Here is a 72,089-nt window from a genome sequence, read left to right on the forward strand (position 1 = left end):
AGACCTAAGCCTCTTGATTTTTTGTCTAATTGATTCTCTACTTCTGCCTTGTATTTCAAAAATATGCTTTCAGCCTCATCTTTTGACTTAAGAAGATATACCTTAGTGTATCTAGAAAAGTCATCTACAAAGGTGATGTAGTATTTCTTTCCACCTTTACCAACAGTGTTCTTGAAATCTGCTAAGTCTGAATGTACTAGTTCAAGCAATTCTGTTGTTCTACTAATTGCATTCTTAAAAGGCTTTTTGGTATGTTTTGCTTCTACACAAACATGACACATAGAAAAATTATCAACATTAACTGCAGGAATTAATTCCATTTTTCTAAGTCTTTTAATAGAAGCAATATTAACATGACCTAGTCTACCATGCCACAAATCAATAGACTCAGCAATATAAGCAGAATTGAAAGTGCTAGCATTATTAGTAATCTCTTGAGCGATGTTCAATATAAATAAACCCCCACTAAGGTAACCCTTCCCAACAAAGTCTCCCCCACGAGAAATAATAATTTTATCAGATTCAAAACAAGTTTAAGACTTGCTTTGTTGAGAAGCGCACCAGAAACTAAGTTTCTATGAAGGGAGGGTACATACAAAACATTGTTCAAGGCTAAGGTTTTTTCAGAAGTTAACTTAAGGAGAATTTTTTCCTTTACCTATAACTCCAGTTGTGGTGGAGTTACCCATATAAATACACTCGCCATTAGCAGATTCCTCAAAGTCATGAAACAACTCCTTGTTGGCGCAAAGGTGCCTTGAAGCGCATGTATCCAGTATCAGTCAGTCTTGTTAGCCACCATGTTTGCCTCAACAACCACAGCAATAATGGCATCACCACCCTCAGTAAGGTTAGCTTGGACTGGAGCTTTTCCTCTATTCTTTGAGCTTTGTCCTTGTCTCTGGTTGCACTGAAAAGCCTTGTGACCAATTTTGCTGCAGACATAGCAAGGTCCTTTAGACTTTTGAATATGGCCCTTCGGCTTATTGAAGTAATTCTGCTTCTTCACATGTCCTTTCTTCTGTTTTTCTTTAAACCTGTCTTTCACAAAAGTACTAGAAGATTCCACAAGGTTAGCTTTAGAAGAATTAAGAGAGAGAGAGAGAGGGATTTCAACTTATCCTTAAGCCGTTCAGACTCCTCATCTTTGAGACGGTTTGCTTCCTCAGTCCTCATGTGACTGATCAGTTCTTGAAGAGTTAAGTTTTTCTTCTTGTGTTTCAGTTGATACCTGTAATCACTCCAGGAAGGTGAAATCTTTTCAAGCAGAACATTAGCCTGAAGAATCTCACACATTTCCATACCTTCATTGAAAATATCAGCAGTCAAGTTTTCATACTCGTGAACCTGCTCCATGACTGACTTATCATCAACCATCTGAAACTTAATCCATTTTCCAACCACATACTTCTTTTTTCCCGCGTCATCTGCTCCATATTTCTTCTCCAAACTGTCCCATATGACTTTAGCAGATTTATAATTTATAAACAAATCAAAGAGAGGGTTAGTCATATGGTTAAGTAGATGCCCTCTCACTATTTTATTATCCTTTTTAAATTTCTTCTTAGCAGCATCATCAGCAACAACAGTATTAGCAGTATTAGAACTTTCAGCAACAATATCAGCATGAGGATCGATAAACAAAACATAATCAACTTATAATTGTTCAAAGAAAATTAAAAATTTCTGGGACCAACGCTTATAATTGTTTTCATCTAAAGACTCAAGCTTTGAGAGATCAGAAAGTGTTTTGTTCAAAGTGGTGGCCATTAGTCAATATTATATGCGAAATCGCTTTCAAATTGTAAGAAAAATGAGTAGATAATATTGACTAAGAACAAGAAGGAAAGAAGAACAACTTATCAAAAATACTGTGTCGTGGCAAGCCACTGCCTTGAAAGAGATTTCGGCCTGACTGGGTGCAAATCGTTAAGACCGGTCGCTCCCCAAGGTTCCACAACACCTCCAAACACGTGCACTTGTGGCTGGAAGTTTAGAATTTGCACAAAATAGTTGCCTAGAAAGAAAAGAAGATGAAGCTATTTTCTGTGTTGGATAATTCACAAAGAAGACTGCCTTTTTATAGGCAAAGCTGTTGGACAGTTACAGATGAAAGAATTAATCTGTAGCTGTTACAGAAATTAAAAATGTTGTAGGAAAAAAGTAATAATTAGCGAGATGAACTCTTGGTTAAGAATTGAGTTAGTTATGATGGCTAATCCACAACCTATTTATAGGTAATTAGGGAGGTTGCATGTATGACAAGTGTGGAGACCATTTTAACACTTGTCCAAATATATTAGTCCACTTGGTTTCAATATTAACAAGTGTACCTAGTCTTCCATGGGTGAAGACACATGGTAGATTTGTATAGCAACTTCTCAAAGCCCTTCAACACTTGGCTTTAAGGTTTCATGCAAGAAGTCACTTGAAAATTGATAGGATACTTGTAAAATAAAAAGACCCATGGCTATTGATGATAAATAAATTTTAAAAAAAAAATCTTTGACTTTGCATTATAAATAATACCAACAAAATGCACTAATATGTAGCTAGTGTAAAACTTCGTTATATTATTAATGTATATAAGTTTGAACTGGTGAATCAACTCGCATGCTATGCGAAAAAGTAAAACTTTTTTCTTCTTCTTTTGTCTCTTTTGTGTGTTTTTACTATGACTATATATGGATTTGGAAATAACCGTTCGATCTAAGACTACCCTCTTTCGTTCCCATTTCAGGAAGCTTTGATTGGACACGTTCTTTTGAGATTCACGTCTCCCATGAATTTGATCCAATACACCTCGTTTTTAACTCCAACTTTTTATGTAAAGATAGAATTGATGTTGACAACAAATCTTCAATGTCCGATAACAATTTGAATTCATAGCGCTGCTCTTATTAAGGTTGAGGTTTGTATAACCTTATTTTTCATCGCAACGGGATGCATGAGTTTGGGTTCGAGCTGGAATGAAAAACATTTCTAATATTATGAGTGAATCTGGATTAGTGGGTCATTGTATTAGTATACCAGATGATTAAATCCAAAAATAAAAAATATATCTATTTTCACAAGTAAAGTCACGAAAATTAACACTGGATTGTAGTGCTAGAGAAATTAAATTCTTTATTATATTAGAGTGAGACGGATTCTTTATTATATATATATATATATTGGTTTGTGAAAGAAGAACAACATATTTACTATAATTAGTTTTAGCTTTTACTAAAAGAAAAATATAATCCTCCATATTCTGCAAATCCTTTTCTCGGAATAAATGGTTTTGGACTCCCATAAATAGAGTTTCATTCCTTCTCACTTGGTAGCATACACAATACAGTCTTTAAGGGGTTTGAGAATCTTATTTATTGTAACGACGCGGCAGGTCGTTTTGAGTATTACAACCTCGTTCCCCCATTTACTGCTCAAATTGTGATTTACGGTTATTATTTGGCTTGACGGGGTAATTGGTTCGGGTCCGGTGAGGTTTTGTAATAATTTCGAACACTTAGTTCTAAGGTTTAGAATTTAAGTTGAAAATGATGACCGGATGTGGACTTATGTGTAACGACCCCAGAGAATTTTTGCTAAAGAAATTAAGGTTTTATGGTGCCGAAGTAGATCAATTAGTACAAAGGTTATTGCCGCGGATAAGACTTTTTGGGTTGAACAATGCACCGATGTGTGAAGAAAAATTTTTGCCGGAAAATGGGTTCATTTCTACGGCCCACTATGCGGTCGCAGAATCAATATGCGGACCGTATAATGGCCGTAGAGTGAATCAGGAGTGGGGCAAGTGTGGAGGAAAGTTTGCGGGGCATTATGCGACCGCAAATCAGTTATGCGGTGCATTATGCGACCGCATAACAGGTATGCGGACCGTATAAGTGGTATGCGGACCGCATAATTACCGCATACTGATGTAGCCTTGCCCAGTTCCGGAGGCCACATTTTGTGGCCATTTCGCGAGCCGCAGAAGCGTTATGCGGTCGCATATGCGATCGCAGAGTGTGTTTCGGGGCTTAATTTTTCTAGTTTTATAAACCCGATCACATTCTGATAAAATACTATTGGGGGTCATTTTGAAGGGTTTCATCTGACATTTTAGAGAGAGGTGAGAGTATTTTAGAGAGAAATAGTAAAGACTTAGTCATTTATCCATCAATTCTTATTTAAGGTTTGAAGATTTCACAAGGATCATGCTAGGGCTTCAAAGAGGTAAGATTTTCTTTTTCCGAGTCTTCAATTTCAAGTTTGGGTAAAGATAGGTGATTAAGAGTATGATTATTGGATGTAAGAGTATTATTTACACATACCAATAAGATTTGTGAAAAGATTATTTTTAAATGAGTAAATATTGGGTTAAAAATAGTAGAAATCTTCAAAAACTTTAATTGAAGATTTGAGGGTCGAGTTGATATCGGAATTTTTGTGAAATGTGTATGGTTGGACTCGTGGTTGGATGAGCGTTCATAATTTTAACTTTTGTAGGGTTCCGAGATGTGGGCCTCATGAGCGATTTTTGAGTTAATTTCGGATTTTATTAAAAAATTAATATTTCCATATGGAATTAATTATAATAATTGGTATTGACTGAATCGAATTAATTGTGACTAGATACGAGGCTTTTGGAGACCAATTCTCGTGACAAGGGCATAGCGGAATAAAGAATTTCACGGTTTGAGGTAAGTAACAGTTCTAAATTTGGTCATGAGGGTATGAAACCCCGGATTATGTAATATGTGATTGGTTTTGAGGTAACGCACGTGCTAGGTAACGGGCGTGTGGGCGTGCACCATAGGAATTGTGACTTGGTCAAATTCCATGGGACTGTATAGTTAAATAATCTATTAATATCCGTGCATTCTCTACATGTTAGGAAAAATTGAGTTGAGACTCGTATTAAAAAAATCATGCTTAGGCATATGTTGTTATTGTTGGTACCCACTGGGGTCATTTATGTGGTTGAATTATATGTTCAAATTGTAATTTCATACTTAGTCATGTTCATTCATTTCATATCATATCTCAATCTCTGTTGCTATATATTGATGCATCGTATTATCATTTTTGGGATGATTTTCATGATATCTTGAGCCCGAGAGACTAGAAAGGTTGATGACCGAGTGAGGGCGAGGGCCTAATTGTGAGGATATTTATGGGATCGGACTGCACGCCGCAACATGTTTCACTGTTATATGCCATGATTGACTTGATATAGCGCTTGGGCTGAAGGAGCCCCTCCGGAGTCTGTACATACTATGGGTGTTTAACGGGCGGGTTGGGACGGACTAGACACAAAAAAAAATAGCCCGTTCGTTTAACGTTGCGGGTTGTTAGCGGGCTGTACTTTTTCGGGGTTTTTTTTGTCCGTCCGGGTTCGGGTTTAGCGGGCTGTTAGTGGGCTGTTAGCGGGCCGTGGATTTTTTATTTTTTTTTAAAGTAAATTTTATTTTTCTTATTCAATGTTATTGATACTTAAGTGTTTGAAAACTTTTAAGGCTTAGAATTAAACTTTGAAGTTTAAAGTTTTAAATTTGAAATTTGAATTTTATAATTTTAAAATTAAAATTTGAAAGTAAGTGGCTACAAAAAATTATTTAATAAGACCAATAGACAATATGTAAGGATCAAGCTCCGAAGACTTTCATTTGATATTTTTATTGAATAATATATAATACTTCAAATTAAGTTGCAAGTTGTTTTTTGATTTTGTTATTTTTGAACTTGCAAATTAAAAGTTTACAATAATTATATAAAAAAAAAATAGTATATCACATGCTTTGCATCATTTTTGTAAGTTCATCCATGTCAACATGAGGTTCTTGGTTTCCGGCATTGGTTGAATGAGCACCATAAACCATTATATCTCCAATTTCTTGGTCCTCCGCTTCATCTACCTCGTCACGCCCTTGATTTCGTCGTTATGATCTTATCCAATCTTTGAAGCGCAATAGAATTTCCAAAGCGTTGCTACCCAATGAATGACGGGTATCTCCTAGTTGCTGCCTTGCTTGGCTAAATGCGCTCTCTGATGCGACTGTTGAAATTGGCACATTTAGCATGTCTCGAGCCATGGCCGAAAGAACAGGAAATTTATTTGAGTTGCTCCTCCACCAACCCAGTGGTAGAAATTTTTTTGTGCGGGGCTCTGCTGACTTTTGCAAGTAGAATTGAAGTTTGCCAATATTCCTGCTACTGGTTTGTTGATGCTCCCCTAGTGTAGACCAAATCAAATAATCTTCAACACCATCATTATCATCCAAAGCACTGGTCCCAGATGTTGAAACTGAACTTGAAGGAATATTTGCATCTACAGCAGAAGAAGCATCAACAATATTAGCATAATAGTTATATAATGTTTCTAAATGTTTGTGTAGATTAGAAATACAAGTGTCAATATCAGGAGTTTCAATTGGTCCATTAAAAAAAATATTAAAAAACGGGCTGAATCGGGCTGTAGCCCATTAACAACCCGTTAACGGGCTTAGCGGGTTCCGGTGTACCGGTATCAAAAAACTGTTCGTTTGAAACCCATTCCCCGCCCAACCCGTCCCAGCCCGCCCCCCACGCTACAGTACCGGGCTGTAAACGGGTCAGCCAGCCCGATTAACAGGTATAGTACATACCCCCAGTGAGCACACGTACCTACTGAGTGCGAGTGCCAAGTACTGAGTGACTGTGAGGTTGGAGTGAATGAGAGGAAAGAGTGATTGTTACTCTGAGATGATGCATTGATTGCATTATTTGTTGCATTTCAGCTGTCATATATCACTATTTTGGAAATTCGAAAAAATATTATTTTCTATGTCAGTCAAATTTGATATGAATTTTTTGTGAAATATTAAATGTTGATCTTGAAAGCATGCCTACCCTTTTATGTTGGAAAATACTATAATTGGACTTAGCTGAGAAGCTCGTCACTACTTTCAGTTCTTTATTTATTATTGTTACTTACTGAGTTGGTTGTACTCCTACTACACCCTGCACTTCGTGTGGAGAACCAGGTGATCCCGGATACAGTAGGTGATGATTATTTCACACAGTCAATTTTCGGAGATTCAGAGGTAGCTGCCATGTTTCGCAAACCTTGTCTCTCCTTCCCTATCCTCTTGTTTACGATATTTGGTCTTAGACTATTATAAATTGTATTTTCTAGACTTGTAATGTATAGATGCTCATGTACTCATTGACACCAAGTTTTGGGAGTGTTTGTATCGGTATTTGCGAGACTTGTGGATTGTGTTTAAATATTATATTTTTAAATTTAAAAGAAATTGTGGTATATTGAGGTTGTTGGCTTGCCTAGTATCGAGATAGGCGCCATCACGACATGTTAGGATTTTGGGTCGTGACATTTATGGAAAAAATTTATAAAACAAGTGTTTTCCTGCCATTTGCGTGTGCCTCTTTGTGAGGTTATTCTTTTGTTTTTGTTTGTACATACTTTTTTATAGCGGATTGCTTATCTTCACATGTAGATATATATCAATTGACACGTTAAATGTTTGTGTCTGTTTTGGTACGTTTCTCTTTTGTTGTTTAATTTATCATCGTTGAGAGTATGCTTTGTTAGTTTTCGCATGACACCAGATTATTTCGATTATAACAAAATATAGACAGAGATAAATCCTTAATTCATAAATACTTTTAAGACTCTATAATCTGAATATATATTGATTTGGACAATTTTATTTAATTGAGAAAAAAGTGGTCAATTTTTGGAACTTTGATTTATCGGAAACTGTAGGGTGAACTAAAAGAAAACCAAAAACTGTCTATTAGCTCATTTCGACCTATTAAAGTATTCTTGGGAAAAAACTTAAATAAGTTTAGGGAAAAGGTCCACATTTGCTTTTATACTATTGAAAATTATTCAATTTATCATCTGACATATCTAATCAAATAATAGTAGTAACAGTATCTACTCGGACGTCCATCACACCCTTGTGGCCTTATCATTAGGAAATTATACCGTATTTGTCCTTGAAAAGGCGAATCGCAAAAGTGGGGCTATTTCCTTAAAATGAGGATAATATTAGATAATTAATTTAATGAACTATGAAATCGCTCAATTTCAGATAGTATATGGGCAAAATTTGACCCTTTTTCCTTATGTATCACTGGATCATGAACTATACAAGTTGATGTTTTTTCAAACTATAGAAAAAGCAGGGGCAATGCCAAAACAAGTGTCGATTTTAGGGACTAAACTGTCACTTCAATACGTGCAAGTAGGGTGTTAGTCGGTCGGTAGATACATTATTTGAACATTTCGGTACGGTATTTTCGGTATTCGTTTTCTTAAAATGCTATACCAATATCGTACCTAATTATACTCGGTATAGTTCAGTTTTTCTCCTTTCGGTTTCGGTTTATTCGGTACAATAACTTCGGTTTATTCAACTTGAATATTTTTTTGATAAGAAGGAAACCCGCAGCCGCTACACTTGGTGCGCACTGGGTAAACCTCCTCCTGTATAATAGCCTGCAAACCACACAGGGGAGGTAAACCTCACTAGGCAAGACATGTGCGACAGGCTCAACCCAGAAGGTATTGAGGGGGATTCGATCCCAGGTCATCCGTATAGATGACCGCCCTCCAAACCAACTGGACAACCCCGAATATTAACTAGGCAAGCCATGCGCGACAGATTCGACTTGAATATTAACTAGTGCATAGAGTCATAGACTGTAATATTCTTAATTAAAGTAGTCACAAATACAAAAATAAAAAAACATTCTAAGTTTACCTAACCTTTGACAAAATTTTTGTCCAAAATTTGCAGGTATTAACCCATAGAGAGAAAAAAAATACATAAAAGAATAAAATTGATCATTAAAATCGCCTTGTTACTTATGTAGAGCTAATTGATGACATTAGAGAATACAACAAGGACTAATCCAACAGATGCAACATTAATACATAAGTAAGAAACACTCTAAAATTATAGAAACATTACAATCTACGGCCTAACTTGTTCCTCTATTTTCCTAGAGGAGTTTAGGGACTTTAGTGCCCGCATCAATATGACATCCAAAGAAAAGTATTATGTCACTTAGTACATTACTTATTTATGTAACTTATATGTTTCGTGTAGGATATTGGTATTTTAATATTATTTTTTTAAATACCAAATATCATACCTATATTTTTTGAAATCTTAAACCAAATACCAAATATCATATTTACCAAATTATGACTTAAGAGGAGAAATAACAAAAAAAATTGAGGAGCACGAAATTTAGGAGGGAGCAAGATAATTGTGAATTCCATTCCCGCCATTTCAACTCTCCTCTTTCCCCTGGCCCCTCCGTTTTCTCCTGCAATTTCTCTTTCCAAAAAATTCTAGAGAGATAAAGAGAAAGAGAGACGGTGTGTGTGTGTGTGAGAATCTCAATGGCGAGGAGTAACTCGGAGAAATCAGACGGATTGGAGATATTATCAATCGGCAAGCTTTACACTGGTCAATGGGATAAGAAATACTGGAGCTCCTCTAGGGTATAACAACTTCATCTCCGTTATTTCTATAAAATGTTTCGAATTTGTGAGTTCCTTTTCGATCGAACAACTTGTTTTATTTTTTTCGGATTTAAGTTATACTAATGAACTAGCGCAATTTAACATGTTATAACAGCTTTCTTACCTTTTACTCTAGGTTAGCAATTAATGCTATTAAATTGAGTTATCTACAATTGCTTTTTAAGTGGCTTGATCGTGTATATAATTCTTATACCGTCCGCACATAGAAATTAAACTCTTTTTTTTTTACTATATGTATAAGTGCATAAATTCTTATCTCAAGTATTTTGAATCGGAAATTCTATTTATAGATCAACTGATGAACTATATATTTGGCTGAGCGACGTAGCTAGCATACTAATTTTTTAAGTTTTTGAAGCATTAGTGGTTGTACATATGAGTGTATTGCCACCTTTTGTTCTTCTCTGTGGGTAAAATTGCATAAAATTTAAAGTCCACGTAGTTTGAATAGAAATTCTGGTTATAGATCAATTGATGAACTATTCAGCTCAGTGATGTAGCCTATATTTTAATTTTGGAGCTTTTGAAGCATTAATTGGTGTTACATGAGTTTTTTTCCCGGATTTCTTGCCTATCTGAAAACTAATGAGCTAAATTTTTGCGCTAATATCAATGTGAAATGGATTTGTTTATTTCCTTCTGACTGTTAAGTAAAAGCTCCATGTTTTGATTGATTATGGATGACCAGCTGCAGCCAAATGCTCTACGCGATCTTAAGTTTATCTTACCTGAACTGTGTCAAATGCTGTACATTGACAAGTTAAACTAAGTATTCTATACTAGCAAAATGTGCCGAGAAATTCTAGTGATTTTTAAATTTATGGTAGATCTTTGGAGCTTAAGTTGAAGATTTATGCTTTCCAGTCATGTAATCTTTGGGAATCAATTTTGAGGGAAATCATGGATCACTTATAGGCAAAAGAGAAATCGAGAAACATTGCGATTGTGATTCAAGTCTCAGTATGACCATTTCTAGTATTGATCTGGGTGCTGTTTGATGTGATGAAAAAATTCTCCCCAAGTCAAATATCATTTCTTAAGTCATTTCCTGATGTTTGATTGGATATAGCATTACTGGAATGTGACAATGGTGTAGGATGAGGTGAGGCATCGGGAAGGAGTGTTTGGTGATTTTTATCGGTATCACTGTGGAAATAATGTTTAAATGTTAGTATGAGCAAGTACAGTGTAGGACTGGAATGGAAAATGACTTGCGTCCATAATAGATGTAAGACGAGTATCCTCATTTGGTGTACAGGTATACGATTTAACAGAATTTTATCGCCTGTTCAGCATGGTATGTTGATCTATGTTGGTCCATTTTATCTTTTATATGTGTTACAGAGATAGTACATCTTTATTTAGGAGCCCAAAGGCAGAGTTTGGTTGTCTCGTTTTCGTATAGATTACAGTGTTGCTTGAAACTTCTGCTCTAAATATCATCAAGAAAGCATAACACACAGATTTACAGCTGTCTCTATATAACGAACCGTGTAAGAGATATTCCAGTATCACTTAATTTGGCTTTTTTTGACTTGCAGGGCAAAGACCGCTATCCTTATCCTATTGGATACAATGCTCTAAGGACCCAAAATGGAATCACTTACAAAATGGAAATTCATGAAGGCCTTAACGGGCCGTTATTTACGGTGTGTACAAAGATTCTTTTTTTTTTTGTAACATGTTGAATAGATTTTTATTTCGTCTCTAGCTTTAGATTAATAATAATTTCCTTCTCTCTGCCTTCAACAGATCAGTTCTACAGATGGGCATTCATGTAGTGGGCAAACTGCAGATATTGTATGGGATAGTTTCCAGAAAAGAGGATATCAAATAAAACTGTTGCATGGAAAGAGATACTCCAGTAAGATTGATGGTGTGGAGGTGTGTCTTGTTCATATTTATGAAACCAGTTAACATACTGTGATAGTAAAATGTTCTGTTCTTTTCCATTTTAGATGTTAACTTTACAATGTTTGATAATATTGATACTGTTGTAACAAGAGTTAGTCTCCTTGGTCTAGTCTGAAGTCAAAACGTGCATGCAATTTTGTTCTAAGAAGAACTATATTTTTGGGTTTGGAGTTCTGATGGGCTGGCAGGGTTCATTTGGACTGCCATTGAGCTTTCATCCAAAAGACGATGCGCACAAAAGATGTCCATTTTCTATATTCATTTTGGAATCTCTAATAAGAAGTCCAATTGGTACGTTCTCCCAGAAGTCTTTAGAAGAGAATAAGGACACTAAAGGAGGGGAGGTCATATCAAAAGTACTTTATATTTTGAAACTAATGGAACGGGTCAAGTAAACAATTTTTTTTCTCAAATTGTTTTAAGATTGATATGTCTAAGTTGGTAGTTTCTTGTATTGGAAATTACACGAGGCATCCACATTTCAGAGCAGAGTGGCAAAAGCATTTATCTGAAGATTCATGCTTCCATTAGTTGGTACCTTGACTATAGATATATGGGTATAAGAATCTCCATTTTCCTTCTAAAGGTCATTTTGCAGTGGATTTTACTGCAGAAATTAGAAATGAGCTTGAAGTCTTCACTTAACAACCTAAACCTTTGGCCTGGAGTGAACTGATGGAAAGTAGGTTCAAATAACTCTGCCTTCACTAATGCTTCCATTTGCAGTAAGCTGATGGTAGAATGGACATAAATTGAACTGCATTGGCCTTTATGAGTGACATGCAGCCACCATAGGTGGCCCAATCTTATGGTGAATTGGTCTATTGTTTCAGAGGATAAAAGCTAAAATATTGCAAGAGCACTCAATACTCAAACCCTTTCTTCATCAAGCTCCTTTAAGGACCTGTAAGGCCTTGCTTTATGAGTTGGCTCCTTTATGACGTTATTCTTATGTAGGATGGTTTGAAATGTCCTTCATTAGTTATTGTGTATCTGCATCTAAAGATTCTTCAATAACTGAGTCATTTTCGAGGAGTTTGATCCGAATTGAGATAGTATATTATGTTACGAGCCTAATGAACTGGTGTTTCTGGTGCCTGGACTATGACATCTTTTGAGAAGATTTGTGCATTTCCTTTTGGCAAAACAACAAATGATTTCAGTACTTTTAGGCACATTATGCTTTCTTTTGTTGCCAAAAGTCATTCGACACAATTAACTACCTCAAAGAAAGGTATGCTAATCCTAAAATTTTCTGGAAGCGACCATAATGCCTTTATCATATCATTTTGGAGTATGATTGTTAAAATAGTTCAGTGACCTGATCTTATACATCATACTGTTGAAAGATATGTTGTAAATAGCCTACATGTCAAATTTAGTCCTTGAGATGTGAAGCTAAGCTCGTCAAAAGAATTTTTTGAGGCTTGTTGTAACTTGTAAGACACTCAGGCAGCGTGCTTAGGATCTATTTTTTATATTAGCAGACATTTAGTGGGCGGATATACATTTTCTGACGCAATTTATTATCTGTTCATGGACTGTCTTGTACTATTAAGATTACCTTTGTGTCAATTTATTGAATGCTGGCTTGCAGAGTGCTTAAGTTGTTAAAAGTTTCTTTTAACTTTGAATGGAATATTAAAAGATCAAAACTTAACTAAACGGGCCTAACGTTCTTATTTCTTTTCTCCTCATTGCGTGAATAAGTGCAGTTTTTTGGGTTCAAGAACACATTTGTCCAGAGGTTACTCAGGGAATTGGTGACGAATATCAGTGGAATGCCAGAGCAGAATATCTTGTCGTCTAACTCTCTTGGGAATGAGACATCTGGGGCAGTAAAACCAACTGAAACCGCTGGATCAAAAGCAGATCCTAATCTGCTACCACACATGGCAAAACCACAAAGTGCTGCGAAGAGAAATAGGAAAGCTAGAACCAATAATACCAAGTCACCTGCCAATAGCAGTCTCAAAAAACCTCGATGTCAGAATAAAAGTTTCAACGTCAAAGCTTTGAAATCTGACCAACAGGAATATGGTGAACATCCGCATCCCTTTTCCGCAAATAAAGGGTCTCCCAATAGTTCAGAAGCATTGCAAGAGTCAGAGACCTCACAAACAATAATTGAACGAGAAAAAGTTTCGGTTCTGGTCAAAGAATCTTTTGACAAAGATGATCATCTGCAAGTGGATAGTCATAGTTCTCAAGGAGGGATGAAGCATTTAAATCCTGAGAACAACTTACCCTTAGAAGAATCTATGGAAATACTAAAAGATGGAAAGCCGGTTAGTGTGTCTACTCTTCCTTTTTCCCTTTCATTTAAAGCAAATGCTTCGATACACTGTTCTCATTCATTTTGCATCATCTTTTCCTTTTTTTTCTACTAGTTTTTTCCCGCTGCTTTTTGTTTAATATTCCCCATGTAAACAACAAAACCAAGGGTGTCCTTTTTCTACAAGCTGTTTGTGTACTTAATATGTTAGCTAGGTACATTTTCTTAACTTCTCACAGTTTGATAGGTCAAAAGTTCTGGAAGAGCAGGTGATCAAAAACCAAATGGCCGAAGAGAAGGATGAGGAACCACCAGTTAAGAATGAAATACAAAGAATTAATGATGCCAATCTTTGGGCACCTGATACTTTGGATCACCCGCCAGGTACTATGAGGCTATGAGCTAATACTTACCTGTGCCGTGTCCCATAGTGCTGCATCTTGCATTATCTTCTAACTCTCTTCCCTGATAAATTATTAAATGCTTGTCTTGTCATTTCTGTAGATGATTCTTTCGATCTCGCCGCAGATATTGTGAAGGATGGTGTAGCTGCTGTTACTACCGCTAGTCCTGATTCTCTAATAATTGATTCACATCCACAAAGTGAAATGGATACGTCTTGTTTGGAAGTGAACTCAGAGAGAAATGAGTCAGATTCTGTTGGGCATGAAATAGCCAACTCAATGATGACACTTCTCCTTCCTCGAGCACTTCCTCTGCTTAGTACATACTCTAGAAAGAAAAAGAATGTTAAAAAGTCACCAGAAATATCTGGTAGTAACTCTCAAGACGAAAATAAGAAGATCGACACATCTGGTAAACTGTTGCCTGTAACTTTCAAATTTCAGCTGATTATTGCTGCTCTTATAGAGCAATTTCGAAGTTTCTATATCAATCATTGCTTGTCTGAAGATCTATCATGAAGTCTTTTAATTCTAGCTTCTGTTAGTTCCCTCTTTATTTCTTTTGCAGTCAGTGAGCTTGATGAGACTTCAATGCTCAGACAGAAGGAAAATATTAATTTTCTAGTTCAAGATTATGTTCCAGCATCTACAGCTTGTTCTCTTGCAGAAGTTGTTGTTCCTGATAGTTTTGATAATGCTGAAGGTGGATATACTCCAAGTCAGGGTTTAGCTCAGATCCTACAAGTAGCTGAAGTTTCTAAAGAAGATCAAAGTGTTCGAGGTCTACAAACCTGCAGATCTGAAATCGAGGGGCCATCAAAGAATGATAATTCAGAAGCACCATCAGTTTGCAATGGTGAAACAGGTGATTTTATCTCCCTTGAAATCTGTGGATTCTTTGATTGCGGGGCCTGAGTAGCTGCTGTTCATCCAATTTTCTTCCAATTAGCATGTGCAGAGCACATAACATAAAAGGATGTCACATGCCCCAAGGCCATTTAATTTGTATCACTGGCATTTTAAAATTTCTGCATTTCAAGCCTTTCGCTTCCCTGCAGATTCAATACTGGCTTCTTTTCCAGTCTGTTAGTGAAAAATGTTCTCTCGTGAATTCTAAGTTTGCCATTGTCAGCTTATTCAAAGCTCACTGCACCTCTTGATTCAAGTATGACCATGTTCTTTTTCAGCTTGTCTCTCTCTATCTGAGATGTTAGGAAATGGGCTTCCCCTCCTGTCTACTAATGTTGAAAGATGGTATAATAAGCTTACCCTGTGTGCTTTTCCTAGACTGATTTTTCAAAATTGACAAAAGGTGAATAGACTGATTGATATACCCCTGTAATACTTCACACCTCTTTTTTTGTGATTATTCTTTATGTAGCTAGTCTGCACTTCAAAGCTTCCTATATAGTGATGAGATAGGAGCTCGCGGTCTCTTGAGCTGAACTACTCTCTGTAGACTAATTGATTGAAAGTAATAAATTGTTGAACAGGGACAGAAATAGAAAATGATGTCTTACCAAGCACACAGAAATTTGTTCAAGCATCAAGAAAGGAAATTAGTGGAACCCAAAGGACAGGTGCAATTATCAGTGGGCGCTTAGCTAACGTTCCACCTTCTGCCGAATCAATGGTGCAACATGTTTCTTTATCCAAAAGTATCATCTGCAGAGATGTCAGAGATGATTCTGTTCCAGAGACAAGTGCCGGCATAAATGGGATGCGCACCTCACATTCCTTGCAAGGAAGCTCTTCTAAGCAGCACCAAATCGAACAATCGATATCTGCTGATGAACCCCACATTGATGGACGGCCCCTTAACTTCCATACAAAAGAAAGGTTCACTAATACCAGTGGTACACCTTCTAACATGGTCTTGAGATCACAAGAAGAAGAAATGGATTGGATGCTAAACCATACTGAAACTTCAAAGTTTCTTGATTCAACTGCAATCAAATCGGAAGGCAAATTGACTGAAAAATTGTCCAGAGACCAACACTTTGTCAGGTTTACTGGTCCTTTGTTACATAAGCAAAACCAGAGGATAAATGTTTCTGCTGACACCACTGAGAAAAATGAGAACTTAAGCATGGAGGCCCATAAAGATTTAAAGACTGAGAGTGAAAGAAGTGGTGTTCTCAAGCTTATTGCAGGCTATGATCATCCCATGCCAGTTTCATCAATGCTATTGAGCACACAAGAAAATGATCTTTACATTTGTGTTTTATGTGGTCAGCCGTTGCATGAGGATAGAACTATTTTCATGTACAAGGTCCCAATGGCAGGAGAAGAAAGGGGGTGCCCTTCTTTTATTGGTCATGCTTCCATAAGTTTTCCATCTTTTGGCAGTGCCTTTGGTGGAGATGTGAGATGTTTGCTCTTCTTCAATGGTATGTTGTGGGCCTATGGCTTGGTGTGTAGCATCTCATAATCTATAATTGTTTTATGCAGATTGAACTGGATAGTGCTGCTGTGCAGTTGACACCAATTGGGCAATCACTTGTGTTGTTCAACAGTGTAAAAGCCCCTGGCTGCAGGTTGCATTTTCACTTGACACAAGTGTTTGGTCTTTTGTTTATATTTTAGTTGCAGAATAGATGAATGCTAATGTGCTGATCTGCCATGTTTGTTCTCAGGGAGGGTGACATAAAGTGTCGGTGCTCATCATGTGCTCCGAATCATTTTGAGGAAAATGCAGTAAAAATCGTGCAAATTAGAAATGGTTATGTCTCTCTCATTGCTAAACTGAAAACAACTCTAAGTGTATGTTATATATTGGTTTGTCCACCTGATCACCTTGTTGCTGTGGATGAAAGTGGGAAGCTGTACATATGGGTCATGAATTCAGAATGGAGGTGACTCTTCTTGAGCATTGTGGTTTTCAAGTTTATTCATGTCCATCATAATATTGATCTTGCAGTGATTATAACTTTGATGAGTTATTATTAAATTTATCTTTCTTGTATTTGTATTTATCCAATCATTTTATCAGTTCTAGGGTCAAAAATTTTGCAATACTAGTCCACTTGACGGTAACTATGTGCTTTATTAATCATTTATTGTACTCTGCCACTTATGTAAACATTTCTTCACTCCAATGAACTGGTGTCCAGCTTACAACTTGTGATGCTTTTTTATGTGATTTATGTTTAATTTCTTTTGTTATGTAGTTTGATTTGCTCCCGAAATTCTGAATTTGCAGTGCGGAGACGGAAGAATGCTGTTTGCTGCCACCTGACTGCCCACCCTTTTGTTCAATGAAGTTGAAAAGAATACCAAAGTTTTCTAGTTTGGTTCTTGGGTACAATGGATATGGGGAATTTAGCCTATGGTAAAATACCTCTTTCCATCTTAACTGCACACCACGTTTTACTGCTGATCAATTTTCTTATTTTGTTTCTCTTCATAGTTCACTTCTTTCTTCAGCAACTCATGCTCATTCTGTCAAAAAATTAAACAGATTAATGATTTTAACTCCAGCTTCTACACAATTGTATGTGCAAATAGCTTCAAGAATACACACATATACACCCAGAAAACATATACACACACATTTATGTAAATAAGTAAATATCTGTTGGTTATCCTCGATTAGAGCTTAAAAGAAGACCTAAAAAGAGAATCAATTAGAAGCAGTATGTCAGAAAATCAGGGCTGGCTGCAGTGTTATTGTTTTAATGAATATGCATACTACACATAATTTTGCTTTAATGCTTCTTGCTTGAAATTAATATGTATTATTTGATAGCAGCTAATTTACTGCAAATTTTATAACTTATTAGTCTGGATAGATTTTGGTTTATTGTTTTCTTATTCTTCTTACTTTTGTTTTCACTATTTTTCTTTTTCGCGAAGGATGAGATATACATATGCCTTGTTTCTTTTCTTCCATTCCAGAAGATAAATAAATATACAAAGCAAATCCTGAGATGAGAACTTCTGCTGAGCTTGGTGCATACATTTGGTGCTTAAGACTCCTAGAGCTTTTTATTTACTGCCCCCACTCAGAGTTTTTTGGTTATATTCAGGGATATAAAGAAGCGCATGCTTGTGTCGAATTTTTCTGCTGCCAGTACTTCTGCTTTTCAATGCCTTCCAGTCAGTCTTTTTAGATGGCAAAGAAAGTACAGTGATCCTGCCGGGGTCACAGAAGAGACTATTGACGAAATAACAGATGCCACAAGGATGTCTTTCTTGGAAACGAGTGACAATCGACCCTTTTGCTCATCAGAGGATAAAGATGTGGCAATCTGGCTTCTGATTTTGACTTCTCCTGACCCAAATCAGCCTGCTTATGAATCTAGCGAGCAGCAGTCCGACCCAGTTCATTGGTGGAGGCTCGCTCTACTGGTTAATAACACAGTGATCATGGGAAATTCTCTTGACCCAAGGTACTCCCAAAATCTTGTACTAGAAAATTCTGGAAAACATATCTGAGAATCTTAATTCAGTGTTTTTTTTAATCGTTTTTCATTTGGCTATTGTTGATAATCACAAAAGGGAGGAATGCCCGTTTAGTTCCAAGGGCCATTGTGTCTTTCATCCTACAGTTTAAAAGACTAAAGGAGATTGTGGTTGTTGAAGATTGGGTAAGCATACATGCTTGATATCAGGTTTTGGGGTTTGGCAAACTGGATTGTCCTCACTTAGTGGTCAATTGCAAAATCATGTAGTTCTTTAAGTGATTCATGCTCCCGAGATGAATTCCCAGAAATCGTTGAAAGCTTGTCCTCCAAATCCTTGTCTTCACAACCCAAAACAAGAGACATTGAAACTCATAGTAGCATGATGTTTCAAGTCAATTAGCCTTTAACTGATGTGCTACTGGAGTATTTGTTATCTGCCCTTTGTCCTATTATAATTTGTTACCTTTGCTTAAATACCACGGTGTTACGAAGTTGACCTGAAAAAGTTAATTCTGTGGGATAGAAAATGAGTAAAGTTAGAGCGCCACTGCAAATAATGTATGCTGTAGATTATTATCATGATGGAGCTTCTGATGATGGGTAATGCGAGATTCTGATACTTGAATACCAAAAGATTAATCAATGTATGCAGGATTCCTGGTCATTCAAATGCTGGAATTTTTAATCTTTCAACATCTCAAGTCAACTGAAACATTTTTTTTTATAGGTAGAGTCAATTGAAAGATTAGATATCTCTCAAAGTTGTTGTACGATTAAGTAGACATTCAAAACTACTTCCAGCAACTTTGATTTTACCTTGGTGGTTTTCTGGGATATCAGCTCAAGTTCTTGAAAATGTTAAAAGGGCCTTCTTTCATGTGGTGGTGGTGGTTGGTGGGGGGGGGGGGTTAGAATGATTGAGGGAGATAGGAGCTCTACTTTCACTTATAATGATGGGACACTTTCTCTATTGTCTCCCTTTGTACTGGATGCTACTTTATATCAGGTGACAATTTGGCGAACTGAACATCCTTAAACAGTCATACCCCTTAGTAAACTTTGTTAAAACATTCTTGGAGACATTAGAAATTACTTGAAGAAGGTTTGTTACTGCCTGCAATGCAAGAAGGTTTCTGCGCGTTGTAGGCTAAGATCTTTAATCTAGATTCCTGAAATTTATTGTATTTACTAGTCTAATCTTCTCTCAGATTGATAGCAGGTTGGTTCTTGCATCAAGTGCTAAAATATTTATAGAAGTACTAAAATGTAATTTTAATGGCCTTCGATAAATAGTGACCATTCAGCCTATCTTCCTCTCAGGGCTACTGCACTTGGTTTTTCAGCTGGTCATGGGATTATTGGGAGAAGTGATGGGCTTGTCTACACGTGGGAATTAACTACAGGGAAAAGGCTCCAAAATCTGCATCACTTTAAAGGTACTCTTTTTGTTGCAAGTGCTTTAGTTTATTGCTCAAATCTTACAAGTTAAAGTCGAATTCCTATGCTAAATGTGCTTTTTTTTATTTTGGGTTCTGGACAAACTTACTTTCAGCTGGAAAATTTGATTTTCAGCAATTAACATTAGGTTACTTCACACTATCACTTTCAGGAACTTAGGAATTTAAGAATTCCCAAAGATCACTTGTTGACAAAATTGTGGCATCGTAGCATACTGCATACTTGTATTGACTTTAAACTCTTGTAGTTTGGTATGAGGTATAAGTAGATATAGAGCTGGTTTGACTAACTTTTAAGCAGTTTTAAACTTGTGGAAGTGTTTGGCAACCAAAAAAAGGGCTTAAAAAAAAGTTAAAATCTGCTTAAAAAAAGCCAAAACCAATAAACTGGAAAACCCAACTTTTTCAAAATTGGCTTAAAAGCCATATTGCTTTGACCAAGTATATTACATTCTTATCCCTTATAATTTTTCTTAATCCCGAAATTACCCTAAACCCTACAACATACTAGCTTTTCTCCTCTCCATTCTTGTTGCAACAACCTCTGCTTTCTTCTTCGTCTTCTTCCATAACTTTCCTCTCTTTTCCTTTCATTTCTTTCTTTACACTTTCATTCATTGTTTTCCCCTCTTTTCCCTTTCCTTTCTTTCTTCCCTAGTGCTGCTCTCTTCCTCGTCACATTCCTTATGTCAGTTCTAATCTTCGTTCTTCATCTTGCCTTTGTTACTGTCATTCTCCAATATTTGTCAATTTCTTGAAGTTCTTAACGCGAAGCAAACATTAGTTTTTTAAATAATGTTTGATACATTCCAATATTTTGTAAATATTGTTCTTTTAGCTTCTTTTTTTGGTTCCATAACATTTAAATTTTTTGGTAGTTGAATCCTTCCTTTTTTTTAATTGGTGTAACTATATTCTAAAATCAAATCATTCAATGAATTTACGTGTTACCCTTGAATTTGAAGTTATGAACGGAAAATATAATATTATAGTTATCATCTTCTTTATAATGTTAACAACTTTAAGGATATTTCAGTCATTTTAACAAGAAAAAGTGCTTACCAGCACTTGTTTACCAAACACTTCATCAGCTTGTTTTAAGTTTCAGCACTTTTATCCTAACACGTAACTGTTTATTTATAAAACAAGTTCCAGCACTTATAAAGTGCTTTTAAGCACTTAACTTAAAAGCCACTTTTTTTAAGCCAATCCAAACGGACCCTAGGTCTTTTCTGAAGCTCTTAATACCACCTTAATACTTTGTTTGGTTAGCAAACCTGGTATAAGTTATCCCGGGATTAAAATTAGTATCTGGATAACTTATACCTTGTAGGGGTTGGGGTAATTAGTGCCGGGATCACTTATACCTTCTTAGAAATTATGCAATTGTCATTTTTAATACAACATACCAAACAGTGGATAAAAAACAATACCGGGATAACTAATCCCGGCATAACTAATCTAGCATAACTTATCCCAGCATAACTAATCTAGCATAACTTATCCCAGCATAACTTATTCCAGCATAAGCCGTATTCAAACCAAACGACCCCTTAGAGATTTAAACAACAGGATTCGCTCAACTGCATTGAAAACTTTTTTTTTTGATCGGTTTAAAAACTTTATTATTTTAGTTGTCCTTTGGCTGGGGTAAGAGTGCCGTCGCACAATCTCTTCTTATTGAACAAACTTCAGCTTCAAAATTTTGACTTTTTGTTTCAATTACTTCCTCTGGAGGGTAGTGACATGAGGGTCGTTTTTTAAATAAGATGGTAAATATTGCTCTGATGGTAAGCAACCTCCACTTCCAACCAAGAGGTTGTGAGTTCGAGTCACCCCAAGAGCATGGTGGGGAGTTCTTGGAGGGAAGGATGCCGAGGGTCTATTGGAAACAGCCTCTCTACCTCATGGTAGGGGTAAGGTCTGCGTACACACTACCCTTCCCAGACCCCACTAGTGGGATTATACTGGGTTGTTGTTGTTGTTGTTGTTGTTGTTGTTGTTGTTGTTGTTGTATGTTTGGTCAGCCTTTCCCAAGATCTAGTCATCCTTCACCCCTTTTCCTTACTATTTTCTCAATACAGCCAATCGGTTTGTCTTTTGGTGATGTTAGAATTTTACTAATATTCTTGATTCTTCTTTCAGGTTCAACTGTGTCATGCATTGCTACTGATGATTCGAACCATGGTGCAGTTGCAATAGCCAGTGATGGAGGTCAGCTACTGGTATATTTGCGATCTTAACAGGCTTTCTTCATATTGAATAAGTAATTCTTTGTCCACCTTTAACAATTTTGATGGACGTAACTGCCCCGTTTTCCCGAGTTAAGCCTAATGTCTAAAACCCGCTAGCTTTGATAGGCATTGTTGTCAAAGAAATGAGGTTTGTTGGCCGAAGCTCTTTGTATATCTGTATGTATCAGATAGTATCTTTCTTTTGGTTCTAGTTGATCCCAATCCAGTACCATTATAGATTTGTAAGTAACAGGTTAAAGTTAGATCTTAAATAATGAAGATCTAGTCTCTTGATTATTTGTCTGACGTGCACTTTTAACATCAAATGATCAGCTAAGCTGTTGTAGTATATCGCTTTTAGGCGAATTTACTTCCAGTCATCACCTAAGCTGTCGCGCTTGCAAAAATTGGAAGAGTGGTTGCCAGCTAAAACGATTTTGCCAATGGCAGTATAGACTTCTTGTACATGTGATGGACCATGTTTTCCTCATAGACAGAGACATTCAAATCAATCAATTACGCAAAATGTCAAATTTAATTAATCAATCTTGCGCATAAACTCCAAATCAGCTGAGATCGGATGAATATTTTTGTATTTGTTCTACTCAATCAAGTCGCAATGTTCAAATAAGAAACCAAAATAAAGGAAAAGGGAGGTACTCAACACTTTCGATCTGGGCAGTAGTATTTGGTAATTTTGCTCACGGGTTTTGATGGGCACCCAAAGGCCAAATTAATCAAACATAAGGTCTAACCAACATTAAAACTGTGTCCCATTTTGAAGTACCTTAAGCTCTTCACGAGATTTCTGCTTGCATGATTTAGTACTTGTATCAAGGTAAACATTTCCTGTGAGTTACCTACTCGAAGGAAGCGTTGGAGCAACGGTAAAGTTAACTCCGTCTGACCTATAAATCATTGGTTCGAACCGTGGAAGCAACCATTAATACTTGCATTAGAATAGACTATCTACATCACCCCGTGGGGTACGACCCTTCCTCGACTATGCGTGAATGTGGAATGCTTTGTGAACCAAGCTACCCTTTACGTGAGCTACCTACTCGTGTTGCATCAGAGTAGCAGAATTCTAGTGAGCTACCTACTCGTGTTGCATCAGAGTAGCAGAATTCTAATTAAGTTGCATAACGGAGTTGCCAAAGCTAAAGGGTCCCAATCAAGCATTCAGCATGATAGAGTAGAAATCAGCATCAACATATCAATCTTCAATTACCAAATTCAAACAAAAAGAGACGATTATGGAAGCCTAGCTGCAACTAAACCATTTTTATTGATATAGATAATAATCTCAAGTTAATCTCAAGTTTGGAGCTAAACCTAATAAATAATACTCCTATGATGTTTCAGAGTAGGGAAGCAAAAGCTGGTCTACATAGCAGCAATATGACAAATTCTCAACCAAAATTAAAACATTTAAATAGATAAAGATAAATAAGTAATTCAAGCTCTGCTCAACTCAAAATCTCTTAGCCGTTTAAGAAAAGGAGCAAAAGCTAAATAGCATCTACTTTGCAGCCTTTGCTGGACCATTGGAGATGGATAGCTTAGCCAAGTTTTCCCCAGTAGGGTTGAGCTCATCCCAAGCTTCGATCCATGTGACCATGGCGTCTCCGAGTTTGGTGAAATAGGGATCTATCTTGGAAAGTTTATCCTTGACCTGCTTCGAGAGCTCGAGGTAGCATTGCTGGACAGTTTTGCACTCTTTAGGAAGGGTTGCAGCCTGGAAAAATGGGATGATCTCCTCTTGCCAGAAGATGCCGTTGTACTCCTTTTTGAGGTTAACAAAAGGGTTGCTCGCTTTGCTGTGCCATATGTAGGGCAGACCAGTCTTGATTCCCAGGCTCAAATGGTCACATATGACCTACAAGTTTGACGATATTTTATGTCAGATTTATCTGCTGTTTACAAAAATGCTTCATAAAAGGCCAAAGTGTTCATCCAAGGTATCTCAAACTCCCCATGATCAAAACCAACGAACAAATAGGACATCATATATTAGTTCAAATAGCACTAGCTATAGACCTCTATTTTACCAAGAAACAAAATTAGAGGAAATATAGTTAGTAAAAGTACCTTGGTACACCAGCCAGCCCACATATCATCGTAACGACCAATTGGCTGACCGTCACCCATGAGACCAAAGTACATTGCTGGTCCAATCAGCTCACGGTCAAAGGCCAAGTTCATTCCACACATGGGGAACAAAGTGCCTTTAGGAATTGTCATGACTGTGTCAACATACCTGGAATAACATATTAATGTTAATTCGATATAGAGCTTCCAGATAATGACAAACTAGATAAGCTCAATCCTACGAGTAATTAGATAAGCTCTAAAATTTGGCTTACGGAAAGTATAAGTACCTTGTGTTCCTCTCATGAGGCTTAACAAGCTGTGTGGGTGCATCGTAGTCAGGGATGTTGAGCCACAGGCCATGAGAAACAGCTGTTGGAGCACCCTCGCGCATGCTGAAAGGGTAGCCGCGGACGAAGTCTGCACCTTCTCTGTATGGATCATACAGAGTGTTGAAGAAATGCGGGGTGGATGGGCACAGGAGGTTCTTTATGTGCTGCTCAAGTGCATTGATCTCCTTGCCAGATGGATCTTTGGCCACCTTCACATGAGCAGATACAAATTTTCAGCATTTCAGCACTAGAGTTTCTGAAATCATGGCATTGGAACAAGATAATCAAATAGAATAAGTTTCCTATTTACGATGCATAAGGCGATCTCATAAACAAATTGCCAAACTTATGGGCCTAAGATGCAAGGTTCCACGTTGTTAGTAAAGCAAAACTCAGATACGGAAGACATTTCAAACTGATTTCATCAATGCCATGTGACTGACCAAGCTAGAAAATAATGCAAATCTGGTGGTGGCTAGCTAATCGAAACCTTTTCAACAATGATTATCATATGAAATCATTCATCATCACTTGGACCTTGTTTACATTCACAGAAGAGCACAAACATATAATCTCAATCCATACAACATTTATCTAAAAAGGAGAGCAGAAACAAAGCAACAAAAAAATATGAAGGTGTTACAAGATCTGGCACCTCTTTTATCTGTAATCATATGCAAAAGACCTCATCTTTAGTGCAAAAGAGTAAGATCAATTGATTAGCAATGAGGTCCTGAATTCACTTAACAAGCCACATTACTTCACATAAAAAAACATACAGATCTGTGAAATTTTTTCACACAGAAACTATGGAAAACTTAAATAGAAGGAAACAATTCAAGAGATACTACTAGCTATTTAAAATTTTAAAAACATAGAAATAAAAAGAGTAAGCCTATGCATCAATCGATCCTAAAACATGATATAACTGCAGATCAGAAGCTTCCAATCAATCAGATCTCCTATTCTTGGTCCAAAATAAAATCATAACCAAATACGGTTCAGCTGAAGAGATCCACAACAATTATCAAAACATATTACTAAATTTCCTAAATTGGCTCAAACATACATAAACCCCAGAAAAACCCTAAATTCAATACTTTAAAACCCCCCAAAAATTCACCAAGATCCAAACTTTACCTTAAAACCCCTCAAAATTCACCAAGATCCAATCTTTTTCAACCCCACCACTCAAAAATCAAATCTAAATAATCACAAATAAACGGAACAAAAAATACATGGCAAAATAAAATAAAATGGAATCTTGAAAAAGATACTCACAAAGCAATCATCATCAATGGTGTAGATATACTTCTTTTTAGACACCATATAACCAAAGCACCTACAAGCAGAATCCTTAAAGGAAATACAAGAAGCTTTAGGACCCAAAATCCTGTTAATATCATTCCTATTATAAAGTTCATAATCAAATCCTTCAGGTACTTTAATGGTTTTTGAAGGGTCACCATCTTGGACAATAATTAAATGGTATGGCTGAAAAAATGGTCTCCACATTTCTAAGAAATCAAGATTTCTTATTGTGGGGATTACTATATCAAGCTCATCTTTCAACAATGGTGTTGCTGCTGCCATGGCTGCAGAAAATTGGAGGAGAGTGAATGAATGAAAAAAGAGAGATTGTATTGTACGAGAATTGAGGGGTTGTGTCCTATTTATATTAAGTAGAAAGTGTACAAAATATGATGTTATTGTTGACTGAAATACTACTAAATCAAGTCGGTGACTCTGTGTTTCGGCGAAGTAGTTTACACGTATTTGTACGGCTAAATTAGAATATTTTTACAGTGCGGTGCTCGGATCAGTTTACGCAAAAAGAGAGCCATAATTTTAAGGAGTGAATTATTATTTTTTTGATCATTTTCCCATGGTCGGAACTTTAAAGGGTTGTTCGGTAGGGTATATAAGAATAGTACTGAATATAGTGTATAATAATACTGAGATTAAATATAATGAGATTAGGTATGTTGAGATTTTTTCTTATTCAATGTTTGGTTTGATATATTAAAAATCATAGTATTACTAATGTCATAGTTTGTTATATATTAGTTATACGTAAGGATAATACCAAATATGGTATATAACTAATACAGTCATACGTAGGTTGAAAACCACTATCAAATAATGGATTAATAATACTAAAGCTAAAGTACATATACTATTTTCCCATAATACATCCTACCAAACGACCCCCATGTACAACAAGTGTTGTCCCATGAGTAACACTTTGGACCTTAAAGGTTTGTCCATAAGACAAACAGGGATCAATAAATCATGAGTGGCCATTTCATTGGCCTTAATTTTCTAACTTTCAAGCTTATGAGTTTATGATTTTAGTCCTTCTAAGTTATTGAGTTCTAAATTAAGTGTTTATACATATTTAATAAATTTCTTAGAATAAATACAAAATTCTAACCAAAATTACTGAATTCGGCTAAACACGCAAATTAAAGGCTAGCTCCGCTCCTGAGTTTGTGCACCGTGCACATCTCATTTAATTTTACCATATAACTCTAGGACTAATTTAAATAAGATTTAAGATACATAGAGTGTATAATGAATCTTAATTTCTGAAGGCAGGTTGTCACTGTTTTATCAGATTACTTGATTATGTAAATATTGCTGCACCGTCGGTGCATGAATACTACTAATGTTTCATAAAAGGTTTCGTTTGTTTGAAAAACGTAGTAACGGCATTAATTCACTAGAATTAAATGTTATTTAATTGCTCTAAATAAAGAGAAATTTTGTTGTATAGATAAACAATTTAGAGGTTAAGATTTCACAATTAAAATTGCAATGTTAAGAGGTGGAAACCTGAAGTCCTAGAAAATGTTTATCTATAATTTCTCGAAATCTTTAAATGAATCTTTATTTTGGACAGTTCTTAGGCTACCCTAACTGACGTTTTCTGATCCCTGCTTTCAAATTAGGAATTCCTTATTTCTTTGTTAACTATATAAAAGAAAAAAAAAATAGATAATGAGTTCTTGACATAGTGATTAAATTGAAAAGATTGGAGATTTAAATCGCTTTAAGTAAAAATTTTCTTCACTTGTAAATTTTTTGTCCTCCATGTTTCTAGTCTAGCCATATATATGCAGTAGATTGAGATTATTCACAAGTACATATCCAATAATTGATATTCTGTGCTGGTTAATGGAAGAAGAAATGATTTCTTCCAATCTGAGAGGGGCTTAAGACAGGGAGACCCACTCTCCCCTTCACTCTTTATTTTAAGTGCTGAAATTCTTTTTCAAATGATGTATAGAGCAGGTTACAAATTTTTTTATATGAATACTAACTGTCCTAAAGTTAACCATCTTTCATTTGCAGATGACACAATTCTATTCTGTAATGGAAACAAGAGGTCCATGAGATTGGTATTGAGTACCTTAACTAAATATGAGAAGATCTCTAGACAACTTATCAATAAGAGCAAGAGATGTTTTGCAATGAGCACCAAGACCAATTTGTTCACTATTAACAGAATAAAAGTTATCACTAGCATGAAATACCAAAATTTCCCTATTAAATATCTGGGATGCCCTCTCACAACAGCGAGAAAGAAGATCGAATTTTATTCAGATATTGTGAATAAAGTCATGGGTAGAATCAGAGCGTGGCAGACCAAACTCCTCTCCACTGGGGGAAGAGCCATCCTCATCAGACATACTCTTATAACTCTCCCTATACATCTACTGGCTACTGTGAATCCACCCAAAGGAACTCTAGATCTCATAGAGAAATTTGTGGCTGGATTCTTCTGGTCATGGCAAGATAGCGGAGGAAAGTATCACTGGGCAGCATAGAAGAACTTGTGCTACCCTTATAGTGAAGGTTGTGCTAATCTTAGGAGGCTCACTGATACCTGCAAAGCTTTTAAAGCTAAATAGTGGTGGAACCTTAGAACTACTAACTCTCTCTAGGGATCCTTCATGATTGCTAAATACTGTGAATTGAAGCATCCCATAACTACCACTTGGAATAAGGGGAACTCGCAAAACTGAAAAGCCATTTGTGACATCAAAGAAGAAATGGAGCTCAATATTGTTTGAAACATTGGAAAAGGAGATGTCTCCTTTTGGTTTGACAACTGGTGCCCCTTGGGACCCCTATACAGGATTACTCCCTCAGAGGCCCCCTGCCTAACATTAAGATGAATGAAATTCTTCATCATAATACCTAGAACTGGAACATGCTCACAATTCAATCCAAAATGAAGACACCAAAACTCATCTTTTGTCCTTGGACATTGAGTTAGACAACAATTGATGTGATAAAGTTAACTGGAGCCTTTCCAACTCAGAAAAATTTACCATCAGCTATACCTAGAATTCTATAAGGTAAAGGAACGACCATAACTCTTTCTATAATAATTTATGGATAAATGAGGTACCATTCAAGATGTCTTTTCTAGTGTGGAGAGTAGTTGGTAACAAACTATGCACTGACAAGAGAGCGGGTATGCTTGAAATCACTCTAAATCCCCAATGTTACTGTTGTAACCCTGCTATTAACCGAACTGAACTTGAGGACATTGATCACTTATTCTTTCAAGGTGATCTTGCTATGAATATTTGGAGAAAATTTGCGGGCCCCTTGGGTATTGATTGGAATATCAACAGCCTGAACATGACTCTTTTGAGTTGGTGGAATCACAAACCGTCCAATCCAATTGCGAGATTCATCACTAAGAATCTTCCTTCTATCATTTGTTGGGAGCTCTGAAAATCAAGATGCTGCAACAAGTTTGAAGGGACTAGACCCTCAATATATAGAACTAGTTCTAATATCACTAATTTTCTTTTACAGATTATCAAGAAACATTTTAGCAGAGTTCGTATTGGAGATAGCTGGAGCAGTATATACATAGCCTATGAAGCATACATTCAACAGACTAGCAGCTTCCCAGTGAAATGGGTCAGACCACCTGCTCAATTAGTCAAGTTGAACAGTGATGGAAGTTGCTCTAATGGGCAATGTGGAGGGGGAGGTATCATTAGAGACCAAGAAGGAAATTTCATTGCTGCCTACTCCATCTCTTTAGAAGCAAGCACTAGTAATTATGCAGAAGTTGAAGCACTACTCCTTGGTTTGAAAAGGTGTGCCGACAGAGGTCTAGAAAGGGCCATCGAAGAATCTGACTCACTCCTAATGGTCAAATGTGCCAAAAGGGAGTGAAAACCTCCATGAAATATCAACAACCAAGTAAAAGCGATCCAAAAAATGATTGAAGATCACAACTTCAACATCAATCACTGCTTCAGAGAAGCTACTAGACCAACCGACAGTTTAGTAACTCTGAGTCACAGAATTGAAGAAAACAAGATCTTCAACCTTTTCTCTGATCTTTCTAGCCATATAAGGGGTCTAGTAAATATGGACAGGAGCTTACCCACTTTTAAAATAAAGCACACAAAACCATCTAACATCATCTATAACATTGTTTTTGCTATCCTTTAGTTAGGATATAGAGTGAAAGTCACAACTCAATGATCATGTGCAAAGTTTGGGATGTCAAACTCACTATGTATCTTTTTGCACATCAATGTTCAATGGTCACCGTTTAATTAAAAAAAAAAAGTCTAGCCATATATATAAGGAAGTCGAATTTTGACTTCTTATTGTTGATCAACATTTATTGTCGATTTTCGAGGAAGTAGTATGTACGAATTTAAAAGTAAGAATTTTTCCGTAATCTACAATTAAAGGCAAGCTACATTAAATTTTTCTTCTGGTCTAAATTTATATAAAATTGCTCAGATTTCTAACTAATTTGAAATTGCCAAGGAAGTAAATGGAAGAGATGTTGAACGTAAAGAAACAAGGAAAAGGACAAATTTTATTATATTAATTGATTTATTAAGAATTTTACCGTATTTTCCACGACGATGAAACCTATTTAGACACAATAACGTTTTATAATGTTTATTTCAATAACTAAAAAAGATGTTCACAAAGAAATCAAAACATAAAATAATATTTTTTTAAAAAAATTTGAAGTGGTTAAGAGACGTTTTTCCTTTTCATGGAGATCAAATACATCTAAGAAAGTCAGCATCATCCTATGTTTGAACTTTGAATAATACGTTTTTCGTGAGAAAAGAATCAAATGAACAAATAGAATTATAACCACAAAAATTCATTAATAAAATTACTTTTCCTCAACAACAAAAAACCTGTAACACTTTTCTTAAAAACCTTTTTTGAGAGGTACAACAAACCTTTTAAATCTGTAATTTTTCACTATAATTTTATTTGTCAAAATAATTTAACTACTCGCTCAATGCGTATTAATTCTAATGAATATCCTTACTTAGCAATTTTGAGTTGAGCCTAGCTCTTTGTATCCTAAATTCCTAGAATCATAAGGAATGAGTGATGATTGTGTTGGATTATTTATCACAACGGAAGCAATTTCAGTATCATATTCACGTGTAAATTAAACAATTAGCACATATGGAGATTATACGAGTTACCTCTTGAAGCGTGGACAAAGCAGATCAATCTCGATCTCCAGTTCCAGAGTAGCAAGACTACGACCTCAATAAAATATTTCAGTCTTCTACTATGTTACCCAAATAATATCCAGAAAGAGAGAATTTCGGGTTGGCGAAATTCCAAGGAAAATATGTGCAAAAAATGGCCAGCCCTATATGAGATATATATAGCCATGTTTTTAGGGTAAAACCCTTTTCCAAAACCTGTTGGGTTTTCTTTTTCCACAAAGGAATTGTTTCCTTTATTTTCTATTATTTAGGCACAGTAGAGACCACATAATTTAATTAACAAGACTCCTTATTATGAAATTAATTTTGAATTCTACCATAATAAATTACGAATTATTCCACTAAAAAATCGTAATTGCACTTCTTAGTTCAATTTCGAAATTCTTCCATAAAGCCTTATTTAACTCCCCATGTTAAGATTCAGATACTAATCAATCAAATTAAATTACTGTCAATTTAATTTATTGATTACTTCCTTTAGACTTTCGCTAACTTATTTCATGTGCCGGATACAAAATCCACCGGCCGAGTTTACACATGAAAACTTAAAAGTTTTCATAAAGGAGTATCATCAATCTCAAAAGCCGAGACATGAATTCTATCAGCTAATTATTACTTCACTAATGTATATCATTATTGTCCAATTTACCAGAATTATTGACCCATGAAAGTATCTCACCTTTTAATAAATCAAAATAATAAATGACACACACAATTAATAATAATTACATCAAGATTAAGAGTATAAGTACATTGAATGGACTAGAGAAATTATTTTATTAAATCAGTATAAAATATTTATCTCTACTTGATTCGTTCAATACATACAAAATATATTAGCACAAGGAGTCAGAATTAAACTATTCTCATAATCAAGACAAATTATATTTAATCTTGTGCCACAACCTGTAATGACCCGATCGGTCGTTTTCAGCATTTGCATTCTGTTAAGCCGTTTGAAGTCTTGAGTAGTTTCATATGACATATTATGACTTGTGTCAATTGTTGATTTTGGTTTTCAGGTGATTCAGGATCGATTCATTTTCAGGTATAGCGTGAGTACAATAAACTCAGTAAGTAACAAAACTAACTATTGGACTGAAAGTAGTGACGCGCTCAGCATGTACAGTTCAATATAGAATTAATAGTACATAAATATATGCATGTTTTCAAGTTTAACAAATAAAAATTCAATACAAGTAAAATAGATCAACTCTGAATGATATGAGGGATATGACATTTCTATATCTACATGCCACTGTACATGTTGTATGTGGTACACTACAATGGAAGCGTCGCGTACTCACACTCTCGGAGTACTCAATCACTCAGTACAGTACGAGGCAGGTCTAGCCCAGGGAAGATCCACCCCTCAATATAAATGTATAGGGCAACTCCATGCCGAGGAAACTCCATCCCAAATGTGAATATATGGGACAGCTCCATGCCCAAGGAACTCCATCCCAAATATAATATCCACTGCACTCACTGTAGGGGTGCAGACTCCGGAGGGTCTCCTTCAGCCCGAGCGCTATAATAAGCTAGGTCCATGCATAAATAAATAAAAACATATTGCGGCGTGCAATCCGATCCCATAATATCCCCACAATCAGGTCCTCGGCCTCACTCAGTCATCAATCTCTCCAGTCTCTCGGGCTCTCAATAATCATGATAAACAACCCAAACAACGATGATATAATGCATTAATGAAGAACAACAGAGGCTGAGATATAATATGCGAGTAAAAACTATGACTAAGTACAGAGTGACAATTTAACAGATAATTCAACATGTAACACGACCTTTGGGGTCCCTACAGTATCAACACATAGCCTAAGCATGATTTCTAACATGATTTGCAGTTCAATTTTTATAACACGTGGAGAATATACAGATAACAACATATTATTCAACTATACTAGGGGTATTCATCGGTCGGTACGGTACGGTATTGAGATATTTTGGTTCGGTATTTTTGGTATTCGATTTCTTAAAATACTATACCAGTACTGTACCTAATTAAATTCGGCATGGTTTGGTTTTTCTTCTTTCGGTTTCGGTTTATTCGGTTCGGTAACTTTGGTTTATTCGGTTTGAATACTAACTAGTATGTAGAGTCAGAGACTGTAATATTCTTAATTGAAGTACTCAAAAGTACAAAACTAAAAATGTTTGTTGACAAAAGTTTTGTCCAAAACCAACAAATATCAACCCAAAGAGAGAAAACTGTACATAAGGAATAAATTTGATCATTAGAAATGTCTTATTACTTGCTTAGAGAATAAAGGAAAGCAAAATTTTAGATTTTTTATATTTATGTTATAATTAATAATATGTGTATTATGCAATATTATATATATTTTGGTACGGTATCGATATTTCGGTATTTCATTTTAAAACACCAAACACCATACCTAATACCAATATATTTTTAAAAATTAAACCAAATACCATACCGAATAGCAAAATATCAAATACCAAATACCAAAATTTTCGGTTTCGATACGGTAATTCGGTATTTACCAAATTATGCACAACCCTAAACTATACAGTCCCATGGAATTGTCCAAGTCACAATTACTCTGGTACACACCCACACGCCTGTCACCTAACATGTGAGTCACCTCAACACCAATCACATGACACCAAATTTTGGGGTTTCATACGCTCAGAACCAAGTTTAGAACTGTTACTTACATCAAACCATGCAAATCTCTACTCTAACAATCCCTTGCCTCGCAAAACGTCCTCCAAATAACTCGAATCTAGCCAAAAATAGTTCGATACAATCAACACAGGCTAAAGGAATCAATTCCATAAGAAAATACTAAGTTATTAATCAAAAATAAAAAAGTCGACTCAAAAGCCACCCCCGGGCCCACGTCTCGGAATCCAATAAAAGTTAAAAAATTCGGAAATCCATTCCGCCATGAGTCAAACCATACTAAATTTACCAAAATCCAACACCAAATTGATACCCAAATCCCCACTTTGAACTCTCCAAATCCCTAGCCTCAAATTCCCAAATTTCACCTTAAAAACACACAAACTAGGTGAGGAAATTCAATGGGGAAACAAGATTATGATCACAAGTGACTTATCTTAAGAAACCCCTAAAAAATCCTCTCAAAAATTGCCTTAGATCGAGTTTGCAAAGTCCAAAATGAGAGAAATTACGAAACCCTTCGGATTTAAACATTGCCTAGTGCTTTTGCACCTGCAGCCCAAAATTCCGCTTTTGTGGGACAGCACCTGCGGTGAAACCTCTGCATCTGCGGAGCTCACTTAAGCTCCTAGATTCCGCACCTGCACACCAAAATCCGCACCCGCCTCTGCGCTCACACGTCCGCTTCTGCGGAAAAGCATGACTCCCTTCAGCCTCTCTCATTCTCCGCTTCTGTGATCAACCTCGCGCAGATGCGCATCCGCATCTGCGGAGCTTCTTCCATACATGCGACCACTGCACAGTCCTCCCCATTTCCACACCTGCACTCCCTTTCTTGCACCTGCAACCAAAGCTTCGCAGGTGCGATTGCACCAAAAGACTCCAGCTTCAGCAATCTTTCAAACTCCAAATTCGATCGGTTAACCATCCGAACTCCACCCGAGGCCCCCGGGACCTCAACCAATTATACCAACAAGTCCTAAAATACGATACAAACTTAGTAGAGCCCTCAAATCACATCAACTAACATCAAAAACATGAATTGCACCCCAATTCAAGCCTATTGAAACTAAGGAATTCCAACTTCCACAAACGACGCCGAAACCTATCAAATCATGTCCGATTGACCTCAAGTTTTGCACACAAGTCACAAAGGACACCGCAGACCTATTCCAACTCCCAGAACCCCAACCCGATCCTGGTAACCATAAAGTCCACTCTTGTTCATACTTATAAATTTCTAACTTATCGCTATTCAAGCCCAATTCAACTACAGACCTCCAAATCATAATCTGGACACGCTTCTAAGTCCAAAATCACCCAACGGAGCTAACAGAACCATCAAAACTCCATTCCGGAGTCATTTACACATAAGTTGACATTCGATCAACCTTTTAAATTTAAGCTTTCAACCTTGAGACTAAGTGTCCCAACTCATTCCGAAACTTCTCCGGACTCGAACCAACTACCCCGGCAAGTCACATAGTAGCTGCAAAGCATAAAAGAAGCAGAAATGGGGGAAACGAGGCTATAACTCTCGAAATGACCGGCCGGGTCGTTACATCCTCCCCCTTTTAAACAAACGTTCGTCCTCGAACGGGTCTAGAAACGTGTCTAGAGTCTCAAATAGGCGTGGATATCTGCTACACTTCTCCCAGTCGGTCTCCTAAGTAGCCTCCTTAATTGACTGACCCCTCCACTGCACTTTCACAGAAGCTATATCCTTGGACCTCAACTTTCGAACTTGCCAACCCACAATGGCCACCAGATCCACATTATAAGTTAAATCACCATCCAACTGAACCGTGCTAAAATCCAAAATATGAGACAGATCGCCAACATACTTTTGGAGCATAGAAACATGAAATACTGGATGCACACTCGACAGACTAGGTGGCAAGGCAAGCTTGTAAGCCACATCTCAATCCTCTGAAGTACCTCAAACGGCCCAATATGCCGATGGTTCAACTTCCTTCTTTCCGAACCTCATCACATCCTTTATGGGTGAAACCTTGAGAAGTACCTTCTCCCCAACCATGTAAGAACATCCCGAACCTTCCTATCGGCATAACTCTTCTTTCTAGACTGAGCCGTGCGAAGCCGATCTTGAGTCAATTTAACCTTGTCCAAAGTATCCTGAACCAAGTCAGTACCCAATAGCCTAGCCTCCCCTGGCTTAAACCAACCCACCGGAGATCGACACCGTCTCCCATACGGAGCCTCATACGGAGCCATTTGAATGCTCGACTGGTAGCTGTTGTTGTAGGCAAACTCCGCGAGCGGCAGAAACTAATCCCAAGAACCCCCGAAATCTATGACACAAGCGCGTAGCATAACCTCCAATATCTGAATAGTGCGATCGGACTGTCCGTCCGTTTGAGGGTGAAATACCGTACTCAACTAAACCTGGGTGCCCAATTCTCGCTGCACGGCTTTCCAAAACTGCGTGCCCCAATCTAAAATGATAGACACTAGCACACCGTGAAGGCGAACAATCTCACGGATGTAAATCTCAACCAACCGCTCTGAAGAATAAGTAATACCAACTGGAATGAAGTGCGCAAACTTGGTCAACCGATCCACAATTACCCAAATAACATTGAACTTTCTTGAAGATCGTGGGAGTCCAACTACAAAATCCATGGTGATACTCTCCCATTTCCACTTCGGAATCTCAAGCCTCTGAAGCAATCCATTCGGTCTCTGATGCTCATACTTCACCCGCTGACAGTTTAGGCACCAAGTTACAAACCCCACTATGTTCTTCTTCATTATCCTCCACCAATAATGCTGCCACAAATCCTGGTACATCTTCACAGCACCCGAATGAATGGAATACCACGAACTGTGGGTCTCCTCAAGAATCACCTCATGTAGCCTATCTACATCAGGCACATGTACAAATCCGGCCCTGCATCCTCAACACCCCATTATCCCTGATAGTAACATCCTTGGCATCACCGTGCTGAACTGTGTCCTTAAGGACAAATAAATGGGGATCATCATATTATTGTTCTCTGATGCGATCACATAAGGAAAACCGAGAAACTACACAAGCTAGAATCCAACTGGGCTCCGAAACATCTAATCTCACAAACTAGTTGACCAAGTCCTGAACATCAACTGCAAGAGGTCTCTCACAAACATGAATGAATGCAAGGCTTCCCATAATCACTGCCTTTCTACTCAAGGCATCGTCCACGATGTTGGCCTTCCCGGGATGATATAGAATGGTAATATCATAGTCCTTTTGCAACTCTAACCATCTTCGCTGCCTCAAATTTAGATCCTTTTGTTTGAACAAGTGATGGAGACTCCGATGATCTATAAATACCTCACAAGACACACCATAGAGATAGTGCCTTCAAATCTTCAATGCATGAGCGATGGCAGCCAACTCCAAATCATGAATAGGGTAGTTCTTCTCATGGGGCTTCAACTGACGCGAAGCATAGGCAATTACTCTACCTCCATGCATCAAGACACACCCAATACCAATCTGAGAAGTATCACAATACATTATATAAGAACCAGAATCTGAAGGTAGAACTAGAACTGAAGCTGTGGTCAAGGCAGTCTTGAGCTTCTGAAAGCTCTCCTCACACTCACACGACCATCTAAAAGGAGCACCATTCTGGGTCAATTTGGTCAAAGATGATGCAATAGACAAGAAACACTCCATGAAGCGATGATAATAACCGGTCAGGCCTAGGAAGCTCCGAATCTCCGTAGTCGAGGACGGTCTGGGCCAATCTAAACCGCCTCTATCTTCTTCGGATCCACCTTAATCCCCTCACTGGACACCACGTGCCCCAAGAACGCCACCAAACTAAGACAAAACTCACACTTGAAGAACTTGGCATAAATCATTTCCCCCCTCAACCGATGCAACACAATCCTCAAATGATGGGCATGCTCCTCCTGGTTACGAGAGTACACCAAGATATCATCAATGAATACTATGACAAATGAGTCGAGATAAGGCTGAAATACATTGTTCATCATATGCATGAATGCTGCTGGGGCGTTGGTCATCCTAAAGGACATCACAAGGAACTCGTAATGACCATAACGGGTCCTGAATATCGTCTTTAGAATACCCGAGTCCCGAATCTTCAACTGGTGATACCCAGACCTCAAATCAATCTGAGAGAACACCCTCGCTCCTTGAAGATGGTCAAATAGATCACCAGTGCACGACAAATGATACTTGTTCTTGATTGTTACTTTGTTCAACTGCCTATAGTCGATGCACATCCGTATAGTATCATTCTTCTTATTCACAAACATAATCGGTGCACCCCAAGGTGACACACTAATCCTAATAAATCCCTTATCAAGAAGTTCCTGAAGTTGCTCTTTCAATTCCTTCAACTCAGCCGGTGCCATACGATATGGAGGAATAGAAATGGGCTGAGTGTCCGACACCAAGTCAATATCCCCGTCGGGCGGCATGCCCGACAGGTCTACAAGAAACACATTCGGAAAATCTCGCACCACCGGAACAAAATCAATAGTAGGAGTATCAATACCCACATCCCTCACAAAGGCCAAATAAGACAGACACCCCTTCCCAACCATCTGTGTGTCCTTCAAATATGAAATCACTATGCTGGGAAAATAGTCTAGAGAATCTCTCCACTAAATCCTTGGCAATCCCAATATCGCCAAGTTCACGGTCTTAGCGTGACAATCTAGAATAACATGACATGGAGACAACCAATCCATAGCCAAGATTACATCGAAATCAACCATACTAAGCAATAAAAGATTAACTCTAGTCTCTAATCCCCCAATACTCGCTACACATGACCGATATACACGGTCCACAACAATAGTATCGCCCACCAGTGTAGATACATTAACAGATGAGACTAAGGACTCACGGGGCATATCTAGATAACGAGAAAAATATGATGATACATATGAATTAGTGGAACCAGGGTCAATAATGCAGAAGCATCTCTGTGGCATACTGAGACAATACATGTGATCATTGTGTCTGAAGCAACGACATCTGGTATGGCAGAAAGAGCATAGAATCGGGCATGGCTACCGCCTGATTGACCTCCCCCTCTAGGGCGACCCCTAGCTACCTGAGCCCTACCCCAAGCTGACTGGGTGGGGTGGTGAAGTAACTGGTGTTGAAGTCGTAATCTGACTCCTCTGCTGAGTTGGACCTCCCGAAAGGCGGGGGCAATATCTCTTTATGTGACCCAAATCTCCACACTCAAAACAACCCCTCTCGGACAATGGCGGCAAGTATTGAGGCGGACCCTAAGAACTAGAATAACTGTCAGAAGAACCTGGTACAGACAAACCCTGAACTGATGGTGCACGAGATGAACTTTGAGCTGGAAGAGAAATGAGAGATGACTGACCCGGATGGGCACTGTGTGAACCATGGCTAGATGATGCACCACGGTGAGCTAGACGAGCCATCTGAGCGGGACTATAAGGACGACCCTTACTGTGGTAAGACTGTCCCTTAAAAGGAACACCACCGGGACCACCCAAACCTCGAGGCCTCTAGGCGTCCCTCTCCTGACTATGGAATATCTCTATCTGCCGAGAAATATTGACCACCTCATTGAAAGTAGCAATAGATACCCTCTCCCGAGTCATGAGAAACCGCAACTAATATGTGAGGCCATCAATGAACCTCATAATACTCTCCCTATCCATGGGAACCAACAAAATTATGTGACGAGCCAGCTCAGAAAACCTCATCTTGTATTGGGTCACAGACATGCCATCCTGATGTAGCTACTCAAACTGTCTGCGCAGCTCCTCCCTGCGAGACTGTGGCACGAACTTCTCCAAGAAGAGAACAGAGAACTCACGCCATGTAAGTGGTGTTGCACCGACCGATCTTAACCTCTCATAAGCCTCCCACCATCTTAAGGCAGCCCCAGTAAACTAAAATGTAGTGAATGAGACCCCACTGGTCTCTAGAATACCCGTCGTGCAAAGAATCCACTAGTACCTATCCAATAAGTCCTGGGCATCCTCAGACTTAGTCCCACTGAATGATGGAGGCTGGAGTCTCCCAAATCTCCCTAGTCTCCTATGCTCATCATCAGTCATAACGGGACCCACCGGGGCCTAAGCAGCTGCAACCAGCTAGGCTGGTAGTACCCCCGGTGTCTGAAGTCCCTGCATCATTTGCTCTAGAGTACGGACAACGGGAGTCTGAGTACCTCCCCCGGCCTGAGAAGTGGCTGCTGCGGTCAGAACAGAAACCGCCTGAGCAAGGCTGGTGCACACAGTCAAAATCTGAGCCAAAGCCTTCTTAAGGCCTGGAATCACAGTGGGCACAACTGGTGCTTGAGCTGGACCCACTGGCTCAACCATATCTGGTTCCTACTCCTGAGTTAGAGCAACTGGTGGATCTGTAAGTGCTGCTCTAGCTGCTGTACGAGAAGCACCTCTTCCCTTATCGCAACCTCGGCTTCTCGTGGCCCTAGCTGGTGGTACTGGTGGCCGTCCATTCTGACTGGTAGCACGTGTACTCATCATTCGTGAGAGAGTAGAACAATAGAAATTTAGTTACCGGAATCAACAAATCCGCACGACAAAAATACAAGAATGTGAAGTTTCCTAAGGATTCAACAACCTCTCGAAGATAAGTACCGACGTCTCCGTACCGATCCGCAAGAATCTACTAAACCTGCTCATGACTCGTGAGAACTATGTAACTTAGGCTCTGATACCAATTTGTCACGATCCAAAACTTAGCCTGTCGTGATGGCGCTTAACATGGTACTAGGCAAGCTGACACCTCAACAAATTTTCAACACTTTTAAGTGAAAATGAAATAACACAGGCTTAAATAATTAAAGCTTTCTTAAACTGGATAGAAAGTCAAAACTCAATACGAAAGTTCCCAAAACCAGGGTGTCACTGAGTACATGAGCATCTATACAACACGAGTCTGAAAATACCGTCTATGAAAAAAAGACCTAAACTAAATACATAAAGCTGAAAGATGGGGAGGGAGAGTCAAGGTCTGCGAACACCGGGAAGCTACCAAGAAATCTCGGAATGATCAAGCTGCTCAGTTAATTAACACCCACAGTGGCCGGTAACACTTGGATCTGCTTACAAAGTGCAGGGTGTAGTATGAGTACAACCAACTCAGTAAGTAACAAGACTAACTATTGGACTGAAAGTGGTGACGAGCTCAGCAGGTATAGTTCAATATAGAATTAACAGTACAGAAATATAGACATGTTTTCAGGTTCAACAGATAAAATCTCAATACAAGTAAAATAGATCAACTCTGAATGATATGAGGGATATGACATTTCGATATCTACATGCCACTGTACATGCTGTATGTGGTACACTACAATGGAAGCCTTGCGTACTCACACTCTCAGAGTACTCAATTACTCAGTACAGTACGGGGCAGGTCTAGCCAAGGGAAGATCCATCCCTCAATATAAATGTATAGGGCGACTCCATGCCCAGGGAACTCCATCCCAAATATGAATATATGAGGCAACTCCATGCCCAGGAAACTCCATCCCAAATATAACATCCACTGTGCTCACTATGGGGGTGTAGACTCCGGAGGGGCTCCTTCAGCCCAAGCACTATAATAAGCCAGGTCCGAGCATAAATAAATAAAATCATGTTGTGGCGTGCAACCCGATCTAATAATATCCTCACAATCAGGTCCTCGACCTCACTCAGTCATGAATCTCCCCAGTCTCTCGGGCTCTCAATAATCATGATAAACAGTGATGATATAATGCATTAATGAAGAACAATATAGGCTGAGATATAATATGCTAGTAAAAACTATGACTGAGTATAGAGTGGCAATTTAACAGATAATTCAACATGTAACATGACCTCAGGGGGTCCCTATCGTATCAACACATATCCTAAGCATGATTTCTAACATGACATGAAGTTCAATTTCTATAACACATGGAGAATATACGGATAACGACATATTATTCAACTATACAATCCCATGGAATTGTCTGAGTCACAATTACTATGGTGCACACCCGCACGCCCATCACCTAGCATGTGCGTCACCTCACTACCAATCACATGACCCAAAATTTGGGAATTCATACCCTTAGAACAATGTTTAGAACTATTACTTACCTCAAACCGTGCGAAACTCTACTCCAACAAGCCCTTGCCTCGCGAAACGGCCTCCAAATACCTCGAATCTAGCCACAAATAGTTCGATACAATCAACACGGGCTAAAGGAATCAATTCCATAAGAAAATACTAAGTTATTAATCAAAAATCAAAAAGTCGACTCAAAAGCCGGCCCCCGGGCTCACTTCTCGGAATCTAATTAAAGTCATAAAATCCAGAAGACCATTCCTCCATGAGTCTAACCATACTAAATTTACAAAAATCCAACACAAAATCGACACCCAAATCCCCAATTTAAACTCTCCAAATCACTAGTCTCAAACGCCCAAATTCCACCTTAAAAATACACAAACTAGGTGGGGAAATTCAATGGGAAAATAATATTATTGAATAAAAATGATCACAAGTGACTTAACTCAAGCAAACCCTCTAAAATCCTCTCAAAAATTGCCTTAGACCGAGTTTGCAAAGTCCAAAATGAAAGAAATCACGAAATTCTTCGGATTTAAACACTGCCCAGTGCTTTCGCACATGCGGCCCAAAATTCCGCTTTGGCGGGACCGCACTTGCGGTGAAACCTCCACATATGCGGACCTCACTTAAGCTCCCAGACTCCGCACCTGCGCACCAAAATCCGCACCTGCGAAAGCGCCTCTGTGCTCACATGTCCGCTTCTGCGGAAAAGCCTGACCCCCTTCAGCCTCTCTCATTCTCCGCTTCTGCGATCAACCTCACGCGAATGCGCATCCCCATCTACAGACCTTCTTCTGCGCCTGTGACCACTACACAGTCCTCCCCATTTCCGCACCTGCGCACCATTTCTTACACCTGTGAGCTCGCACCTGCGACCAAAGCTCCGCAGGTGTGATTGTACCAGAAGACTCCCAGCTTCAGCTATCTTTCAAACTCCAAATTCGATCCGTTAATCATCCGAACTCTTCTCGAGCCCCCCGGGACCTCAACAAATCATACCAATGAGTCCTAAAACACGATACAAACTTAGTGGAGCCCTGAAATCACATCAACCAATATAAAAAATAGGAGTTACACCCCAATTCAAGCCTATTGAAACTAAGGAATTCCAACTTTCACAAACGACGCCAAAACCTATCAAATCACATCCGATTGACCTCAAGTTTTGCATACAAGTCATAAAGGACATCGTGGAACTACTCCAACTCCCGAAACCTCAACCTGAGCCCGGTAACTACAAAGTCCACTCTCGGTCAAACTTTTAAATTTTCAACTTTCTCCATTCCAAGCCTAATTCAACTAAGGACCTCCAAATCTTAATCCAGACACGCTCCTAAGTCTAAAATACCCAACGGAGCTAATAGAACCATCAAAACTCCCATCCCGGAGCCGTTTACATGTAAGTTGACACCCGGTCAACCTTTTCAACTTAAGCTTTCAACCTTAAGACTAAGTGTCCCAACTCATTCCAAAACCTCTCCGAACCCGAATAACTACCCCGACAATTCACATAGTAGCTATAAATCATAAAATGAGCAGTAAATAGGGGAATAAGGCTACGACTCTCAAAACTACCGTCCGGATCATTACATATTCAGAGTCGGAATTGAGTGAAATTAGTATGGCTGGACTCATAATTGAATAGATTATCAGATTTTATGAGTTTTGTCGGGTTCCGAGGTGCGCGCCCAGGTTTGACTTTTTGGTTGACTTTGAGTAAATGTGTAAAGAATCGACCTTTATCGATTAGGTTTGTTTCCTATGGCATTATTTGATGATTGTGAGTTGCTTTTGGTTAGTTTCGAGCCTTTTGGAGAATGATTTGAGTGGGGTGGCGCTTCTAGTGTATCAATCTGGCTTGTTTGAGGTAAGTGTCTTTCCTAACTTTGTTGAGGGAACTTTTCCTACTAATTTTCATTATTTGCTACATGCGGGGTTGATACATATATGAGGTGAGGAACGTATATGCATGTGCTAGAGTAATCATGCTCGGGGGTAAATTATACTATAAATTACGCCTTGTAGAATTACGTGACCTTCTAGCATGATGTCTTACTTGACTTCTACATTACTAAGAATATGAAATTAAATGTTAGAAACAAAGATTTAGTTTATTATAACTTGATTAAAATTTGATAGAATGTCGAGAAATATTGATGTGTCTGATTCGGTCATCATTATGCTTAATCACTAATACATTACCACGATCATTATTCTTATGATATTGGATTCTATACTTGAGTTGTAGATCATTTTGAAAATTGTTGAAATACTTGAATAATAAGGTACTTGAGAGTTTATTGAACTATTGTTGGGTTGAAAGTTGTGATTGAGGTTCATTTGGAAATTCATTTAACCACTATCCTTGAGGTTATTTAGGCTTCCTACCTTGCCTGTCATTGATGTTTCTATTGTTTAGGTGAGTAAGAGTGTAAAGCACGAAGGGTGATACCGTGCACATGTTGCTATGTTATTATTTCTGTTTGATCAGAGTGAGGGAGAGTGTAAAGCATGAAGGGTGATGCCGTGCCATTTCATTTGAGAGTAAAAGCACGAAGGGTGATGCCGTGCCATTTCATTTATATTATCATGATCTTATTTACATTATCATGTGAGGATGAGAGTAAAAGCACAAAGGGTGATGTCGTGCCATTTTATTTATATTACCATGCTTTTATATTATCATGAGTTCATGGCACGAAAGGTATTTCCGTGCAGGCGAGGACAAGGGACATGCCTTATGTTGTGATATATATCCCTTGTGTGTACATTCATGCCTTTACTTGGAGCTATTACTGTTGCACCTATGTTATCTATGTGACTTGTCATTGTTTTTATGTCTTTGTCCTCTATCTCGACTGTTGTTGTGTTGTCCATGCCTTCTATCTGTTTAACTGCAAATATCACGCCTCCCTTCTTGCTGTTATATCCACATCCATGTCGTTTCTATTTTGTTGCACTTTAGTATAAGCCTTCTACCATGTTAGTCATTCATGCCTATATTTACTAGCTTATAAAGATCATGCTTTCCCTTCTTATTTGTTGTATCTATATCTATTCCTTCTACCATGCTAATTAGGTGAATTTTTGTTCTTCTTTCCTAATTAATGTCATTACTCCTATGCCTCCTACCTAGTCCATTTCTGTCGTCCATATGTACTGCCTCGTTCATTATTGCTACTTGTGTATTTCCTACTTTGTCTTTACTGTTATCGTCATTTCTTTCACCTGGTTGGTATTTTTATACGTATATTTGGTGAGAATGAGATAAATGCATGAAGAGTGTTGCCGTGCCATTTGATTTGATGTCTTGAGTATGTTTCTCACACTATGGAAGTTATGGATTTATTACCGTAATTTGTTGGTTATCTCTCTAAGGAAAGGATTGGTCATGATATTGAGGAATATTAATCGTGTTTCTTTTAGAAATCATTTACTGCTTTGCATATTTGTTTCTTTGTACTCTATTCTGTTATGTTATAGTATTGTTCTATTACTTGTCTTCTGCATAGGTTATATCAGGTAGTATCTTTTGACTAAAAAGCCTCGTCACTACTTCACCGAGGTTAGTCAAGATACTTACTGAGTACATGAGGTCGGTTGTACTCATACTACACTTCTGCACCTTGTATGCAGATTTTGGAGCGGAGCTACTGTGGATGTCAGGGGTTGACTCTGAAGATGTTCGTGCCTTCCGGATGTGGCTACCACTTGTACCTGGGTAGTCCTAGAGTTTTTAATAGTTGAAGCCAACTCAGCAGTTGTAACGAATTATTATTTTATTAAATTTCCGTGGTAGCGTGCAACCCGCTCTCACAATATATTCATACTCACTTATGTTGCGGCGTGCAGTCCACTCCTCCAATATATTCATTTTAATCAATTCTGTTGCGGCGTGCAACCCGATCCCCCAATATAGACTTTTAAATAAGTTTGTTGTGGCGTGCAACCCGATCCCCTAATATAAACTTTTAAATAAGTCTGTTATGGCTTGCAACCTGATTCCCTAATATTTTAACAACTCATAAATATAACAAAGATTACTCCAATAAATACCACGTTAAATGAGAAATAATTAAGCATCGAGGCATACAATAATTAAAATTCATTTATGAAACAAACAATGACACGTAGCAATTAATTGTGGAACTCAGGGAGAAAATAGGCAGTTTAATATTTAATATGCTAAATGTCAAGTAGCAATTAAGACACATAAATCAAATAAGCATATAACAATTATTGCAGGAATTCAAAAATTAATATATAACACGGAATGTAAGAGAAACCATTATTATAACAATTAAGCCGTGTATTAAAATAATTTATGATATTTAATAATTATGCAAACAATTAATTTGACAAAGTATAGGGACTCGTCACCTTGCCTATACATCGTTACACATGAAATTCACATAGCAAACAATTCAAGGGTTCTATTCCCTCAAGTCAAGGTTAACCATGACACTTACCTCGCTTTGCAACCAAATTTCAAGAATCCAAACTTGGCCTAACTAAGCTAGAGGAATATAATAGAAGTACATGAAATAAAACTACTCTATATTTACAATGACAAGGACTTAGTTTTCTGCATAGTAGAAACAAGTCTGTTGTCAGCAACCTTGTCTTTGGCATCCCGGTCTGCGCGCGTAGCGCTGCTGGCATCTGTCTGTAGTTGGGCGCTGGCGAGGGCTATCGGTGGAGCGATATGGGCACATGCGCGCTTGTCACTTGGCACATCCAACACCACGGGTACGTCCATGGCGCTAGGCATTGGGAGGCTTGCTAGGACGCCATGGGGCGCGTTCAAGGGGTCATGGGGCATGGCTGGAAAGCCGCCCAAGACATGCTCCCCCACCTGAGTTTCTGACATCCTCGGTGCCTTACTTGCAAGATAATCATCAATTAGTATCTTGTAGTCTTTAAGGTTTGTTCCCCTCTCCCATGTATTCTCCTCTGCATCACAACCATGCCATTTCACCAAGAATTCTTGTTGATATTTCCTTGAGGCATGAATCACTTGATCATCAAGAATAACTTCAACACGCCTTTTTTCGGTTGAATTGGGGCCTCAAATACTGGGTATTGTGAGTTGGCTCCGTGTAGGATCCTCCATGTCTTCCCGAAAATATTTCATAAGACTGACATGGAAGACAAGATGGATTTTCCACCAAGCTGGGGTCTTCACCTAGTATGCAACTTTCCCAATGCGTCTTTTAATGGACAAGGGTCTAATATATTGTTTCAATAGGCGAGGGTCATGGACCCCTGCAAACAAGTATTGCTTTGGGATTTTGACCATCACTTTGTCGTCTACTTGGTATTCAACATAGCGATGATTTTGATCAGCATGCCTCTTCATCCGCATTTGGGATTTGACAAGATAGATCTGCACTATCTCTAAATTTCTCTTCCATTCTTTTGAGAAGCTAGTAGCTCGAGGAGATTTTGGCATATTTGGTGCATTCACGGTGTGTGGGAGTAGCGGTTGCTGTCCGATAATAATTTCAAAAGCACTTTTGTTTGTACTAGAGCTATTTTTTGAATTGAAACACAATTGAGCAGTATGCAGAAGCTTCACCCAATCCTTCTACATCCAGTTACAAAGTGGCGCGAATATTCCTCCAGCATGCCATTGAACCACTCCGTTTGGCCATCAGATTATGGATGAAAACTTGAGATGCGACTCAATTTTGACCCGAGGCACTTAAAGAGTTGGGTACAATAATTTCTAGTGAAGCGTGAGTCGCGATCACTAACGATGTCTTTAGGAAGGCCCCAATATTTGACGACATGAGAGAAGAAGAGTCGAGTTGTATCTTCTACTGATATATATTGTGGGGCTGCTATGAAGGTAGCATACTTGGAAAACTAATCCACCACAACCAAGATAGTTGTGAGATCTACGACCTTGGGCAACTCGGTGATGAAATCCAGAGAAACGCTTTCCCAATATCTCTTTGGGATATGTAGTGGTTCCAAGAGTCCCGCTTGTGTCAAGTGGTCTGACTTGTCTTTTTGGCATACTAGACAAGTATTCACATATTGAGTGATGTCATCAGCCATTTGAGGCCAATAATATGCGCGGTAAAGTAATGCCACGGTGGGTTCTTCACCGGTATGGCCGGCCCACAAAGTATCATGGCATTCTGTCAGAAGAGTCCTTCGTAGATCTCCTCCTTTAGGAACATAAAGTCGTTTCCCTTTCACTTTCAGGAACCCATCTTCTATGTAGAACTGGCGAGTCTTGTCCTGTCCTACTAGATCAACCAAATACTTTGCAGCAGGATCCTTGATGAGTAGATCCTGTATCTGGTTTTTTATGGTGGTGGCTACTTCGCTCCCCCTTAGGGTGGCGAGTAAGCACACTGATGCTAAGTGAGCCATCCGACTGAGCGCATCAGCAACCTGGTTAGTCTTCCTACTTTGGTACTCCAGGTTGAAGTGAAATTTTTCTAAGAGTTACTGCCACCGAGCCTGGTGACCATTCAACTTTTGCTGGGTCATGAAATGGCTAACCGTTGTATTGTCTGTCTTGACCACGAACGGGGTTCCCAGCAAATAGTGCCTCCAAAGGCGTAGGCAATGGACGACAACCAATAATTTTTTTTTGTGGGAGGCATAACGCCGCTCTGCATCCTTCATCTTCCAGCTCTCGTACGCTAGCAGATGCCCTTCTTATAGCAAGACCCCTCCAAGGGCATAGTCGGAGGCATTCGTTTGTACCTCGAACATCTTGGCCAAATCAGGGAGGGCCCAGACGGCGCTACTAGACATAGCCGTTTTCAATGTGTTGAAGGCTTTTGCTCGCTTGGGTCCCCAATCCCAAGGAGTGACCTTATTTAGGAGTTCTGTCAATGGCACTGCGATGAAGGAGTAATTTTTCACAAACCACCGATAGAAGTTGCATAGACCAAGGAATGCCCTCAAGGCGTGGATATTCTTATCCGGCGGCCAATATGTGATAGCATGAATCTTTTGCTGGTCCATCTTGATCCGCCCTTCCTCGATGACATGTCCGAGGAAGTCAATCTATTTTTAGCAAAGGTGCACTTGGATAGCTTTACATATAATTCATGCTCCCACAATCGACCTAGGACCTTCCGCAAGTGCTCCAAGTGTTCTTCCAGTGTTTTTCTATATACCACAATGTCATCTAAGTAAACTATCACGAATTCGTCAATGTACTCTCGGAAGACTTGGTTCATCAGGGTTTAAAATGTGGCTGAAGCATTAGTCAAGCCAAAGGGCATAACCAGGAAGTCGTACGACCCATATCTGGTCACACAAGTCGTCTTGTGTTCATCACCCTCCACAATCTGAAATTGCTAATAACCTGTCTTCAGGACTATTTTGGTGAACACCGTCGCACCACCTAGCCTATCGAACAAGTCTGCCATTAACGAAATATATTACTTATTCTTCATAGTGATTTTGTTTAGAGCCCGATAATTCACAAAGTCATAGGCTACCATCATGTTTTTTTTGGAATAGTACAAGGGACCAATACGTGGATTTGGAGGGCATGATGATCCCTGTGTCTAGCATTTCCGTCAATTATCTTTGAAGCTCGGTGAGTTCGGGTTGTGACATTCTGTAAGGCGCCTGGGTGGGTGGCTTTGCACCCGTCACCAACTCAATTTCATGGTCCACAGTACGCCTAGGCGGGAGTCGGTTTGACATGTCCTATGGCATGACGTCTTCAAACGCCAGTAGTAGCTCCTTCACGGGTGCAGTAATGGGACCCGATGAACATTCTATATCTTCAATACAAAAGGTAGCCAGGAATATAGGTTCATGTCTTTTGATCCCCATCTTCAAATGCAAGGACAAGATGTTCTCAGCGGCCATCTTTATGGGCAGGCACGGGATAATGCAGGGCTTGGCCCCATTTTCTCCCATCATCAGTAACATGTCGGCATATGGTACAGGCATGATGTTGGTTTGTATCAGGAATTCCAACCCAACTATAAATTCGAAGTTATCTATGATCACCACACGCAGGTTAGATTTTCATTCATAAGGTTCAAGTTTCACTGGTACTTCTTTCGCTATTCCACCCACTGGTTAAGGCGGTGAGTTGATAGCCTTGACACGACCTCTACCCTTTCCTACAACTAGACCAAGGCACTCCACCTGAGTCGAGGCTAAGCAGTTCTGGGTAGCACCCATGTCTATCATGTCGCGTATGTTTAGCATTAGCGCGGAGAATTCCCGTACATAGTCCCGCACTGATTTGGTCTGGCGGAGCTCCCGTAGCTTTCTCCTTGCATTGTACTCAACATTTTCGGGGAAGAACTGTAGGCGTATGGTTGCCTTCAGTTCTGCCCATGTCTCGAGAGTATCTTCACCGGCCCTGATAGCTTTGTACTTCACCCGCCATCAGAGTTTAGCATCACCCTGAAGATACATGGAAACAATTGCTATCTTCATAGATTCTTCTGGGTCCCCAATGGCATCGAAGTACTGTTCAATGTCGAATATGAAGTTTTCCACTTCTTTGGAATTTTGAGCTCCACTATATATGGCTTTGGCTCAGGAATTTTCAGTTTTTGTGTCACATGGGCCAGGTTCACAACACCCCTAATTTGGTTTCCTCCTCCTCGAAGCAGGCCTTGTAGCGCATTATTGACAACATTGAGCTGGCCTGTGAAGTTGTCTATAGTTTGTTGCATGGCAGTCACCCTGACTGCCTCTTGGGCCCTGTAGGTTAAATCCTCGACACGCTCCTGTTAGAGGGCCTCGAATTTACCAAACATTTCAGTTGCCTCTACGGCTGTCGTTTTTCGGTCTCTCTCAAAGTCGCGACTGATGTTTTCTATGTCAACTTCGGCCTAAAGCAATCTGCGGTCCAGGTCGTCCAACCTTTGCACTAGGTTGGTTCTTAGTTCAGGAACCGTATGCACGATGGATCATAATACGTCAACCACCTTTTCAAGGGCCGCAATATGGTCCCCATGATTCACCATGGTTAAAAATGGTGGTAATGGCAATGTGTTCCATCGTCTGAGGTCGAGCCTAGGCTCTGATACCAACTGTTACGTGGCGCCTTCCTCAGATTCCTTGGAAGGGTGACGTAAGGTTAAGCAACCGATGTCCATGTAGTTACTGTCCGCCAACTGAGGTCCCCTCTATATGCTAGACAAGATTGTCAGTGCCGTATGGGAAAACTAATATCAAGAGCAATTGATAGAACAAAAAAGAGAATTGAGAATGAAAGAAAGCTTGTTTGCATTAATGAAAGCTATTACAGAAAAATAAACTGTTGTCGGGAGGGGGAGGGGGGGGGGGGAAGGGAGACACCAGTTCATAGAATTGCTTCCTTGCTAGAAAGTTTGATTATTTTATCCCCCTTAATAATGCTTAAAAAAAATAAACCCAAGTTACAAGACTTGGCCTAACTAAGCTAGAGGAACATAATGGAAGTACATGAAATAAAACTACTCTACATTTACAATGAAAAGGACTTAGTTTTCTGCAAGGTAGAAACAGGTCTGTTGCCAACAACCTTGTCTTTGGCATCTCGGTCTACGTGCACGACATTGTCTACACGCGTGATGCTGTTGGCATCTGCCTACAGCTGGGCACTGGCGATGGCTATCGGTGGGGAGACAGGGGCACATGCGCTCTTGTCACTTGGCGTGGCCAACACCACAGGACCGTCCATGGCGCTAGGCATTGGGAGGCTTGCTAGGACGCCATGGGGCGCGTCCAAGGGGTCATGGGACATGACTGGAAAGATGCTCATGACAGTTAGCATGTTAGAGGCGATGCGCTTTGTGGGATTAACAAGTTGCATGTACAAGGTTGTAGTTTAGTTTTGGGAGGGAAGGATGTGAGTTCTTGATGACATGGACAATTCCAGATGTTTAAGAGATGTGGGTACTATTTGATATCGTCGGAGGAGAGTGCCGATATTGGCAGGTGCATTGAGTTTTGACTTGTGGGTATTGTCTATGAGATGATGGAGTATGAGTTACGTATCAACCATTTGAGTAGCTGTGTTGAGATTGGATATGAAGATTCTGGTATTTGTGAGGTTCAGAGGCTGGATGTTCTAGTTGGCAGACTATTCCTAGATTGCAAATTGTGATGAAATGTTGGGTATTGGATGGCTGATGATGTGTGTTCTGGAAAGGTTGCTATGGACTTTTGTAAGGTCATTTACCTGCTTGGGAAAGATTAGAATTTGGTTTGGGAAGTATTTGTGAGCCTAATGAGAATGTGTATTCTATATCAGATCGGATTTGCTTGCTCCTGCGTAGCACCACGGTATAGCATCGGGCGAAATGGATGTTATTCGTGCCTTGGTCTATGTTATATGTTTCTCTCTTATGCTATGATGGGTTATGAGGGTTACATGATTCTTCACACGCATATTGTAATTCCATTTAGGCCTTATGGCATTATGGGCGAGATGGACCTCGTGATGTTGACTTGCTTATTGCACCATAGTTGTGCTTGTCTTTCTCGGCATTGTTGGTGCCTAATCACCTTCCCACAGTTATATTTTATGCACTCTATCGTGCTTGATGTTGATGCACACGTGATCAGTGAGCCTGAGTATTATTGCTCGATGGGTACCCTATGTGGATTGATATTATTAGATCGGGTTGCGCGCCACAACAGTACTGTGATGAAATGTAACTCCTTGTTCTTATTTCGTGTATTTTGCTTTCACTTTGTTGAAGATAGTTCATAGGAAAATGTTAAAATTACCCTGCCTTCTTAACTTGCTTAGTAGCCTTCTTATTTAACTTTCTTACCATTATTTGTCATGTCTGAGCTATTACTTATTTGGTGTACGGAACCGCATTGTATGGGGATCTAGATGGATTTTGGTGAGATTTATCGGTTGGGCTGCTTGTATTGGCTGGGAAGAGGTTTCTAAACCTGATATTTGCACTATCATATTGGGATAAGGAATGTTCGGTAGGATGATACCATATTTCCACTAAGGATTTGGGCAATGGACCCGGTCGGACAAGTGAGCTTCTTGGCTTATTGATCAGATGAGTAGTTAAGAGATTATGCATGTTTCTTTCATCATCAGTGGTGTATAAAGGTTTTGAGCGAGGTTTTATTTGATATGATGTTTACTACCGGTCCCGAATTTATTTTTTTGGCAGCCATGGTGGTCAGCAGTTACTGTTGTGAGTATTTGAGTGATGGGGTATATCATTTGATTACATCTTGGGTTATGGTTATAACTTAATACAACTTGTTCAAACTTATACAGTATGTAGATGTGAGATTCGGGTCTTGTAATGAGTTCCGGATATTGGAGATTCAGTTCTAAGATTTATGGACTAAGGTCGAAGTAAGGATCTCCAATTATGTTTTATTGGTAGGCTTATATGGACCAGGGTGACGTGGGATCACCCCCGAGTATGTGCATGGTAAGGTCACCCCGTGATTTGTTGGCCTTGGAACGACTCTTGGCACGTTCGAGGACGAACGTATATTTAAGTGGGGGAGGATGTATGCCACGACCCAAAATCCCAACCTGTTGTGATGGTGCCTATTTCAATACTAGGCAAGCCGATAAGCTCGATAAACCACAATTTCTCTTAAGTTTGAAAATACAATAATTAAATACAATACAAAATCCCACAAATATTGATATGAACACTCCCCAAAACCTGGTATCACTGAGTACATGAGCATCTAATATGAATACAAGTCTGGAATGATAAACATCACTATCTAAAGTATAGAACAATACAATAACTAAACAGGAAGGGAATCAAGTCTGTGATCGTCAAGCAGCTACCTTGATACTCTCCAACAGAAATAACTTCGAATTCTAGCCTTCGTCGTATCCGGGAGAACCTGGATCTGCACATGAGGTGTAGAGTGTAGTATGAGTACAACTAACTCAATAAGTAATAAGACTAACCTCTGGACTGAAAGAAATGATGAGCTTCGCAGGTACAGTCCAGTAAAAATAATGGTATAGAAATGTAGGCATGCTTTCAAGTTCAACAGTTAAACTCAGTACAAGTTAAATAGATAGATACTGCATGATATGAGGCATATGGCATCTTAGTAGAAAGACCTCATGTAAATACTGGTCATAAATTATCCGGTCACTCGGTACTGTTTATGGCCAATCCAGCCCAGGGGTGTTCCAACCCCCATATATATGCACATCGACTGACAGCCAGTCACCCAGTACCGTATAAGGCCAATCCAGCCCTGGGATAATTTATCCCTAAATATAAATGATACTGACAAGATCCATGTCCAGATAACTTATTACAATACAAATAAGTAAGGCGGGCATTCCCGATCCATATAATAATGATGTATAAAGCCATTATGGCCTGCTGCATTGCACAACTCAATCTCATAAATATCCTCACAATGGACAATTATTACTGAGTGTGAAATGTATATTTTTGAACAAGTAATTCAACAACAACACACGTAGCCTAAACACGATCTTTATCACAAGCCTCAGCTCAATTCCTCTAACACGTACCACATGTTCAGATAATAACATGATTCTTTAATTTTACAACTTCACAGGATTTATTCAAGACACAATTTCTGTGGTGCACGTCTACATGTTCGTCACCTATCGTGTGTGTCACCTTCAACAATTCATACCATACCAAATTCGGGGATTCATACCCTCAGAACCAACTTTAGAAGTGTTACTCACCTCAAACCGTGTAATTCTTTACTCTGGTATGCCTTTGCCTCGTGAATTGACTTCAAATGCCTCGAATCTAGCCACAAATAATTTGTTTCAGTCAATAAAAATGATAGGAATTAATTCCATAAGAAAATATAATTTTTTTTCATCAACATCCGAAATTTCACCCGAAAATCGCCCGTGGGGTCCACGTATCGGAACCCGACAAAAGTTACAAAATCAGAAAGCTCATTCAACCACGAGTCTAACCATACTAGTTTCACTCAAATTCGACTTCGAATCGACATTCAAATCCCAAAAATTCATTTTATGAAGTTTCTACAATTTTCCCAAATTTCCACCTCAAAGTACTAATCACATGATGAAATCATTGATATATTCATGTATATTAACCAAATGCGAGTTAGAATCACTTACCCCGATGAATTTCTTGAAAAACCCACGAACAATCGCCACAAACCGAGCTCCCTAGGTCTAAAATGTGAAATAATACCCTAAACCCCGTTTATATAGTGCACCCTCTGAACTCCCACTTTGCGGTCCGCGAAATTCCAAGCGCAGCCGCGCCTCCCAGGTCCCGCGGTCATGAAAAACTGGTGCGGTCCGCGAAATTCTTGGTGGCTGCACTACCATGCTTTAGTATTTTAGTCATAACTTTCTCTACAGATGTCCAAATGATGACTTCTTTACCTTTCTGGAAACTAGACACGAAGGGCTACAACTTTCGTTTTTAATCATCTCAAAATTCCTTGTAGATCAAAAGATATAGTCTTCCGAAGTCGATTCAGAGAATATGCAAAACTCCCTGGAGTGCGCCCGTGGCAGAATTATGCGGTCCACGAAATTCCAAGCGCGACCGCAAAATTCTGCTAAGGTCCGCAAAAATCAAAGCACCACAACCATACATGAGTTTCGGAAATGCCCGGACTCACTTAAAACTCACCCTGAAACACACCCGAGGCCTCCGAGACCTAAACCAATACCTAAAATACCATACGAACTTAGTCAAATCTTCGAATCACTCAAAACAACATCAAAATACCAAATTACCCTCGGATTCAAGCCTAAGAACTTATAAACTTACAAATTCGACAACCGATGCCGAAACTAACCAAACCACGTCTGAATGACCTCAAATTTTGCACACACATCACAAATGACACTAAAAACCTACTCTAACTTCCGGAATTCCATTCCGATCCCGATATCAAATTTTCCACTGCCGATCAAAATCGCCGAATTTCCAACTTTCGCCAATTCAAGCCTAATTCAACTAAGGACCTCCAAATAATTTTACGGACATAATCCTAAGTCTAAAATCACCATGCGGAGCTATTGGAATTATCATAATTCGAATCTGAGGTCGTTTATACATAAGTCCCCATCCAGTCGACTTTTCTAGCTTAAATTTCCAATTATGAGACTAAGTGTCTCATTTCACTCTGAATTCCTTCCGGACCCAAACCAACTAACTCGGTAAGTCATAAAACAATTTTAAAGTATAAATTGAGCAGTAAATTAGGGAACGAGGGTTATAATACTCAAAACGACCGGCTGGGTCGTTACAATATAATGACCTGACCTGTCGTTTTTAGAATTTGCATTCCATTCAACCGTTTGAAGTCTTGAGTAGCTTCATATGACGTATTATGACTTGTGTCAATTGTTGGCTTTGGTTTTTAGGTGATTTGGGATCGATTCAGATGAAGGATTCTCATGTTAGAAGCTTTGAGTTGGAAGGGTTGATCAAGTTTGACTTTTGGGTATTTGATCTCGAGTCTGAGTTTTGATGGTTCTTTAGGTCTAGATGGTGATGTTGGACCTGGGCGTATTCTCGGATTTGCATTCGGATTTTTCTTGGATATTTTTGCACTAATTGGCGAAAGTTGGCAATTTAGAGCTTTGGAATATTCATAAGTTTGACCGAAAGTTGACTTTGATGATACTAGCTTCAGATTGTCGTTCCGGGAATTGGAATAGCTTCTTTATGTCATTTGGAACTTATGTGCAAAATTTGAGGTTATTCCGAGTCGATTTGATATGGGCACGAGATTTGGAAGTTAAAAGTTCAAAAGTTCATTAAGTTCGATTCGAGGTGATGTGTGATTTGAGGCCTCGAGTAAGTCTATGTTATGTTATAGGACTTGTTGTCATGTTCGGACGGGGTCCCAAGGGGCTCAGTTGTGTTGACTTTAGATCATTTTGGAGTTGCACGAGATTGCTGGTTTTCTAGTTTTTGCAGTTGTGCTTCGCGATCGCGGGATAGGGGACGCGATCGCTATGTGTATTTTTGTCAGTAGAGCTGTTTGTTCTTAGCATTCGCGCTTCATAGATCGCGTTCACACTGGGATAAAGCTTTTAGTCTTCACATTTGCGTCCATGGCTAAGCGTTTGCGTAGTGTTGAGCAGGGCTAGTCAGTCTTGATGGGTTCTTCATCGCGTTCGTGATGGTTTGTCCGCGACCGCAGAGGTCTGGCAGTGTGCTTCATCGCGTTAGCGAGGGTGTTACCGGGAACGCGTAGAGTAAAGTGTGGAAGTGTGAGTTTGTGCTTCGCGATCGCGAGGCTGTGACCGCGTTCGCGAAGGGTATTGCTGGAGTAGTGATATAAAGTACTCTATTTCAATGGTTTTAGACACTTTATCATATTTTGAGCTATGGAGCTCGGATTTGGGAGATTTTGGAGGTAAATTTCCCCACATGGACTGGGGTAATTGTTTTCTACTCAATTTTGATTATATTTCGTGATTCCATCTTCGTTTTTGGCATTTGATTGATGATTTCAAAAGAGAAATTGGGGTTTTTTATCTAAACTTTCCTAAAGTAAATTTTTGAGTTTTGAACATCGATTCGGAGTCGGGATTGAGTAAAATTAGTATGGTTGGACTCGTAATTAAATGTGTTGTCAGATTTTATGAGTTTTGTCCGGTTCCGAGGTGCGGGCCCGTGTTTGACTTTTTGGTTGACTTTGAGTAAATGTATAAAGAATCGACCTTTATTGATTGGGTTTGTTTCCTATGGCATTAGTTGATGATTTTGAGTTGCTTTTGGTTAGTTTCGAGCCTTTCAGAGGATGATTTTAGTGGGATGACGCTTCTAGTGTATCGATTTGGCTTGTTTGAGGTAAATGTCTTGCCTAACTTTGTTGAGGGTATTTTTTCTATTAATTGCCATTATTTGCTACATGCGGAGTTGATACATATATGAGGTGACGGGCGTATATGCATGTACCAAGGTTAATCATGCTCGGGGGTAAATTATACTATAAGTTGGGGCTTGTAGAATTACGTGACCTTCTAGCTTCATGTCTTACTTGAATTCTACTTAAATGTTAGAAACCAAGTTTTAGTTTATTATAACTTGATTAAAATTTGACGGAATGTCGAGAAATGTTGATGTGTCTGATTCGGTCATCATTATGCTTAATCACTAATGCATTGCCACGACCGTTATTCTTGAGATATTAGATTCTATACTTAAGTTGTAGATCATTTTGAGAATTGTTGAAATACTTTAACAATAAGGTTCTTGAGAGTTTATTGAACTATTGTTGGCTTGAAAGTTGTGATTGAGGTTTATTTGGAATATTCGTTTAACCACTCTCCTTGAGGTTATTTATGCTTCCTATCTTGCTTGTCATTAATATACATATGCTTGGTGAGGATGAGTGAAATGCACAGTGATTTTGCCACAGTGCATATATATATATATATATATATATATATATATATATGTGTGTGTGTGTGAGAGAGTGTAAAGCACGAAGGGTGATGCCGTACCATTTCATTTATATTATCATGTGAAGGAAAGTGTAAAGCACGAAGGGTGATGTCGTACCATTTCATTTGAGAGTAAAAGCACGAAGGGTGATGTGTGCCATTTCATTTATATTATCCTGATCTCATTTACATTATCATGTGAGGATGAGAGTAAAAGCACGAAGGGTGATGTCGTGCCATTTCATTTATATTACCATAATTTTATATTATCATGAGTTTATGGCACAAATGGTATTTTCGTGCAGGCAAAGACGAGGGACATGCCTTATATTGTGATATCTTTCCCTTGTGTGTACATTCATGCCTTTACCTCAAGTTATTACTGTTGCACCTATGTTATCTACGTGACTTATCGTCGTTGTTTTGTCTTTGTCTGCTATCTCGATTGTTGTTGTGTTGTCCATGCCTTTTATCTGTTTAACTGCAAATATCATGCCTCCTTTACTGTTGTTATATCCACATCCATGTCGTTTCTATTTTGTTGCAATTTAGTATAAGCCTTTTACCATGTTAGTCATTCATGCCTCTATTTGCTAGCTTATAAAGATCATACTTTCCATTCTTATTTGTTATATCTACATCTATGCTTTCTACCATGCTAATTATATGAAATTATGTTTTCTTTCGTAATTAATGTCATTACTCATATGCCTCCTACCTAGTCCATTTCTGTCGTCTATATGTACTGCCTTGTTCATTATTGCTACTTGTGTATTTCCTACTTTGTCTTTACTGTTGTCGGCATTTCTTTCACCCGGTTGGTACTGTTATACGTATATTAGGTGAGAATGAGATAAATGCACGAAGGGTGTTGTCGTGCCATTTGATTTGATGTCTTAAGTATGTTTCTCATACTATAGAAGTTATAGATTTATTACCGTGATTTGTTGGTTATCTCTCTAAAGAAAGGATTGGTCATGATATTGAGGAATATTAATCGTGGTTCTTCTAGAAATCATTTACAGCTTCGCATATTTGTTTCTTTGTACTCTATTAATCGTATTGTTCTATTGCTAGTCTTCTGCATAGTTTATATCAGTGAGTATCTTTTAACTGAAAAGTCTCGTCACTACTTCACCAAGGTTAGTCAAGATACTTACTGAGAACATGAGGTCGGTTGTACTCATACTAAATTTCTGCACTTTGCGTGCAGATTTTGGAGCGGAGCTGTGGTGGATGTCGGGGGCTGACTCTGAAAATGTTCGTGCCTTCCGGATGTGGCTACCACTTATCCCTGGATAGTCCTAGAGTTGAACTCTGTTTATGTACATTTCAAACAGAAGTTGTATTTATTTTATATCCGTTTTTGCAATAATCCAGTCTTAGTAGCTCATATCTTGTACTATCAGTGCTTGAAATATTGTATGAAAATCCAAATATATCATTTGTTGATCACTTGTATTTTATTAGAATTGTGTTAACTGTTAATTAGCTGACCTAACGGGTCGGGTTAGGTGTCATCATGACTAGTGAATTTTGGGTCGTGACATAACCATTCCGATGGTTTGTCCAATTCTATCATTAGATTGTGAACATAAATTTTATCACTTATAAAAATCGATAATTTAATCTTCCGTGTATAAGCTAAACTCTATATACTAAATCATCTACTATATAAGCAAAGGACACACAGACAAATACACGATCTATTTAAAATAAAATTTTATTGAATAGAATAAATAAATAAATAATTATTCCATAAAGAATACCATAACAATATGCATGGTTTATAGTATATCCTAACAGATTGATCTAATAATTTTATTTAGTAATTAATTAGTTTATCAAGCAAAAAACTATAATGAGTTTTAGAAAAAAATTCAAATATATTTTGGAAATCTCTTTCAAAGAACTGTTCAGACGACACCAAAAGATTTATCTCGATAGAAAAGTATAGTAGCTGTGGACTTGGTCACAATTTCCTTTTTTATTATTGGTCAGTATTAATTGGTTAAAGCACGTGTCTATTTAACCGTATAATTCAATTATTATTCAAGTAAAGAATAGATCATTACACAAAATAAAATTAGACTTATAATATGTCAAATCAATTAGATGAAATAAGATTTGTTCTCGAAAAATTGAATGACTATCACTCCGAATCGCTTTCTCTGCTTTTCCTTAGTAATGTGAGGATATGACTTTATTCTATTTTTTTTCAATCAATACCGGGTACTAGTTTTAGAGTTTGACTAATTCGGATCTGCGCATCGAAGTCACATTTTGAGGATAAAATATTTCCTATCAAACATAATTTTATTCTCAAGGCTCGGACCTGAAATTTTTTATTAAGGATAGACGAGTACATACCACCCTAGGACAACCTTTGAGTACTTATTGCTTTCTTACATTAAGCTCCCGTTTGACTATATATTTTGGCTTCATCTTTTTCAAAAAATAATTGAAAACATCGTTTGCTTATCAAATATGATCATGTTTTGGAAGAAAAAAAAAATTTTAAGTTCCCAAAATATTGTTCATAGTTTCAATCAAATTTATGTCCAAACGCTTGCTAAATATTAAACTATTCAACATTGAAAAAGGAAATGTGGAAAAGCATGGGGGGGGGGGGAGGGGGTGAAGTCCTAAATATTCATTAGAATTAAAAATTAAAAATTAAGAGCTCAAATTATATACATCGGTAATCTAAAGAATTATTTATTTTATCAGGCTTGATGGTACAAAAAACGTTTACACTAATAATATACATAATTTAAACTCAAAATTTAAAAAGTGGAAAGTAAATTTATCGAGATTGTAATTAAAAAGGATGAATCAACCTCCATTGAAGGTTGAGCTTGAGCTTTCATCGTGAGAGAAGAAGAAGCTTCTGGATAAAAAATAAAATTGGAAAAAATAATGTACTTTCCTATTCAGCCGAAGTAAGACTTATACACGTGAGAAAAAAGAGTAAGTAGTGCAACTACTAATTACTAAAGTACCCATGTAACTAACTCAACCACTAACCTCCTAAGTCTAGTAACTAACTGATATCAATATAACATAAATCCTACCAACTACACTTGATAATACTCGATATTCTCAATACTCCCCCCTCCCCCCCTCCCAAGTTGGGAGGGGGGGGGGTGATGAAATCACTTCCAACTTGCCAAGAAAGACATAATGCTTGATCTCTGTAAGTGCTTTTGTAAAGATGTCTGCCAGCTGGTTGTGAGTAGAAATATGATGAAGTGTAATCAAACCATCATGCAACTTGTCTCTCACAAAGTGACAATCTACATCTATATGTTTTGTCCGTTCGTGGAACACAGGGTTCCTAACAATGTGCACAACTGTTTGACTGTCACAGAAAAACTAGGATAGTGGCATCACATGAGACTGTCAATTCTTCCAGCAATCGTTTGACCCATACCAACTCACCAACCACCTTCCTCAATGATTTGTACTTTGCTGAGCACAAGATACCCACTCACAGACCTCTTGGAATCAGGGCATGCAACCCAATCTAAGTCACAATAAGCTGTGACTTCATAAGAAGAATCATTAGACAGAGAGATGACTAAGGTAGGATCAACCTTCAGGTATCTAAGTACATGTATGGAATCCTTGAGATGGGGTTCTCTTGGTGTTTGCATGAACTGACTCAAGTGTTGCACACTGTAGGTAATATTTAGTCATGTGTTTGTGAGGAAATTGAGCTTCCCAATTAGCTCCCTATAATATGATGGGTCAGATAATAAGGTGTCTTCTTCAACTTTGAGTTTGGTTGATGAATAAAGTGGAGATGACACAGAAGAATATCCCAGGCAGTCATACTCTTTTAACAGATCAATGATGAATTTTCTCTAAGAGATCAATACTCCATCATCCTTGTAAAGCATCTCAAGTCCCAAAAAATAGTGCAGCTTGCCTAAGTCTTTTATTCAAAACTGATTGTGAAAAAATGTCTTTAGTGCTATGATTTCTTCAAGGTCAGTCCCAGTAAGGATCACATCATCAACATATATTACCACAAAAACTGATGAACTACCTTGTTTCTTATAGAATAAAGAGTAGTCATTTGTTGAGTGCTTGAAGCTTCTAGAATGTAGGGACTATGACAGCTTGTCATACCATTGTCTACTGGCTTGTTGGAGGCCATACAAGGACTTCCTTAGTATGCACACAAGTGATGTATCCTCCACCATCAGACCTTGTAGGATTTTCATATACACTTCTTTATGTATATCTTCATGGTAGAAAGTATTATTCACATCCAGTCGATAAAGATCCCATCCTCTCTTTACTGCAATGCTAATTAAGTTCCTAACAATGGTCATCTTCATTACTGGAGAAAAAGTTTCTATGTAATCAACTCCAGCCTCCTATGTGTATACTTTTACCACAAGCCTTGCCTTATATATTTTCACACTACCATCTGCTTTGTGCTTGATTTTGCACACTCACGTGCACCCTATAGCTTTCTTTCCTGTAGGAAAATTAACTAAATACCAAGTATGATTCGCATATAAAGTTTCAAACTCTTGTGTCATTGCTATTTACCAGGTAGGATTCATAGCTGCATCCTCATAAGAGTTTGGTTCACACTCATGTGAAATGTTCTTCACTAGCTGCTGACTATCATGGCTTAAACCATTAAAGGATACATAATGATTGTTGGTAAAAAAGGCAGTGAGTGATGTAGGTGAAAACGAAACTGGTTGATGTTCAGGATTTATACTATTGCTTAAATAGTTATGTGGTTGCAGATTTGGCAGTGTACATACATAGTCTTTAAGTTGAGACTGAGTGATGAGTGTTCTGCATGATCTCCTATGTTGTGTATGATTAGATTGGTTGTTATCAGGTTCCATATGATGTATTTGTGCAAAAGGTAATACATGTGTTTCTGAATGATTTTCAGTTATAGGACTATCAATATGGGTTCTGTTGTCTGATTCTAGGTTGAGGTGTGAGTCATGGTTATGTAGGCTTAAAGAATTTGGTGATGTATTTGTAATTGGTGGTTGTGTATCTTTAGATATAGGACTACTAGTGATAGAAGTTGATGCATTTCTATCAAGAGTACAATGATCATCAAAATTATACACTATGGTGTTTGGACATAAAGAATTAGAATTTACCATATGCAAGACAGAAGGGATAGAAGAATGTTCAAGTGAAATGGCAAAAGGAAACACATCTTCATAGAATAAAATATCTCTAGATACATATACCCTCTTTGTGGCTAGGTCCAAGACCTTATATCCTTTCATCCCAAAGGGATACCCTATAAACACATGAGGAGTAGCCCTTGGTTCAAATTTGTCTTTGTGTGTCTGGAATGTGGTGGTGTAACATAAGCAACCAAAGCTTTTAAGGTGTGAGTAGGTTGGTTTTCTGTTATAAAGAAGCTCAAAAGAGCATTTATTTTTTAGGACTATGGAGGGTAATCTGTTTATCAGATAGGTGTGTCACGACCCAGAACTCCCACCTTCGGGATCGTGATGGCGCCTAATATTTCACTTGCTAGGCAAGCCAACGTTAGAATAGTTCTTAGCCATTTTTAATAATTCAAATTAACTGATACTGAGTAAACTGAAATAGAATTGAAATAAAGTGAGAAAAACCAAAATAACTGCAATATCTAGATACAATCCCAAAACTTGTGTTACAAGTGCACGAGCGACTAGAATAATACAGATAATGGTCTGAATGAAAGTAAAACTGTCTGAAATAAAATAAACAACTAGGATAAGGTAGAAGGAGACTTCAGGGATGCGAACACCGAGAAAATATACCTCAAGTCTCCGTTAGGTAATCAATTCGAACAATCTACTGACCGCTGCTAGGACCGACTCCAAAATATGTACAAGAAGTGCAGAGTATACTATGAGTACAACCGATCCCATGTACTCTGTAAGAGCCGAGCCTAACCTCAACGAAGTAGTGACGAGGCTAAGGTGGGTCACTTACAATAAACTGTACGCAGTATAATAATAATAACACGAAAGAAACGCAGGAAAAATAAGGCAGTTAACTCATGGAAATAAGCGCAATCCTCAAAATCAGTAAAACCAGAAATATCATTCCTCAGAATCTCGTACGAAAACATTGAAAGCTAATACAATGCACAATGAATACCAAACACACAATCCGTTGCCTTGCGCAACCCGATCCCACCGTACAAACACAATTCTCCCTTATTTCACCATATCAATATGAAGAATAACATGTAAAATTTATTGCGGCACAACCCAATCCCACCATATAATCAGCATCAATATCACAATCCTCCCTTATTTTACCATATCAAAATCACATGTAAAATCCGTTGCGGCGTGCAACCCGATTCCACCATATCAATATCAATCCTCCCTTATTCCACTTGTTGCGGCGTGCAACCCAATCCATAAATAAAATTAATAAATGTAAGCAATTCAACATCTCAATTCACAAGAATCTCGACAATTAATGAATATGAAAACAAGCCATAAAGCGACCTCGAACAAAATCAAGGATTACTACAATTAATACAAAGCAACAAGACAAGTCAAATATATAACAATTAAAGTGTACAAGTAAGACAATTAAGTCAAGTATCAATTAATCAAGGAAGCATGAAATAAAGAAATATTTTAATATGAGAGAAATAAGTGACAAGTAGCAAGTTAGGTATAGGAAGCAATTAAAGCATGTAACAATTAAGACATGGAATAAAATAAGTAATGAAATATGGGAAAGCATGGAAAAAAGTATTTTGACGGTGTATATACACTCGTCACCTCGTATATACGTCGCTACACATGTAATTCACATAGATCATAACTCAAGGGTTCCTAATTCCCTCAAATCAAGGTTAAACCCAACAGTTACCTCGCTCCGCAAACAAATCAAAGCTCAACCGAGGCCCTTTCTCTAAAATTTACCTCTAAACCAATCGAATCTAACCAAAATCGACTCAATAACATCAAACAATGCTAGAGAAATCATTTACAATACATAAAGTTAAGATCTTTACACTTTTCTCAACAGTCAACAAAAGTCAACCCCATGCTCGCTTGGTCAAAACTCGAGATTCGGACTAAAATTCAATTACCCATTCACCCCTAGCCCGATTATGTAATTAGTTTCGATATCCGACCTCAATTTTGAGGGCCAAATCTCAATTTTACAAAATCCACCCAATTCTTTCCAAATTCCTAATTTTCTACCATGAAAGAACATAGATTAAGGTTAGAAACTAATGGGTGTTGATGAAAATGGAAGAAAACGAGTTAAAGTACACTAACCTATGAAGTGGTGGTGATATTTCTCTTTAAAATCGCCTCTAGGCCAAGCTCTAATGAAAATATGGTGAAAAATGGGTGAAATTCTGTCTTTGGGATATTTAATAGACTGGGCGTCAGGTGTTCATCGCGTTCGCGGGATACCTGACGCGTTCGCGAATAGCACTTCCCAGATGGCCATTGCGATCGCGACAAAATCTACGTGTTCGCGTAGTCTTATCCCATCTTGCCGTCGCGTTCGTGACCTTGGGCTCGCGTTCGGGTAGAGTAAATGTTCCATTCCCAGTAACCCCCCTCCTATCACTACACGTTCGCGGAGGAAAGGCCGTGTTTGCAAAGGGTAGACCCCCCACTGCTCCACGTTCGCGTCCATCTGCTCGCCTTTGCGATGGGAAATTCCTCCCCAGTCCCAAACTCTTCGCGATCGTGGGTGTATCTTTGCGATCACGAAGAAGAACACACTAGGCACTAGCAGACTCCAAAAACCAACAATGTTTCTAAGTTCAAAATGGTCCATAGCCTATCCGAAACTCACCTGAGCCCCTCGGATTCCAAACCAAATATGCACACAAGTGTAATAACATTATTCAAACTCGCTCGTATGATCAAAATATCAAAATAACACCTAGAACTATGAATCAGATACCAAAGCAATTAAAATTTTCAAAGAAACTTAAGAACATGAAATTTTACAACCGGACATCTGAATTATGCCAAATCAACTCCATTTTGAACCAAATTTTGCAGACAAGACATAAATACATAAATGGACCTATACCAAGTTCTGAAACCAAAAGAATCCAGTAGCAACAAAATCAACCTACGGTCAAACTTAGGAATTCTTTAAACCTTTAAATTGCTAGTTTTCAACAAATTATGTTAAATCAAGTTAGGAACTTCCGAATTCAATTTCGAGCATACGTCCAAGTCTCAAATCACGATACGGATCCACCAAGACTATCAGAACACATATCCGGGTTGTTTATATAAAAACGTTGACCATAGTCAACTTAAATGAGTTTTAAAGTACAATTTTATATTTTCATCAATTTTCTCATAAAACCTTTCTAGAAAGGACACAGGATGCGCATGCAAATTGAGGAAGGCTAAACAGAGCTATTCAAGGGCTCGAACAACAGAAATAAAGGATAAAACTATAAATGATCTATCGGATCATCACAAGGTGGCAGTTAGGATACACTCTCCCAATATCTCATTGGTAATTTGGATTGATAAAGTAAGGCCCTAGCAGTTTCTAGTAGATATTTGTATTTTCTTTCTAGCACACCATTCTGTTATGGTGTGTATGGGCAGGTTTTATGGTGAATTATGCCTTTGTCTTGAAAAAGTATCATGGCCTCACTATTTATAAATTTCAACCCATTATCAGATCTAACAGCTTTGACTGAAGAGTTGAACTGGTTTTCAATCATAAAAATGAGGGCTTTAATGGCTTGAAAGGTGTTGCTTTTACTGCTCAGAAGGTGTGTCCAGGTTGATCCGCTAGATTCATCAATCATGGTAAGAAAATATTTGTAGTTATCATGTATGGCTATGTGATAGTGGCCCCATAAGTCTATGTGTAAAAGTTAAAAGGTTTTGGTAGTGGATGATGTTTCTGGGAAAATGGTAGTTTTGTCTGCCTTGCGATGGGGCAGGCCGAACAGAGAAAAGGTTGTTTGGGAGAAAATTTAATAGGTATGGTAGAGATCCTTCTCATTCTCACCAAGGGTACATGACCTAGTTTGTTATGCCACAGATGTTCAACGTTGTCCCCATGATGCAATAGATGACAGAAAAGAATTCATACCAAAGGAGGAGTCCGTTTTACTACTTGAATGAAGGCTATCTACATTGTTGAGTGAATGCGGTGATTTATTTACAATTGACAATGAAATGTAAAGGCAAATTGTGACTCTCTCCTCTATTTAGAATATCAACTAATGCAAAAAAGCAGGAATGAGAATAAAGAGTGGCAGAAATAGAAGATATACTAGACTCTGGACAATTGTGATACATTGAGCATAAGAAGTACAATCACCCCTTGCTTTACCAATCTCCAAAGGCCTCTTCATTATAATGGCCTGCATCATACAAAGATATTTGTTGAAATTAACTATGAAATTGAGGTGGTCTGTTAAAGAGTGAATAAAGATGAGGTTGTACTTGAAACTAGGTACATACAACACTCTGACTAAAGTTAACATTGGACCAAGAAATGCATCCCCAATTTTTGTCACTTTCACCCTATATCTATTAGGTAATGTAACTAGAAAAGGATAAGATAAGGTTCTAATGTTATTCAGAAAAGATTTTCTATAGGTCATGTGATTTGAAGCCCCAATATCTAATATCCACAAGTCAATAACTAATTTAGAGCATTTACATACAGTGGTCTCAACAATCTCTTTATAAGTAGAATAAGCTAGAATACATGTCAAGTTTGTAGCTCAACAAGCTATGTTATTTGAGCTTTCCCCTATTTTTCTTCCTGGAAATTTCTCCAACAGGCTGAGTAGTTGATTGTATCGCTCCTTTGTCAAGTGCTGAAATCCTTGATCATGAGTTACACCTTCAACCACTTCACATTCTGTATGAACATTTGTAGCAGATGTTGTATTCCTCCCTTTTATGAACTTGAAATCCAGTGGAAAGCCATGTATTCTGTAGAAATTATCCCTGGTGTGCCCTGGCTTTTTGCAGTAGTCACAAAAATTGAGACTTGGCAAGTGGATTGCTTGGCTTGTTCGAATTGTATGAGTTGTGGGCAGTACCATTTTCTCTTTGATTGCAATTTCTCCTAAACTTGTTATTCCCAGGTTCATTTACATTCAATGAAGAGACTCCATAACCAATTTGTTTCTTGGCCCGACTTCTCTATGCTTCTCTTCTTGAATGAGAATGGTAAAGGCTTGTGATATACTGGGTAGTGGATTCATCATAGGTATGTTGCCTCTCACTACTGTGTAGACTTCGTTTAAGCCCATTAGGAACTGAATCAACCTTCGATTATGCTCAACCTTGTGCATGTTAGCCTTTGCTCCACAAGTACATTGACAATTGCACTGCGCATATGCATTCAGGTTATTCAATTTCTCCCAAAGTCTTTTTATTTCTGTGTAATGCCGTGTGATGTCCAAAGCCCCTTGGCTAAGGTCGTTAATTTCCTTCTGCAATTGATACAAATTTGCTCCATTAGTTTGATCATATCTATCTTCTAGTTCTTGCCATAATTTCTTGGCATCACCGACATATTGTAGACTATCAGTTAGGTCTTTTGAAAGTGAGTTTAGGATCCACGATGTGACCATGTCATCCCATCGAGCCCACTGATCATAAGTTGTATCATCAGTATTAGGTTTCTTACATTTTCCCGTAATGAATCCAACCTTGTTTTTCATCGATAATGCTCTGAGAACTCCTCTTCTCTAAGATCTATACCCAGTTCCATTGAAGGCAACATGTACCAGTGTCGTTCCGGCACTCTCCGACGGGTGCATGCACATCGGGTTAGTCGATTCCAAATTTTTGGTCGTATTCTGAGTTTCCTTATCTACGGCCATCGATTGAGGACGAATTCTAGAAGACTAGAAGAATTAATTTTTGAATTTTAGGAGAAATCAAAAAATTTCAAAACCCTAGCAGCGAACTGTGAAATGTAGATTTTGATTTTTGCAAAACTAAAAACTGAGATTGAGTGATGAGATTTGACGAAAATGAAGAGAACACCGATGAAAAATTCGAGTTGTGCTTTGATACCATGTCGAGATTGTAACTAAAAGGATGAATCAACCTCCATTGAAGGTTGAGCTTGAGCTCTCATCGTGAGAGAAGAAGAAGCTTCTGGATAGAAAATGAAATTGGGGAAAAATAGTGTACTTTCCTATTCAGTTGAAGTAAGACTTATACACGCGAGAAAAGAGAGTAAGTAACTACTAATTACTAAACTACCCATGTAACTAACTCAACTACTAATCTCCTAAGTCTAGTAACTAACTGATATCAATATAACATAAATAAAACCAACTACACTTGATAATAATCGATAATCTCAATAAAAATGAATACAAAGGGGGATTCAACTCGACAGAAGTGCATGTTAGAAGAAAAGAGGAAATTAAGTGTAATGACTCAATCGGGCATTTTAACTTTTAGAACCCCGTTCTCTAAAAATAAAACTTCCCGTAGGTGCTTGTAATGATTTATGACTTGCGGGGATGGTTGGTTCTGGATTTGGAAGTGTTTGGGGTGAAACCGGAACACTTGGTTCCTTAAGTTGGCCTTAAAGTGCTAAGTTTGACTTCGGTCAATATTTTTAGAAAACGACCCCGGAATAGAATTTTGATAATTCCAAGAGCTCCGTATGGTGATTTTGGACTTAGGAGCGTGTTCGAAATTTTATTTGGAAGTCCGTAGTTAAATTAGGCTTGAAATGGCTAAAAATAAGAATTTAAGTTTGGAAGTTTGACCGATGAGTTGACTTTTTGATACTGGAGTCGGATTTGATAGGTTCTGACATCGAACCTAGAAGTTGAAAACTCTTAGTTTCATTAAGCTTGAATTGGGGTATGATTCATGGTTTTAGCGTTGTTTGATGTGATTTAGAGGTTCAACTAAGTTCGTATGATATTTTAGGACTTGTTGGTATATTTGTTTGAAGTCCTGAGGGCCTTGGGTGAGTTTCGGATGGTTAACGGATTAAAAGTTAGACTTAAAAAGCTGCTGCAATTTTCCCTTCTGCTGTATATTCTAGGCTGTGATCGAGTCCCAGATTGAACCCAGATATCGAGCCCACGATCGAGGCCTGAGTCGAAGCCAGGGACGAGGCTCAGTATCGAAGCCACGATCGAAGGTCCAGCTCGAGGGCCAGGATCAAGACCCAAGATCGAACATGATCGAGGCCATGACCATGTCCCAAGCTCGAGGCTTGATCGAGGCCATGACCAAGTCCCAAGCTCGAGGCCATGATCGAGGCCATGACCGAAGTCCAGGCTCGAGGCGTGTTCGAGGCCATGACCAAGTCCCAAGATCGAGGCCATGACCGAAGCCCAGGCTCGAGGGCCACGATCGAAGCCACAATCGAGGCCCAATTCCGAAGGCTGCCTGGGCAGTTTATAAAAGAGGACATTCGTCCCATTTGCCATTTTTGGCGAATGTGAGCTTGAGCAGAGGCGACTTTTGGCAGATTTTCAAGGGAAAAACATTGGGGTAAGTGAGTCTAACTCGGATTTGGTCTACATATACAAGTATATCATTGTTTTCACCATAAATTAGTGTTTTGAGATTTAAATTTGGGAAATTTTTAGAAATCTCATAGAAATGAATTTTTAAGATTTCAGTATCGATTCAGAGTCGGATTTGAGTGAAACTGGTATGGTTGGACTCGTAATTGAATGAGTTTTCGGATTTCGTAACTTTTGTTGGATTCCGAGACGTGGGCCCCACAAACGAATTTTTAATTAATTTCGGAATTTTTATTTAAAATGTAGTATTTTCTTATAGAATTGATTCCTATAATTTTTAGTGATTGTATCGAATTATTTTGGCTAGGTTCGAGTCAGACAGAGTTGGATAATCGTGAAAAAGGCCTTATAGTAGATTAAATTGGAGCAAGACGAGGTAAGTCTCTTGTCTAATCTTGTGAGGGAAAAATTACCCCATAGGGATTAAATTGAATAATTGTTACTAATTGCGGAGGCTACGTATGTACGAGGTGACGAGAGTCCGTGTGTAGCTACTATTAATGCTAAAGTCCGGATAGTTTAAGACTCAAAGCATAAATTACTTGTGTGAATTGTATTCTTTATTAATTAAAATAATTGATGTATATATTGTGAATTGTTATGAAAAGTAGAAAAATATGAAAATTTTCATATGCTTAATTTTTGTTTAAATTAATTAATTATTAAAAAAAATTATTCTCCTCCCGAATTTATCTTATAATAATTATACTCTCCTTCCGGAGGCACATAAGAAAATGTCCTCCTTTCTTGTGGAGCGGGCCGAACGCCTCGGGCAGGATAAATGCATCTATGGATCGCGCCGCACGTCCCTCGGCAGTGTACACGATACTCTGGATCGGGTCGTACGTCCTCGGCAGAAATCGTGCTTAATAATAATAATTACACGATACTTTAATAATTTATTTCAGCTTGTGAAGCTAATTAATAAATTGAAAAATCTTTGGAATTTAATGAATTATTATTCTTGCTTGTTAAGGAATTAATTGTTACTCCTGTAAATGAGATTTAATTGATAAATTAAAAATTATTTGAATTGAAGGAATTTAATTAATATATTGAGAATTGTTACATTTGAAGGAATTTGATTATTTTCGCTGATTAAATAAATTATTGTAAATTCTGTAAATCATACTGATTTAAATATCCTAGTTTTATTTCAGTTATTATTGACCCATAGTGAGTGTCAATGTCGGCCATCTCGTCTCTACCACTTCGAGATTAGGCTTGATACT

At 38.3% G+C, this 72,089-nt stretch overlaps 4 protein-coding genes across 5 annotated transcripts; 1 reads left to right on the forward strand and 3 right to left on the reverse strand.

Moving 5' to 3' along the window:
- Positions 1 to 778: 778 nt before the first annotated feature.
- Positions 779 to 1,770, reverse strand: LOC142178036 (uncharacterized). Its single transcript, XM_075247355.1, has 3 exons — positions 1,698 to 1,770; positions 1,139 to 1,655; positions 779 to 1,055 (listed from the first exon to the last, which is right to left on the reverse strand). The coding sequence occupies exons 1-3, from the start codon at positions 1,768 to 1,770 to the stop codon at positions 779 to 781; spliced, it is 867 nt and encodes a 288-aa protein (XP_075103456.1).
- Positions 1,771 to 9,264: 7,494 nt separating this feature from the next.
- Positions 9,265 to 22,533, forward strand: LOC107765350 (uncharacterized). Of its 2 annotated transcripts, none has more exons than XM_016583988.2 (14): positions 9,265 to 9,502; positions 11,086 to 11,193; positions 11,297 to 11,428; positions 13,174 to 13,746; positions 13,973 to 14,117; positions 14,238 to 14,549; positions 14,706 to 15,002; positions 15,631 to 16,502; positions 16,589 to 16,674; positions 16,774 to 16,992; positions 17,340 to 17,468; positions 18,166 to 18,528; positions 19,864 to 19,979; positions 22,146 to 22,533. In XM_016583988.2, exons 1-14 carry the CDS (start codon positions 9,401 to 9,403, stop codon positions 22,241 to 22,243), a joined length of 3,552 nt encoding a protein of 1,183 aa, XP_016439474.1. In that variant the 5' UTR covers positions 9,265 to 9,400; the 3' UTR covers positions 22,244 to 22,533. The 2 variants fall into 2 exon arrangements, with proteins under 2 accessions (XP_016439474.1, XP_016439475.1); XM_016583989.2 differs by having other exon boundaries at positions 14,841 to 15,002.
- Positions 22,534 to 23,503: 970 nt separating this feature from the next.
- On the reverse strand, positions 23,504 to 26,340 carry LOC107765349 (putative UDP-arabinopyranose mutase 1). The gene is made up of 4 exons (XM_016583987.2): positions 25,939 to 26,340; positions 24,616 to 24,866; positions 24,326 to 24,494; positions 23,504 to 24,113 (listed from the first exon to the last, which is right to left on the reverse strand). Exons 1-4 carry the CDS (start codon positions 26,248 to 26,250, stop codon positions 23,757 to 23,759), a joined length of 1,089 nt encoding a protein of 362 aa, XP_016439473.1. The 5' UTR covers positions 26,251 to 26,340; the 3' UTR covers positions 23,504 to 23,756.
- Positions 26,341 to 68,445: 42,105 nt separating this feature from the next.
- On the reverse strand, positions 68,446 to 69,015 carry LOC107765351 (uncharacterized). Its single transcript, XM_016583990.2, has one exon. The coding sequence runs from the start codon at positions 69,013 to 69,015 to the stop codon at positions 68,446 to 68,448; it is 570 nt and encodes a 189-aa protein (XP_016439476.2).
- Positions 69,016 to 72,089: the final 3,074 nt, after the last annotated feature.

This window comes from Nicotiana tabacum, chromosome 24 (genome assembly GCF_000715075.1).
Source record: "Nicotiana tabacum cultivar K326 chromosome 24, ASM71507v2, whole genome shotgun sequence".
Lineage (NCBI taxonomy): Eukaryota > Viridiplantae > Streptophyta > Magnoliopsida > Solanales > Solanaceae > Nicotiana > Nicotiana tabacum.

What these genes read in the sequence shown, in the direction of transcription:
- LOC142178036 (XM_075247355.1), bottom strand. Translation starts at nt 1,770, where the DNA reads ATGGCCACCACTTTGAACAAAACACTTTCTGATCTCTCAAAGCTTGAG. An exon ending in AGATGAAAACAATTATAAGC is followed by an intron (nt 1,656 to 1,697) that starts GTTGGTCCCAGA and finishes AACAATTATAAG; the next exon opens with TTGATTATGTTTTGTTTATC. An exon ending in AACCGTCTCAAAGATGAGGA is followed by an intron (nt 1,056 to 1,138) that starts GTCTGAACGGCT and finishes GGAATCTTCTAG; the next exon opens with TACTTTTGTGAAAGACAGGT.
- LOC107765350 (XM_016583988.2), top strand. Translation starts at nt 9,401, where the DNA reads ATGGCGAGGAGTAACTCGGAGAAATCAGACGGATTGGAGATATTATCA. An exon ending in TACTTTGGATCACCCGCCAG is followed by an intron (nt 14,118 to 14,237) that starts GTACTATGAGGC and finishes TCATTTCTGTAG; the next exon opens with ATGATTCTTTCGATCTCGCC. An exon ending in TATGGGGAATTTAGCCTATG is followed by an intron (nt 17,469 to 18,165) that starts GTAAAATACCTC and finishes GGTTATATTCAG; the next exon opens with GGATATAAAGAAGCGCATGC.
- LOC107765349 (XM_016583987.2), bottom strand. Translation starts at nt 26,250, where the DNA reads ATGGCAGCAGCAACACCATTGTTGAAAGATGAGCTTGATATAGTAATC. An exon ending in CCTCATGAGAGGAACACAAG is followed by an intron (nt 24,495 to 24,615) that starts GTACTTATACTT and finishes ATGTTATTCCAG; the next exon opens with GTATGTTGACACAGTCATGA. An exon ending in GGGCTGGCTGGTGTACCAAG is followed by an intron (nt 24,114 to 24,325) that starts GTACTTTTACTA and finishes TCAAACTTGTAG; the next exon opens with GTCATATGTGACCATTTGAG.
- LOC107765351 (XM_016583990.2), bottom strand. Translation starts at nt 69,015, where the DNA reads ATGAAAAACAAGGTTGGATTCATTACGGGAAAATGTAAGAAACCTAAT.